The 72,089-nt window shown below is 42.6% G+C and overlaps 1 protein-coding gene and 1 non-coding gene across 2 annotated transcripts; one reads left to right on the top strand and one right to left on the bottom strand.

The window, feature by feature from the left end:
• Positions 1-22,346: 22,346 nt before the first annotated feature.
• LOC123413165 (ABC transporter G family member 48-like) lies at positions 22,347-31,009 on the top strand. The gene is made up of 19 exons (XM_045106114.1): positions 22,347-22,601; positions 22,841-22,923; positions 23,288-23,372; positions 23,470-23,760; positions 23,843-23,933; positions 24,041-24,941; positions 25,041-25,201; positions 25,325-25,428; positions 25,566-25,731; positions 25,825-25,938; positions 26,068-26,183; positions 26,318-26,650; positions 26,764-27,054; positions 28,781-28,864; positions 29,091-29,224; positions 29,385-29,612; positions 29,716-29,887; positions 30,217-30,471; positions 30,576-31,009. The coding sequence occupies exons 3-19, from the start codon at positions 23,289-23,291 to the stop codon at positions 30,843-30,845; spliced, it is 3,795 nt and encodes a 1,264-aa protein (XP_044962049.1). The 5' UTR covers positions 22,347-22,601; positions 22,841-22,923; position 23,288; the 3' UTR covers positions 30,846-31,009.
• A 4,157-nt stretch (positions 31,010-35,166) lies between these two features.
• On the bottom strand, positions 35,167-35,327 carry LOC123414306. The gene has a single exon (XR_006614306.1). It is a non-coding gene; the product is annotated as a U1 spliceosomal RNA (small nuclear RNA).
• Positions 35,328-72,089: the final 36,762 nt, after the last annotated feature.

Raw genomic sequence — 72,089 nt, 5'->3', positions numbered from 1 at the left:
TTCTATCTTTAGCTCCTCATTGGGTTCAACACTCTTACTTATCGAAAAAGGCTATAAACAATCACGTATACTTGTGAGTTATCAGGAAGGAGCATCCCACAACAGCGACACTTTCAAGAACCATGATGGGGATGCCTTGTCAGATCCGAAGGGGCCAGAGATAGGATTTCTTCCGGAGATGCTCAACCATCATTCGCCCGTACCTGCACAGCCAAACAATCACCATCCTTCCTCCCGAGGCCGACCCCGAACTAGCCATGGATCCCACCACCCACCACATTTAGACGCGTGCTACCCGCCCACCCCCCAGCCGAAGTCACTGCCACCAAATTAGGGGTCGCCGTCCCGACGCCCTCCACCATGATGCCAGCCACGCCAGGCTAACAAGCCGGCCAGATCTACAACACCAAGCCAGGAGGGGGGTGCCACCCCGCCCCATCCCGCGGTGCACAGCTGCCAGCCCGAAATCCATGCAACCCCAATAGGGCGCCACCGAACAAGCAGAAGCCGTCTGCCGCTACCCCATTTGTTGGATCCACGCGCCAGGAGCCACCAAATCGCGCCAACCATCGAATCTACGGTGCCAGGAGCCGCCGGAGCAACCATCGAGATATTGTCGGGCAAGCACCACCATCTCGCGCGGACACCGGCCATCGGCGCCGCGCCATAAACGCACCTGGACGTGCCCGCCCGCAGCTCCACGACGCCAAGGAAAACGGCCACCACAAGTGCACAGTCCCACCGTCATCGGCACCGCATGGGCTTTGCCTGGCGACACACGCCAGTGGCGGTGGGGGAGGAGGAAGGCGGTGCCCGCTAGTTAGGGTTGGCGCGTCCCAGTACCGCTCGGGAGCGACACGGGAGCAAGGGAACTTTATCTTAATAACCAGTCAAGACACATTTTATATTTCGAAAAGGAAGGGGGTCACATTTATACCTTTGTTCAACTTCCTAGTTTCTCAATATCTCTCTGAAACTCGTTTGTTCATTACAATTTTGAAAACATTTAAACTTGTGTTTTGGTATCTGATGCTAATAATGGGAACTAAATTTTATTTTGTTTGACCTGAAAAGGTAGATTTGTTTTATAAAAAAATTAAATTTTATTTTTGAATATTTTTTATTTGTTTTTATGTTTTATCCAATTTTCAAATCTTTGAATTATTTGACAATTTAATCTCTAATCATCTAATCACCCATCCTCACTCAGGATTTATTCTAAATCGTCTAACTTCTCGACCGGTTACCCATTCTCTCACTGCTTCAGCCCGAGCACGCTTAACTTTCTGGTTCTATTGCCCCTAGTTGTCAAGTTTGTACTTGTTGTTTTTCTCACAATACTAAGCTATCAATCCTAAACAATCTGGGGTCTTTATGTCATGTCACATGATTTTTTTAATTCAAATAATTATTAGAATAAATAAAATAAGTAATAATAATAGTGAATTTAAATAAAAACAACCTAATATTTTTTAATAAAATTATTTTTTCTTATTTTTCTAGAAAAAACTCCTTTTTGACATAGCTTTTTTTACATTTGGAATTTTGAGCATGTGAGAAAACTTCACCGGGCAAACCCCGGTGGACCCTAACCCCAATTTTTCTCCATTTTTTTATATTAAACTTTTTTTACGTCGTATGTAAAAATTATGGCCGTTTTACATTTATTTTTCTTTTTTGTAAAAATGGTCAAAATTCATATCTCAAAAATTTTATACCAACTAGACACTAAAATCTAACTACATCTTAAAGGAATTTATTTTTTGAAGATTTTATCATTTTTTTTAATTTCTGCAAAACTAAAAAAGACGGTCCACAAGGGGGGTAGAGTTTGAAAATTTTAGAATCCCCCTTTAGCCAAGAGTCCAATCATACCCGTCGACTACATCTGCTAGCACCGTCCTCGCCAAAGTCGCAATAAGGTTAACCAAGCCAGAGTTAACACTTTCTAACTTTATTTGCTATTTTTCATGCATTTAATGATTTTTTAAGCTAAATGGCCCTGAAATTGAAAAGCACTATAATGAACTCTCAAAATGTTGAAACTTGACATGGTATCATCATTTCACCCACATGACTCGTGCTAAAAAGTTGAGAGGGTTGTGGGAGAAACTGGATGCACTTCGTGTACAAACTGGACCATCTCTACGAAGTATCAAGGTTTCACACGAAAATCCATCTCCTACAAAGGCATTTTATTTTTTTTACTTATTTCAATTCCAGATTTTTTATGCATTTTGTGCATTCAATATGCACCATTCAAAACCACAACCTAAAATTTCAATCCTTTATAACTTCATTTGCTATTTTTCATGCATTTTATGATTTTTTGACCTAAATGACCCTGAAATTGAAAAGTTCGACAAATTAACTCTGAAAAGGTTGAAACTTGGCATGGTATCATCATTTCACCCACATACCATGTGCTAAAAAGTTGAGAGGGTTATGATAAAAACTGGATACACTTCGTGTACAAAACGGACAATCTCTTTCGAAGTATTAGGATTTCGAACAAAACTCATCTCTTGCAAAGGGATTTCATTTTTTGAACTTATTTGAACTCCATACTTTTTTGTGTTAAAAATGCACCATTCAAAGGTATATCATAATTTTCAACATTTCTGACTTCATTTGGTATTTTTCATGCATTTACTTTTTTTTTTGAGCTAATTGACCCTGAAATTGAAAAGCACTACAAATGAACTCTGAAAAGGTTCAAAGTTGGCATGGTATCATCATTTCACCCATATGGCATGTGCTAAAAAGTTGAGAGAGTTACAACAAAAACTGGATGTACTTCGTGTACAAAACGGACAATCTCTTTAGAAGTATGAGGGTTTCGAACAAGAACTCGTCTCTTACAAAGGGATTTCATTTTTGTGAACTTATTTGAACTCCATACTCTTTCTGTGTTCAATATACATCATTCAAAGTCACCTCATAAATTTTCAACCCTTTCTCACCTCATTTTCTATTTTCCATGCATTTAATGATTTTTTTAGCTAAATGCCCCTAAAAATGAAAAGCGCTACAAATGAACTCTGAAAAGGCTGAAACTTGTCATGGTATCATCATTTCACCCACATGGCACGTGCTACAAAGTTGAAAGGGTTACGGCAAAAATTGAATGAGCTTCATGTACAAACTGGATCATCTCCTTCGAAGTATCAAGGTTTCACACGAAAACTCATCTGCTACAAAGGCATTTTTTAAAAATTATTTCAACTCCAGACTCTTTGTGCATTCAATATGCACCATACTACAACATGTTAAAATCTACAGAAAGAACTAACTAAAAATAATAATAAAAACAACAATTAAATGACTAAAACAGCTATATAAGCAAAACAGTATTGTTTTAATTAAAATCCTAATTTAAATTATTCTAAAAATAACCAAATAAATCTTACTGTGACAACAGTCTAACACATGACTAGGAGCAAAAAGAATTAAATTAAAAACTATTTGTAAACTTAAGTTATTCACAATTTTGGTTTGAAGCAAATTTGAAAAAATTCAAATTTCAACCATTCAAATTTAAAAACTAATGGCACAAACAGAAACTAGACAAAATTTTGAATATAATGCAAAAATAATCACTCAAAAATATCAAATATCCTAAAAGATATAAGCAATTTGAAACAGAAAGTACAAACAGAAAACAAATTTAAAAACAGGAAAAAAAATCAAAACCCCTTTAGTCCCGGTTCGAGATACAAGTCTACCCTTTAGTCCCGGTTCAAGACACGAACCGGGACTAAAGCCTCCAAACCTTTTAGTCCCGGTTCGACACACAAACCGAAACTAAAGGTCCCATTTGAACCGGGGCTAATGCCCGACCGGCACCCTTGCTGCTCGAACCGGGACTAATGCTAACATTAGTCCCGGTTCATAATGGAACCGGAACTAATGTCTAAATCGAGTTGGGACGAAAGCCCTTTTTTCAACTAGTGATAGTAGCACATAATGGAACAAATTGATTAATTTGTCTCTTCATTTAATTAATTTATATGGTGGACGAATGGCGGTAAAATCTCCACACTCATAATTTTAATTGGGTGTTTACTAATATAAAATCCTTATCAATTTGTTGGACTAATCAATATCTTACCTACCTAGCTAATTAATACTCTAGCTAAGACCACTTCCAATGCACCTACTCGCGGTCCTAGCCCACTGGGCCAGGGTGGATCAGCAGCGCTATTATACACATATATTTATTATTATTATTATTTTAGCTTTTCTCCTATGTGGTATAAAATCTATTTTCAAAACTCAGGGTGGGCCCCTAGCCACCCTTTGCCTCTGCCATTGAATGCACCGCCTCTTAACATTATCTCTTAGTGTGTATGTTAGATGTTTATATACAACTAACCCGATGCATTGTATCTTTTATTTTTAGATTAAGTATTTATAATAGTAGACTCGATGTCTATTAAGATTATCATAGTCTAATTGGATGATGAGTGCGAGGTTTAGTGATCTATGTACTGATGTGTGTAGGGACGGTATCCTGTATCCATGAGTACTGGATAAGAGACAACTTCATCCTATCCTTTTCATTAGTTATGTGTCACATAGACAAAAAAATCTGGTGTAATAAAAGACTACATGAGACATCAGAAAGTGAAGCAGTGGAAAAGAGACCTAAATACTCCTGCTCCACTAGGCGGCTGCCCTGGCCGTAGCCGCCGCATGTAAAATAAGCACCCTTTCAATTTCAATTGAATGTTACTGTAGTTATGTAAAATGAGGTGAACTTTCATGTAAGTAGCTCCGAGGACACAGTATATGGACAGGACCAGATAGGCAGCTACTTCCTCCGTTCCTAAATACTAAGTCTTTTTTAAAGATTTCATCGGGGACTACATACGAAACATAATAAATAAATTTATACTTTAAAATATGTCTATATACATATGTGCGTAGTTCACTAGTGAAACGTTTAAAAAGACTTATATTTAAAAACGGGGGAAGTACTAGACATCATATGACACACATGCATACAGCTGCTAACTAACACTAACAATGCATTAGGTCCATGTATCAGTTGCATGCCTCCACGCCTACGGACATACAAACAGAGAGCAGGTGAATCTTGCTGTGGTCACCATCAATTAGTTAATGATCACCCTGACATAGTACGAAACAAAGAAAATCACAGGTGACTAAAATAAACAACGCGCTGTCGGTATAAAAAAAAATACAACCCCGGACCCATATGTTGACATCCACAGTTTAATTTGTCCGTGTGCATATTTTATTCTTCTAAGAATTTCCTTCAGTTTGGTATTTTTTATTGTTATTAAATTATTTTTGTTTTGTATAAACAGTTCTCCATATTGCTAATGTTTCACTAAGGTTTTATTGAGGTTTTGATCAGTCTTCATAAAAATTAAGAGGTTTGACATAAACTTAAGTGGATCTTGAACTAATGTAGAATTATCTACATAATCTTTATGAAATAATGAAATCATACGCTATTCTGAAACCACTATATGAAATCCTCTGAAATACATACTAAAACTATATGGACCCATGAAACCAAAACGAGGGTCGCTAAAAGCCATATAAAATTAACAACTATAAAAAAAATGTTTTAGAAAGTTTCATCAGTGCTTTACTTCAGGTTTGAAAACATTTTTCTTAATATTGAAAATCCACTTAAATAAGTGCCATAACTATATGAAACAACAAGGGAAGTCGTTGTAAACCATATGAAACTTACATCGACAAAATAATGGTTTCAGAATGTTTGATCAATTCATTCCAGTTTTGAAACAAAAGAAATAATATTTCCAAAAATATATTCAGCATTGGTCTTTTTTTTAAGATCTAGTCAACATAAACATGATAGTGAAAATAGACCCCAAATTGGTCATTCGACTCAAAATTTATGGCCCTGCCTAAGTATGAACACAAAATGAAGTGTATGATTAATGGATAGGAGGGAGAGATGTTGATTGCGGGTTGATTTCTGCAAGTACATACAAAGTTCTAAATACAAATACTAGGATCCCACATATCTCGAAGTGCTCAGGACCTTTAGATTGTCATTGAACGTCCATATACAAAATCCGCATTGTGGTGGTATATCCTCTCTTTTTATAGGTTTTATCTTGTGTGCATCTAGTTAGTTAGGCACGTTGATATAATAGGACACTCGACCAAACTATTGGTTGTTGGTTGAAAGTGCATTGAAGTGTGTGTCCTCTTGAGCTATTTATAAATTAGTTACTTAGCAAATGGTAAGCTACAAAGTTGTGGGAATCGAGATTCTGAATCGGAGCTTCGTTGGTAGGATCGTGAATCGTAAAATCATAACTATTAGGATCGTAGAAACTTAGATTTTATGAGCAAAATCATAGAATTGAAGGAGCTAGTTTGGATCGTAAGGACGTAAGGTTCTAAGACTTGAATCGCGATTCTAACAACTTTGATAAGCTATCTAGCATCGACGACCAACGAGATGTTTCAAAAATTAAATAAATAGGACAAATATAGATATCAGAGCGTGCATGTAGGTAGCCGCCGGTAAGGTAAACAAATTAATTATAAAATCGGTAAAATTCACTCACCATTCATGCAGATCAAAGATCAATCTCAGCTACTACTACACTAGCTAAATGGAACAAGAGTATATTGTTGAGGAAATAACTAACTTAACCTAAAATTCCACCTGGTTATATATGGAATTCATGTGACAAATTTGAAAAGATTATCCAAACCAAAAAGTCCAAAAAAATATAAAAAGAAGAGGGACAATAAAACACAAATTCAACATGGAAGGCCCAATACAAAGTAGCGAATGTAGTCCAGCGTGAAACATGCATCGACCCCTCCTCTCTAGTCAACCACCGACGACTAGTGCATGGATCCTACATACCACCACAATGGTACCTGGTCATTTGTCAAGAACTTTTAACCTATGTGACTCTATATAGATATGTACTCCAATTCCATGTCACTTAGAATATAACTTAAAGGGAGAGATACTCCTAAAACCCTGCACGGTTTGGAGTTTCGGGTCGGCAAGGGACCTCGTAAGACTTAGTGCATGTATCTCAATTATGCAGATAACATGGGTCTTAAGCAAAGAAATAGTCTCGAGACCCGTCCCAAGCATTGCAAGAAGGGTTCTTAGCATGAAATTCTTAAAGACCGAGTAATAGCGCTAGGACCAAGCTATGCATAAAATCCAATTAATCCCTTCGCTCACATGAAAATATTGAGTGGTTGAGTAGTTGAGGGATTAGGGCTAGAAGAGAAAAAAAATGGTATGTTGGGGTCCAGCTTAAGATGTATATACATGGAGATATTATCAATATGTCAACTCATTGTCAAGAAAGAAAAAATCAAGGTGCGAACTTTATTTCATGGTTACCCCTACACACACCCAATTAATATTACGTTGCAATCTGATATTGAGGAACAACAATTGTGATGTTATTTCTGCTCCATGCCAATTGTTATTCTATTGCAACAATGCTCTTCAAGCCGAGACTCAAGGAATAATGGTAGGAATGTCACTAGCCCTTCAATGGCTACCCTTCATGTTGTGGTATAGTCGGACTCGATGGGAGCTCTCACTTCTGTGTCAGATGCTTCCCTCGTCAAATCGTCATTTGGTAATCTGGTTAAGGCTGGCCATAGTGGGGAGTATCATATAATAGTATCATGCATATGATACTATTGTATGATACTACCTTCATAGTGCATAGTATCATAAAGTAGTATCATAGATGACCTTATTTATTGACATGGCTGACACATACTAACATAGAATTTAACATGTTACGGTATCTACCTATGTTACTCTAACCCTCTCTTTCTTTTTTAATTGTCTGTCACATCAGCATGTTTGCTAGTTTCAAGTATATGATACTACCTTAGTTACTTCCACTATGACCAGCCTAAGGAAATCAAGAATCACATGGTAGAACGGGATTTAAACCAATTAATATAGCTAGATTCCAAATTAGGGTTTCATATTGTCTCACTAATTATGCTTGTATGGCTTGTAGCCAATTGGTCGCAGTGAGGCTCCATTTAATTCATGGTCGCGAGGAGAGGGTGGCATTTGCAGACGATTTTGATGGCATTTTTAGTTTACGTGGTTGCCAGTTTGAAGTAATTAACATAGCAGTTTGTCAGAGAAGACAAATTTCGTTTCTAAATTGATCGTTTGATTTCGTCTCAGAACTAAAATTGTCATAAAAAAAGGCGTTTGTCACCCTTCTCCCAGCGACTGGTTGCCAGTTAACTTTACCCCCCCCCCCCCCCCCCCCCCCAAAAAAAATTCCCTGATTACCCAGGAAAAAATATATACGTTGCAATCGCTAACGGGCTCCCTGTGTACCCTACGTACATACACTTTCAGCTATATATACGATCCAGCGGCCGGCGAGCAAGCCTGCCCTATCAATATATCAGCAGGGCAGTCGTGACTCGTGAAACCATAGGTAGGCTATGGAGCCGACGATGGCAGCAGCATCATCAGGGACGTCGTCCTTGTCAGGTAACCGGCGGAGCATGAGCTGGGGATCCTCCATCTCCCACTCGTTCCGGCAGCCGGACACGGACGACCCGTTCAGGCGGGCGCAGTCGCGCAGCGACAACGACGAGGAGAACCTCCGGTGGGCGGCGCTCGAGAAGCTGCCCACCTACGACCGCATGCGGCACGCCGTCGTCCTCAATCAAGACGGCGCAGGACTGGTGCACATCGAGGAGCTTGCCCGCGGCGAGGCCGGCCGCGCGCTCCTGGAGCGCGTCTTCCAGGACGGCAGCGAGCGCTTCCTCCGGCGCCTCAGGGACCGCGCCGACAGGGTGGGCATCGACCTCCCGGCCATCGAGGTGCGCTACCAGGACCTCTCCGTCGAGGTCGACGCCTTCATCGGCAGCCGGGCGCTCCCCACGCTCTGGAACGCAACCACTAACTTCCTACAGGTAGGTACCTTACATTCCCATACACGGCTACACCTACACCTATACGAATGTACCCTACGTACACTTGCATGCGTGGCTTGCTTGTTTCATGGCCTGCGTCATCGTTTTTAATTCCGTGTGTCTCGTTTCAACACAAGACTCGCCATTTTTCGTCTGATCCATCCAATCCAAGTGATAGGATGCACTAATGGTCTCTTGATCTAGCTCTGTAAAGCAGTAGCTTAGTACAAGAATTGCACGAATCAGGAATTGTTCTTGCGATACAAGAAAGAAAGGGAAAAGAGTGGTAGTCGCCGCCGAAGCCTTGATCCTCTGGATGCCTCCTGCCTTGCGCTTGGTGGTAGAAGTAGTTGCGATAGGGTTTCGGTTGGTGGGCTTCAGCTGACCCGGAGTTGGGCTTCCTCTGGCATGGCTGTCATGGGGTTTGGGGGAGTAACTCATGGGGTTTGGGGGAGTAACTAGTTAACGAGCGCTCCCTCAAAATCCTCTCAGTGATAGCTCCCGCGCGCCGTCATTTGTCGCGTTTTCAGCCGCCGACACGTGTCGCGTTCTGAGTGTTTTCTTTGTTTTTTTTTCGCATGTATTTTCGTCTTTTTGAGTGGTTTTTTCCGAATTTTTTTGCTGTTACGGTTTTTCACAGGTCTTGCGTAACTTTTGGACGGAAAAAATAAAAAAAAGGGGAAAAACGCGTTTTTTTGTTTTCTACGCGGAAAAACACGTTTTCTGTTGTTTTTTTTGCGAGAGACACACTTTTGCTTTCGTGAGAGGCACAGTTTTGCTTTCGTGAGAGACACGCCCGTGCCTTTCGGAAAGTAAAAAAACACGTTTCTGCTACTTTTTGTGAGAGACACGGTTTTGCTTCCGCAAAAGCACGGTTTTGACTTTGCGAGAGCCACGCTCGTACCTCTCCCGAAAGGAAAAAAACGTATTTTCTGTTTTTTTATGCGAGAGGCACACTTTTATTTCCATGAGAGACATGGTTTTGCCTTCACGAGAGACATGGTTTTGCCTTCACGAGAGACACGCCCGTGCCTTTCGGAAAGTAAAAAAACACGTTTTCTGCTATTTTTTGCGAGAGGCACGGTTTTGCTTCCGCGAAAGGCACGGTTTTGACTTCGCGAGAAACACGCTTGTGCCTCTCCCGAAAGGGGGAAAACACATTTTCTGTTTTTTATGCGAGAGGCATGGTTTTGCTTACGTGAAAGGCACGGTTTTGCCTTCGCGAGAGGCATGCCCGTGCCTCTCCCGAAAAGGGGGAAAACGTGTTTTCTGCTCTCTTTTTTTTCATGAGAAGCACGGTTTTGCTTCCGTGAGAGGCACGTTTTGCCTTCACGAGAGACATGACCCGTGCCTCTCAGAAAGGGAAAAACGTGTTTTCTGTTTGTTTTTTCCATCGCGTGAGGCAGGGTTTTTCGTACCCTTTTTTTCTTCCAGTTTTTTGTGAAAAAAAAGTTCGTCAAAACCTATCAACGTGGGATCTAGTTTTGAAGATCTCGACCCGAGAAAGCCAACGGTGAAAACGGTTCAAGATTTGGACGCATGGTTTAGGAGATAAAACGTTTTGAAAATACGGATCTACGAAAAAAAGAAAAACTCCTATGTTACGACAAGTGGCACGCATGCAGTACGCCACTTGTCACAACCTGTGAAGGTTAGAGTAACCGTTGGAAGGTGTATTCGCTAACTAGTGATTTCACGGCATGGGAGCCGGTGGAACCACTGCCACTGGGTTGGGAACTCCTATATGCAGCTCTATGCGGCGAATAGATGGGAAATCGCACAGGGGGAGTCTACTTGGACCGGCCCATTGTGGTGTGCAACGGAGCGAGGGTAAAAATCGTAAAAATGGATTACGTTACATGGAGTTGAACTAACGATGAGGTGCTGACGTGCGATCGAGGAAAGCCAATATAACTGCAGATGTGCATCGCTAAACTAAAAGAACTACCAAATTATGAAACTTAAATCTCCTTGATAAAATCACGAATAAATTTTGAAATTTTATGAAAACATGAACTCGTCTTGAAATTCCTGCACCTTTTCCAGAAACGTGAACATTTCTAAAAAATTTAACAAAATCTGAAAAAGGGAACAATTTGACAGAAACAAGTTTTGAAAGCACGAACACTTTTATAATCTTAAGAACAAATTTCGAAATCTAGAATAATTTTGAAATTCCTGAGTAAATTTAGAATTGTGACATTCTTTTAATACATGAACAAACTTTTGAAAACCGGACATTTTTTGAAAACTCTGCACATTTTTGACTAAACATGAACATTTTTTAAACTTCAAACAATTTACTAAAAATACGAATTTCTTTTGTGCACGCAAACAAATTCTGAAAGATTTTTAACATTCTTTGAATTTGTAAACCAAATCCAAGAACTAGAACAAAATTTTGGAAGCACGACTTTTTTTGAAATTTAAGAACAATTTCTGAAATGGAGAACACTTTCGCAAATATCGACCAACTTTGGAAACATGAACGATTTTTGAATATATCGACAACTTTCTGAGAACCATAACGTTTTTTGAAACTATGAACATTTTTGCCAAAATGCAAACATTTTTATATAATACCAAACATTTTTTTAAATGCTAAAATTTTATGAAATGTTTTTAACATTCTTTGAATTTGTTAACTAAATCTGAGAACTAGAACAAATATTTAGAAGAATGAACAAATTTCAAATTTAAGAACAGCTTTTGAAACGGAGAACAATTTTGCAAATATCGACCAACTTTGGAAACGTGAACAAATTTTGAATACATCAACAACTTTTCTGAAAACTGTAAAAAAAATTGAAACTTTCAAATATTTTGTCAAAATGTGAACTTTTTTTAAAATACCACAAAAATTAAATGCAAGCAAATTATGAAATATTTTCAACATTCTTCGAATTTGTTAACCAAATCTGAGAACTAGAACAAATTTTTGGAAGGACGGATATTTTTTAAATTTAAGAATAGCTTTTGAAACGGAGGACAATTTTGCAAATATGAACCAAATTTGGAAACGTGAACAAATTTTTAATACATTAACAACTTTTCTGAAAACTATAAAAAAATTGAAACTTTGAAATATTTTTTCAAAATGCGAACATTTTATTAAAATACCAAACTTTTTTCAAATGCAAACTTATTATGAAATATTTTTAACATTCTTTGAATTTTTTAACAAAATCTGATAACTAGAACAAATTTTTGGAAGTGCGGACTTTTTTTAAATTTAAGAACAATTTTTGAAACATAGAACAAGTTTGCAAATCTCGACCAACTTTAGAAACGTAAACATTTTTTCAATACATCAACAATTTTCCTGAAAACCGTAACCTTTTTTTAAACTAAATATACCGAACATTTTTTTAGATGCAAACAAATTTGGAATATTTTGAAAAAATTTAAACATTTATAAAATCCTGAAATGAACAAAAGAAGAAAAGGACAAATTAAAAATAAACATAAAAAACAAAAAATGACTAAAATAGAACTAGAAAGACTAGAAAAGAGAGGAGAATATAAATATTTAAAAAGAAAAGAAAAAACGAAAAAGAAATAGAAAAACAAAGCTTCTGAAACCTCCTAGACGGTCCCCAAAACCGGAATCCTCAAAACCTTTCATGGGTCGGCCCTTGCCCGAACACTCGTCGATTGCCCTGTGCGACGCCCCGACTATTTGCAGCAACGAGCGGCAATTAGGGTTTCTCCCCTGGGTCCTCCTCGTCAAGGGCACTAACATCCCCTCCTCCTTGAGACGAGGCTTGTCCCCAAACCTCAGCATGCGGGAAGCACACGACGAGACTAGCCTTGTCTTTCCATGTCAGTGCCCATTGTAGGAGAGTTGAATCAGCGGACCTTGGTCTATTCGTAGACACCCCCATTCCTTTTGCGCCAGTGAATTTGGAGGATTGCCACTAGAACTACTAAATTGTCAGCATAGTGTGGGAGGAGGGGTTCACCCAATGTACCCGGGGTTAGTGTGCGCCGGAGTAGCAAGACGCGAAACACTGGATGAACTGTTTCTTATGGTGGCAGCTAGAGCTTATAAGCGACGCCATTGATCTTGTCAATGATAGGAAAAGGCCCACAGAACTTGTACACCATCTTGTGGCTGGCTCGTGGCGCAATCGAGGACTGGTCGTAGGGTTGTAGTTGGACGAAGACGTGCTCGCCCACATCGAACGATCTGAATGATCGCTTCTTGTCCATTTGCACTTTCATCAGCTATCATTCACATGCTGCTGGAGGAGTTCTTGGACTATGTCACGCTATTCGAACCAGGACTATAGAGTGGGGACAAAGCAAGAGTTGTGTGTGGTGATCCATGAGTGCCTGGGCTCAACATGGCCTTAAAGGGAGTCATGTCAATCGCCGAGTGGTGAGCATTGTTGTACCAAAACTGAGCCAAAGGGATCCAGAAGCTCCAGTGTCGCGGACATGCCTGAGTGAAATAGCGAAGAAAGCTTCCACACACTGGTTTACCCGTTCGGTTTGCCCATCCATTTGCGGATGGTTGGATGTACTGAGGCGTAGTTGCGTCCATGCGACCGAAACAACTCTTGCTAGAAATGACTTGTGAAGACCCGGTCCCTATCAGACACAATGGAGCTCGGCAGCCCGTCGATCTTCCAAATTTGTTGCATGTATATCTGAGCAATTTTGAAAAAATTTAAACATTTATCCTAGCATGGATCTCCGTCCGTTGCTTGGAGATGGACTCGCGTAGGTGGAGGTCGTCGTTTGGCGTCATGATGGCGTCGATGGCGGAGGCACCTGTCAAGGTGGTACTTCAATCTGATCTGAAGATGGACCAGTGGAAGATGGTGACGACGACACATGTGAGTGCGTCGGATCGGTTTGTGCCCCGGACCCGGTATGTGGCTCGGTCAGGGTCTCCGGCTTTAGATGTTAGGCTTAGGTGAGAGGTCTGGGTATTTGGTCCAGCTTACACCCCTTCATCATATGAATAGTAGTAGCGACAGATGTTGTCAAGATAGCGGATTCAGACATATTGTTGTACTGCTTTGTAAGGTCCTCGAGAATAATCAATAAAATGGCCGCATGCATCTCCCAGATGCAGAGGCCGGGGGTCATCCTCATTTTCTAAAAAAAAATTATCTAAGCAATTTTTGTTGTTGTGTAAGGATGAGCCAGAGGTAGAAAGTAGTTGCATTCGGTACGTTTTTCGAGGATCACGAGCAAATCATTGAACTTGGTGGACTGTGGTAGGCCATCAACTAAATCCATGGAAGTCATCTCCCAAGGATGGGTTGGTGCTGGCAGGGGAAGAAGCAAACCTGGAGAGGCTGCCCGGTCCAGCTTGGCTTTTTTGCAGATTTGACAGCAACTAACATAGTGTTGAATGTGTGTTTTCATCTTTGGCCAAGCGAACAGGCGCTTGATGCGCCGGTAGGTGACTAGGAAACCTGAATGTCCTCCTAATGGGTTGTCTTGGAAGGCTTGGATGATTCTTTGTTGAATTTGTAAGCCCCCACCTAACGATATTCTGCCTCTGAAGTGAAGGATGCCATGTTGGAGCTGGAATCGTCCTTTGGGATTGCCACGCATGGCCAGTTGCTCCACAAGGCACTGCACATGCGGGTTGTTGTTATAGCTGCTCACAATATCTCGACGGCTGAGAGAGTTTCTATGGGCAGGGCTCGTGACAAAGCATGTGCGCCACTGTTCTCAACCCCCTTCTTGTATCAGATACGGTAGCGCATGCCGAGCAGTTTTGTATAGGCCTTTTCTCGTAAGATTGCGCTTTACTCATGAAGGAAATGGGATGGCCTTTCTACTGTAAGATTGCGCTAATGCCTCGGTCGCTCGCGTCCATCTCGATTGTAAAGGGTTGTCCAAAGTCCGGTAGGGCCAGCACCGGTGCAGTGGTGAGCTGCTATTTCAGAACTTGGAAAGCAATCTCAATGGTATGTGTCCATAAAAGTGGTACGCCTTTCTTGAGGAGGTTGAAAAGTAGTCGAGCAATCACACCAAAGTTACAAACGAAACGGCAATAGTAGCCAGCGAGCCCGAGAAAGCTGCACACACCTTTGATGTCACTAGGAGTGGAACAGTTGGCGACTGCTGTGATCTTGGCTAGATCAGTGACAACGCCCTTAGAGCATCTCCACCAGCCGCGTGTTTGCCGCGCGCGCTTCGGCTCGTTTAGCGCGGCCGCCAGGGCCGGCTCCAACAACCGCGTTAAAATGCAGCGCGCGTGCGCCGTTCCAGCAGCAGCGCGCGCGACTCGTCGGACATTTCACATATATGGCATTTTGGACACAAAATGAGTTTGAAACATTCATCAAAATGCAATGAACATGTGAAATTTGACACAAACAAGTTGATGAATAAAAGTTCATGCCTGGCGAGGCCGATGCTCGGCAGAGCTCCGGCGGTGGCAAGGCCACCGCTCCCCGCGCTAGGGTTTCCGACGGCGGCGGCGGGGGGGAGGGGTCGCGGCTGTACAGTGGGGTGAGCGGGGTGCCGGCGCGTGCGTCCATGTGTGCAGTTCGCCGGCGCCGGCGCGCGCGGGGCGTAGGAGGCGGAGAGGAGAGAGTGTGGCGCGAGCGCTCGAGTGTGGCGCGCGCGAAAGCGGGCGCCCCAAATACACCGCGCGAGATAGCGAATCCGACCGCGCGCCCAACTCCTTATAGCGCGCGCGGTTATTGCGCGCCCACTAGAGCCACCCGCCAGGTTGCGCGCGCGCTAAAATGGCCTAATTTTTGGCGCGGCGCTTGTTTAACGCGGCTGTTGGAGATGCTCTTAGCGGCGATGACATGGCCCAAGTAAGACACTTGTTGCTGAGCGAAAGAACGTTTACTAGATTTGATTTTCCAACTATCTGCGTGGAGCAGCTGCAAGACTGGTGGATGTGGTCTTCCAATGTGGCATTGAAAACCAATATGTCGTCGAAGAAAACAAGTACACATACTCGCATGAGGGGTTTGAGTGTCATGTTCATTGCTCCAAAGAACGTGGGGGGAGCTCCGGCCAGACCTAAGGAAACAACCTTGAACTCAAAGTGACCTTGATGTGTTTGAAACGATGTTTTGTGCTCCTCGCGAGGTGCCAGCCGAATCTAATGGTAGCTGGCATGAAGGTCAAGCTTGGAGAACCAAAGCATGAAGGTCAAGCTTGGAGAACCAGTCGCGATTGTGGCCTTGTATCCAGGCTCAGAGTTGGAAAGCCTTGGAAGAAACGCCCTCGATCATGACCGAGAGGGAGATGGCCATGATGGAATTGGGGGGGGGGGCATTGTAACATCCCGGGCACACCCGTCGGTGGTCGTTACTCCTGGCGGGATCTAGACTGGCCCCACATATCAATACTAGTCTTTTCTGCGCACTTTGTCCTCCCTCATGCGCATCCGGCACTTTGTCCTCACTCATGCGCATCCGGGATGAACTTCCTGGTCGGTCACCCATCCTAGAACTACTCCAAGCCGAGCACGCTTAACCTGAGAGTTCTGTTTGAATGGGCTCCCGGAAAAGAAGGAATTCCTAACCTCAGAGTTATGTTTGAATGGGCTCCCGGAAAAGAAAGAATTCCTTATTGATATGAGTAGTCTATCATCCCTAATAAGCCAGGTTATCACATACACCACCACTCAGAGGAACCGACGTCCTCGTCGGGCCATAGGAGCGTTCCCTCTTGGCACAAGCGTCTGTGCATCCAGTCCAGTACATGTACCATGTCGTGTGCCACGACGGATCACAAACGTCATGAACAACATGACCGCACACCTGTCCGCAAACATGTGTGTAACCGCGAGGGTCGGCTCTGATACCAAACTTGTAACACCCTGGACACACCCGTCGGTGGTCGTTACTCCTGACGGGATCTAGATTGGCCCCACATATCAATACGTCGTGTGCCACGACGGGTCACAAACGTCATGAACAACATGACCGCACACCTGTCCGCAAACATGTGTGTAACCACGAGGGTCGGCTCTGATACCAAACTTGTAACACCCTGGACACACCCGTCGGTGGTCGTTACTCCTGACGGGATCTAGACTGGCCCCACATATCAATACTAGTCTTTTCTGCGCACTTTGTGCTCACTCATGCGCACCCGGGATGAACTTCCCGGTCGGTCACCCATCCTAGAACTAGTCCAAGCCGAGCACGCTTAACCTGAGAGTTCTGTTTGAATGGGCTTCCGAAAAAGAAGGAATTCCTTATTGATATGAGTAGTCTATCATCCCTAATAAGCCAGGCTATCACAACCGTCGTCGATGGGAAATTGAGTGTCGATGACGTTGTCGATGTCGAACAAGTCAAGCAGCTCCTCGACAACGTGAAGCTGCACCGACGTGGGGCACACATAATCGTGTCCCCATCGTTCACCACATTTGAAACAGAGGTTGCGGGCTCGACGGTTTTCCCACAACGTCTTCATTTTGGCAGAGTCCGTGCAGGACGCCTCCATGCCTCGGTGATCGATAGCTGATGCCGATGGTGGGAGGCGCATGGCCGGTGGCGAAGGCAGAGGTAGGGGCATTGCCGGTCACGTCCCAATCTTTGATAGCCGAGGAAGGGTAGCCGCCGCTGAAGCCTTGACCCTCTAGATGCCTCCTGCCTTGCGCTTGGTGGTAGAAGTAGCTGCGGTAGGGTTCCGGTTAGTGGGCTTCAATTGGCCCAGCCTGGCCCATCGACTTGTGGGCTAGGCTTCCTCTGGCGTGGTTGTCGTGGGGCAGCATGGGAGCTGGTGGACCCGCTGGCCCCTGGATCCTCCTCGTCAGGGGCGCTAACACCAAGGGTTGTTTATTCGGGTTTTAACCTACTGCAAGGCTAATTTATTTGTAGCAAACCATGCAGACTTCAACTAAGTAAGGGTAACGTGGATGCGTCGTTATTCACTTGTGGGATTAACTTTCTTTTTCCTCTCGTAGGTTTTTGAGATCGATCGTTTTATTTTATTTTATCTACGATGTCTTGGGTTTTAATTATGTTTGTGATATAATCTTTTACTCGTATAACATGTTTTCTCTTGTTGGAGACGATATTTGTTATGAGAGAAGAGTTGAGTTGTAAGTTGTGTGATTGTGGAGTCCTTATATGTTTGTGCCTCATTGTCAACTTTATTCTACGATTGAAACCATAAATTATTGTTATAAACGCTCACATAGACTGACCCATGAAGCTCTTGCTTGCTCAGCATGGCTCCCTGCCCAGCTTGCTCCACTGCTGGCTCGAAAAAAATGGCTATTGTACTTTTCATTTGAAGAAGTTCAATGTATTTTTTGAAAATGTTGAACTTTTAAGATGTTGGGCATTAAAAATTTGAGAATTTTAAAAATATTCATGCATCAAACAATGTTTGTGAATTTGAAAAGGGTTCAAAAAATTAAAATCTTCACCAAATTTAAATATTCATGAATTTGAAAAAAGTTTATGAATTCTAAATATATATGTAGTCTTTTTTAATGTTTGTGACTTTGATAAATATTCATAAATTAGCATGTGTAAAAATAAATAAAATAGGAAAACCCAAAATGGAAAAAAAGATAGGAAATAAAAATTAAAAAATAAAGAAAGAAAACTTTTTAAAACCGGTGAAAACACGAAAAAGAAAAAAAACTAAACAACCCCTTCTCATATTGGAAAAATCGGTCAGCCTAGTGTCACATACCCTTAAAGATGGGTCCATATATAGCGTACCCCACAACCCTTGATGCATCAGGAGGCTTGAGTTGGACGTGTTTCGCTACGCCGTTGCTGTTGTTGGGATTCATAACGACAAAAAATGGTTTGACACATGGAGAAGATGATGAAGTGTGTTTTCTTTTGTCATGTAGTGTTCTAGTGACTTTTTTGGCGTTGTGATTTTGTATTATCTGTTAATCAACTAATGCTTATGTAGAAAGTTTTTTGCCTTGGTGGCCACAAGCTGCCATTATATTGGTGCTAAAGTGGCATAAGCTTGCGTTTCTTTTTAAATGATGAGAGGGGTGCACACAACTGATGTGTTTCTACATTGCTGTTACTGTAGATTTATTTGATAAATTATTGACCGAGTTAAAACCATGAATCAAATTCAAAATTAAATATCTCAACCAAATGAAAGAGCTTGTTAAGAAATAATTGGCCTTGTCAAAATGGTGAACCAAATTCAAAATTAAACACCTCAAGTAAATGAAAGACCTTCAAAATTAGGAAGTACAATGAATTAGATAACTATTAATATATAGATAGATGTCTTCAATCCCATAAACTAACTATACACTCGTTTTGTTTTGCAGTGGGACTACCTATATACTTCATCCTTTGAAAATATTATCGGTAGAAACGAAGTTAGCAAAAAGAAACTCAACAGAAACCGTGTCTAAAAGCTCTACACAACATATCTTTTGAAGTGGGCATCTATCATTCATTAGTAAGTCTAAGATAGAACACAATACACATGGGAGAAAGGGAAGGCCCTAGAAAACATAAGACCCCGACAAAAATAAAATTACAAAGAAGCCCTTGGGGGTTCCTACACACAACACCGTCCTTGATCATTCATGTATGTCGTAGTCGTTGAAGCACCATAAAAAGAAGAAGAGTGGGCCCATTACCGTCTAACATGTCGAAGCACCAGAACATATAACAAGTTATGTTGTGAGCTGAATACAAGCGATATCTTGTGGTGTGTTAGCCAAGACCTTGACGATGCTAGTCCAAACATTGATCCATCAAATTAAGGTTGGAGGAGACGAGCACATTATCATGCCTTCATTCATCAGTGGTGCAGCAAAGCACATGTCCTTCTAAGAATGCCCCCCAGTGTCTCCCTTGGAGGAGTCTACAACTCTTGAAAAAACAACCATAACTTCAACTGCCGCTAGAGGAGGGGACGTAGAGATGCACATGAAGCCAAATGAACAAAAATACCAATGAAGGCATTGTTGTCGCCACCACTCTAGAAACCCTAAGGATCCTAAAACCACCACCCCGAAGGATCAGCGAAGAAACACCCTATATCCGATTAACCCTATCTCCGATCGTCTTGGGAAACAAGAGGCCTCTAGCCGGTGAGATTGCCTTATGTGACTCATTTTGCAGGCTAGGAGGTGATCCGTGGTGCAAGAGCTTGAGTGAAATTTGGGAGCCGTTCCAAATTACAGGTTTTTTGTCTTGCTTTCTTTGATAAACCGGTGTTGGGCCTGTGATTGTGTGGCATGTTGTGGATTACCACACCATGCGACATGGTTGTTATGCGACTAATACATGAGATAATTGATCATCTCCTGGTGGGTTGTGTCCTCGTGCCTTCAACGTGGCTTGGGGTAGGTACCCTTTGCTTGTGGTAGAGCTGAGCGAGTGCCTCAAGCCATTGACACGCTCGTCGACTAGGATTCCATGTGTTCTGAGATTGCCTGGAAGAACTTTCGAACGATCCTCACTCTCACGCTCTTTGTTAGGAAGCATAGGAATGCTATGATTTTTTTATTAGATAGTACCGGCCGCGGATGTGGTCCTCTCCATCACCGATTGGGAAGGGATGTGGATTGCGGCTAGGCTTTTGTGGTCACAGAGTGAAGCCTTTTGCTCGACATTAGCTAGGCCGAGATATTCTAGTTAGCGTCATTTGGTGTTTTAGGTGGATGGATGATGTGCTCCGTGCATCTTCCCAGGATGTACGGACATGTTATGATAGTTGTGCAATTGTGCTTCTTATTTTTCTAATATATGATACATATACCCGTACGTATTTAAAAAAAATAAGCTGCCAATGATGACATTTTGGTAGGGTATTGTTAGAATTGGAGAAACAGTGATTGATGTTTCTTGGCACTCAGGAAATATAATACACATGTCAGTCGTTTCCGTCCCTGAAAATGACGCTGTCATAACATTTCACCGAGTGTGATTGCTAAATTCTCGGGAAACATCTCGCATGTGACAACTTTCATTGCACCTGTTACGCCCTTCTTTTCAATGAGTGTTGACAACGAAAACACATGGGAAAAGAAGGAAAATAAAATTGAAATCATAAATGGCAGCTAATTGAAATGTGAACAAAATTCAAAATTGACTACCTCAATCAAATGGGAGAGCTCCAAAATTAGGAAGCATAATGAATTAAAAGAATAATATGAGAGAGCTCCTTAAAAAAATTGTTGAACCGGTAAAAATCGACTAACCCTATTTTAGATTGGAGACTTCAATTCATTGAGACGTCTGTAAAATTAGGAAGTATAGTATTTCTCACAGATATATACTAGAAGGGCAATGCGCCTTTGCCGTGCCGCTTATGTTTTTAGGGTTGTACGTGTTCTATTTTTACGCGTTGTGGGGGATACAATGGAGTGTTTTTTTTATCGTATTTGCTACTTTTACAGATAGACTTTAAAGAATCATGGGTACAAATGGATGTATTAATTTATGGTCAAAGATTAAGGAAAAAGTGGATCAACGGTGAAAATCAGAAAAGTGATTGTGGGAGAATGTTTGGTACGACCAATCCGTAGCGAATCGCTCTTGAGTGTACCATTTTTCTTATTTTTATTGTGGTGTTTGGGTAGATCTTTTTGACCGTGTGATTGAAGGACCTTTTTTAATTAATGTAAATACATGAGAAAGTTACTTACGTTGTTGGACACGTGTATTATGCTGAGGGAGAATATCTGATGCTACCGGTAGCATCTAACATGAGATGCTCCAGTGCAACCTCGACCGTTGAATTGTGATCCAACGACCAGCATTGCGGGAATGCAAGTTTTGCACACCCCCCCCCCTCCCCCCAAAAAAAGCATTTTTAAAATGACGATTGGATCCACATTCTTACTATGCTACCCGTTGAATCATCATGTTAGGTGCTACCATAGCATCAGATATTCCTCCGTTATGCTGATGGTAAACGTGTCATGGACGACACTTTGATTTTGTCAACCAAGGTCGCATCATCTAGGTACTTACAACATCTCTAGCAGATACCGTAAAAATGTTGAATCTGTAAAAATTTCGACGGGTTTACTGGTTTGGATCAATTTTGTGTCCAGAACAGACTCTGTAAAAGTTCGTGAAAATTATTGGTTTTTCACTATAAAGAGGTTTCACTAATGCTCTTTGTGAAATTATTGGTTCAATCAAAACTGCATGATCCAATTGAAAATTGAAGACCTTAATTGATTGCTAGGTTCTGAAAACTAAAGAGCTTAGTGTTATACTCCCTCAGTTCTTAAATACAAGTCTTTTAAGAGATTTCATCAAGGTCTAGATACGGAGCAAAATGAATGAATCTACACTTTAAAGTATGTCTATATACATCCGTATGTAGTCCATTAGTGAAACCTCTGGAAAGACTTATATTTAGGAACGGAGGGAGTAATAAGGATATATAATGTGCTGCAGAGCTGCAATTGAGAGAGAGAAAAAAAATCACACAAGGGACGGAGAGATAGAGCCACAGCTGAAGTAATTCAGATGAGCATACCGGAGCCTGTGCTCCACACCCGCCGCTGCTCCTTCTACACCCGTACAACCACGCGCAGCTGCTACTCGGTCGTCGGAGTAGGGACACGCGCGCTGGCGCGCTTGAAAGCAGATAGTCACTCGAATCAGCCAATCAGGGGTGAGGGCAGGTCTAGAGCGCAGATCGGCCGACCCCAAAGGCGAGTGTCATGGAGGTGCTCGACGAAATGCCTTTAAGAGGCCAAGGTGTGTGCTAGGTCGTGGCTATGTGATCCGGGAGGTGGTGAGGTCACTCTTACCACTGGAAGGAAACATAGGCCAATTAGGCGCTTCTTCCCTATCATGAGCTAACTCCTTGCTTGTTTCTGACATTGCTGATCATTCACATTTTGTATGATCTGCCCATAAATTATCCATTACTTTTGTATATGCATCGTCATGGGTGAATTGGATTTGATGGTTTGTTTACACGATGACGACAACAGGGTCTCATTGGACGGTTTGGCTCCTCAAACAAGAGGACCACTACCGTACTCAAACACGGATATGGCATCCTCAAACCATCCAGGTAACAAGCAAACCATCACATTCTTCTTCCTGCAACTGTTTCCTTTGTTATCTCTCTCACATGTCTGTCATGCACGTCCTTATCAACTTATTACGTTACATCTTGTTTGGTGTTTCTAGGGGGCAGGTAGTCCCCAAAAATTGGTTTTTCAGTATGTAGCAATCAGCCTTCCTGCAAGAAAAGTAGCTCGTTCATTTTGGTGCTTTCCACTAAATGTAACCTGAAAAGAAAAAGAAAAAGAAAAATACACGGTGGCTTTCGCCTAAATATAAACTCGAAAAGAAAATGAAAAATGCACAGTCGCAGACTGATCAACTGTACCTTTTGAAGCAAAGTAAGTATTTGACATGCTTGTTGTTTTCAGGATGACTCTTCTTCTTGGACCTCCTTCTTCAGGAAAGAGCACACTTATGCGAGCCCTTACAGGGAAGCTTGACAAAAGCCTCAAGGTTTTAACTCATCTTGTTACTTTTTTTTCTTATGCATTGTGATCACGTCCCTAAGATAAAAATAATCACCATCCTGTGGATACTGCAACACACCCAGTTATCTGGCAGCATCACATACTGTGGTCATACTTTTTCCGAGTTCTACCCTCAGAGGACCAGTGCGTATGTCAGTCAGTATGATCTCCACAATGCAGAGATGACTGTAAGAGAGACACTAGATTTCTCGAGGCGGTGCTTAGGTATCGGTGCCAGATATGATATGCTTGCGGAGCTCACTGCAAGAGAGCGTGATGCAGGCATAAATCCAGATCCTGAGATCGACGCTTACATGAAAGCGACTGCAGTACAAGGACATGGGAGTAATATTATAACCGATCTCACTCTCAAGGTGAGCTTTGACTATTCTATTAACTACATGGAGGTCTCTAACAAAATTTTGCACACCGAGTCTAAGAGAACTCTTCCATTAGGTGCTTGGGCTTGACATTTGCGCTGATAACATCGTCGGTGATGAGATGACCAGAGGAATTTCTGGAGGGCAAAAGAAGCGTGTCACAACTGGTATGCACGCACACCTACATAGAATAAGCTTCACTGCTCAACTCATTGTGGAAAGGAATTTCTCACTCAATTAATGTTATGCTAATATTCAATTCTGTTGATGGCAGGGGAGATGTTAACAGGACCTGCAAGGGCTCTGTTCATGGATGAAATTTCCACTGGTTTGGATAGCTCTAGCACATTTCAGATTGTAAAATATGTAAGGCAATTGGTCCATGTGATGAATGACACTGTGATGATCTCCCTCCTACAACCACCGCCAGAGACCTACAACTTGTTTGATGACATAATTCTGCTATCAGAAGGACACATAGTGTACCATGGGCCACGAGAGAGCATCTTGGAATTTTTTGAATCCACTGGTTTCCGGTGCCCGGAGAGGAAAGGAGTTGCTGACTTCCTTCAAGAGGTCACTTCCAAGAAAGACCAACAACAATACTGGTATCTTGACCAGGAGCAGTATCGTTACGTGCCAGTCCTAGAGTTTGCTGAACATTTCAAGTCATTCCATGTAGGCCAGCAGATGCTGGAGGAGCTGCAGATTCCTTTTGAAAAATCCAAAACCCATCCTGCCGCGTTGACCACGTCAAAATATGGCCAATCCAGCTGGGAGTCATTCAAGGCAGTGATGTCAAGAGAACAGCTATTGATGAAGCGCAACTCCTTCATCTACATCTTCAAGGTCAGCCAGTTGATCATCCTTGGGCTCATGGCCATGACTGTATTCCTCAGAACAGAGATGCCCCATGGACAGATTTCCGACGGTGCTAAATTCTTTGGAGCTCTGACTTTCAGTTTAATCACCATTTTGTTTAATGGGTTTGCCGAGCTACAACTAACCATTAAAATACTTCCTACGTTTTACAAACAAAGGGATTTCTTGTTCTTCCCCCCATGGACCTTTGGACTGGCAAACATCATCTTAAAAGTTCCTGTTTCATTTGTGGAGGCTGGAGTATGGGTTGTCCTTACATACTATGTGATGGGCTTTGCACCTTCTGCAGGAAGGTATACATCCATATATAAATAATACTTGCGCTCATTCTATTTTCTGCATTTAAATTTTTGAATTGGTAACTCCATTATTCATCTATCTACTCAATATAGGTTCTTTCGCCAGCTTTTAGCTTTCTTCGCTACTCACCAAATGGCAATGGCTTTGTTCCGATTTCTTGGTGCTGTTTTGAAATCAATGGTTGTTGCCAACACTTTTGGGATGTTTGTTCAACTTATTATTTTCATATTTGGAGGATTTATCATCCCTAGAGGTAAGCATACCGTCATGATAAAACCATTCATGTTTCGCTATCTAGGCACGATAAATCAGCTATCTACGTCTCATTTGCATAAATCAAAGTAACCTTCTCTGTCCCTAATTTTGATGTGGACAGGTGACATCAGACCATGGTGGATCTGGGCTTACTGGGCATCTCCTATGATGTATAGTCAGAATGCAATATCGGTCAATGAATTCCTTGCCAGTAGGTGGGCCACCGTAAGTTCTTCTCAGAACACTGTATTGTTTTTTCTTTGATTTCTTCAAACTCGGATAATGAGGAGATCATTATATCGTAGTGTAATGTAAAGGTGGTAACATCTCAACTAATGTAAGGCCTTTCATTTTTACTACAGCCAAACAATGATCCTATGATTGATGCACCAACGGTAGGAAAGGCTATTCTTAAATCCAGAGACTTGTTTACTGGAGACTGGGGCTTTTGGCTTTCCATAGGAGCCGTTATAGGATTCACTATTTTGTTCAACATCTTATACCTTCTTGCCCTAACATACTTGAGCCGTGAGTATCATTATTTTTTGTTGGCTGAGATTATTGTTTGATGCCTTAGTGAGCAAAGTACTTACACACCGCATATGCTCTGTTTTCTTCCAGCTAGCAGTAGATCAAACACACTAGTTTCAGATGAGGAGAATGAGAATGGCACAAACAAAGAGCAAATGCCAGAAGCCACCGTGTCACCTACTATGCCATCTTCAGTACCTATGGGTGAGGTCTTCTTTAAATATCATCTTATACTATTGCAGCCCTCTACAATAGTCCCAAGTTTATGAAATATTTATCAAGTCAATTGACGCCTTAATAACAATACTAATTAGTCACTATCTACACTTGCAGTTTCTACAGGTGCTAAGGAAGCCACAAATAGGCCAGCTCAGTCACGAACTACCTTGCCTTTCCAGCCTCTTTCACTTTCCTTCAACCATATAAACTATTGGGTGGACATGCCTGCAGTAAGCCTACCTATCGTCCTCCTCACACATATCTTATTAGGACATAAGTTTGTTACTTGTATGGTAAACTTATCTGTTGGTATGGACAAAAAAAAGTTAGTTCTAACATTAAAATGGGTCATCTTGTGTTTCAGGAAATGAAGGAACAAGGATTCACAGAAAGTCGTCTCCAGTTGCTCTCTGATATCAGTGGTGCATTTAGGCCAGGAGTTCTGACTGCATTAGTTGGTGTGAGTGGAGCTGGGAAGACCACTCTAATGGATGTCCTGGCAGGAAGGAAAACCAGTGGAGCCATTGAAGGAAGTATCACCCTCTCTGGTTACCCTAAAAAACAAGAAACTTTTGCCCGCATCAGTGGCTATTGTGAACAGATTGATATCCATTCACCAAATGTTACAGTATATGAATCCATTCTGTACTCTGCCTGGCTGCGTCTTTCCTCAGATGTTGATGATGCTACGAGAAAGGTACATATTTCAAGCCACTTTTCATGCTCAAGTAAACATGTGATGTTCTATATATTTGAAACTTCAAATTATATACTTTCTTTGACTAAAGAAATTAATCTTCGCTCATATAGATGTTTGTAGAGGAAGTCATGACACTTGTAGAACTTGATGTGCTGCGTAATGCTATGGTTGGTCTCCCTGGAGTTGACGGGTTATCGACTGAACAAAGAAAGAGACTGACAATTGCTGTGGAGCTGGTAGCAAATCCTTCAATTATATTTATGGATGAGCCAACTTCTGGTCTTGATGCTAGAGCCGCAGCAATTGTCATGCGGACAGTGAGAAATACAGTCAACACCGGGCGTACCGTGGTTTGCACGATCCATCAACCAAGCATCGATATATTTGAGTCTTTTGATGAGGTTCGTTCGTTCCCCCCCCCCCCCCCCCCCCCTCCCTCTCATGTAGTATGGGGCTGTTTGGTTGCCTGTGTAGCACTTGGCTGGCATTTATCATGCAAATTTCAAGATGTTTGGTGGACTGCATGCCTAACTGGACCTGGCCCGACTCATGCAAAATAGCGCTTCCAGCCAGGCTGAGCGGAAACGCAGGAATCGAACGTTTCCGCGAGCCAGCCTCGTGCCTGCACCCGCGTTCACATTTAAAACGAAGCGATACATGTGATTGCCCCGAATGTGTGTTGAAATTACTTTAAAACTGCCACCACCCGCATCACTCTTCCCTCTTTCTCTCTCCCAAGTCCCAACTCAACCAGTTCACATCGAGCATACTGATGCGCCGCCGCCCCCCCCCCCCCCCTCCTCTCATGTAGTATATGTGTGTGGGGGCGCGTGCACGCATATATATATATATATATGGAAAACCATTAGAGCAAGTACAATAAGGTACAGTCAGCAGGCTGTAAGGATTAAAATACTATATTTTTGCTGAGTCGGATGAGAGAGAAGAGGAGAGAGAAGTGAAGCGGGCTCTTATGAAGAGCCAGCTCTAGCACGTGCTCCTAGGTGTTTTGTGAGAATGAAATGTGGGTCATATATGATAAAAGTAGTACTCTTTCATAGCTAACTATTGTACAAGTTAGCTATAAGATGGGCTATAAGACTGCTTATAGCCAGCAGTTGGCTATACTATTAACCATGCTCTTATACTCATGGGAGTATGTACTCTGGTACTTCCTCCCCCCATACACCATATAGATGAATCGGTCATACCTCTTTATCACATTTAATATAGTTCATTAATAATTAATCGATACCCTAAAGTGAGTTCTACTAAAATTCTCATGTGAGTTCATATACTTTGTATTATCTGCACGGATTTTATTATACTTAGGTAAAAATGGTATATCGTAAAAACTAAGGTCTCTGATGATTTATGTTTTCAATAGGTTGTATTGAGGCATATTAGAAAGTTATCATAGAAAAGTTAATGAGGTATATTAAGAAGTATAATAGATAAGTATAAGAGGTGTATTAAATATGAAAGTGTATACCCCCAGGGGTACAGAAAATGAGTCATGTATAGGAAAATGATAAGAGTACAGAATAAGCTATTCTACAACGGCGTCCTCTAAAAGGGCACACCCATTGCAAAATGTCCTCTGCCTTCCCCCGCAAACCCAACGCTTTTCTGCTTCAGTGAGCGGTATACCTCCATCTCTGGGCACCTTGCCTCGTCAGACCCCCCCCCCCCCCCCCAATCATCGTTGTCGCCGCTCACTTCTCGTCAATGCATCTTGCTGCCTCCCACCATCTTCTGTTTGCCACCTCCTTCGCCATCTCACTTTCCTACTGCTAATTAACTCGCCACTCCTCTAAAATAGTAGCTCCCTTTCCACCATCACAGGCTACACAACTCCCCTCAGCCATCATGTGCCGCCATTGAGACACCCTGGTTTCTCCTCCAGCACGACTCTGTGGTCCTACCCACGCTCGCAACCTTCCTTGCCGATGCCGGCCGTCAAGAGGCTGCCACCCGTGTTCCCCCTTCCTCCCTCTTCTTGGAATTTGCAAAGATTAGAGGCACACTGCTAGAGTGTCCACACTTACTATATATGAAAATTAGGTGCACCATTAAACTATGTTAGTTCTTAAAATGCAAATAACTCACAGCCGGTTTCTTTGCTAGCTTCTGCTTTTGAAAAGAGGAGGGCGGGTCATTTACGCTGGTGAACTTGGTTGTCACTGTGATAAACTAGTTGAATATTTCGAGGTGAGTTTCCTTTGCTTACATGTTTTAGTTCATGGTAGCCAAGATTTCACTGATTCAATCAAGTTTGGAGGTAGCCAGGATTTTACTAGTTTTCAGTTGGACAGATAGCCAACTTACAAATATGATCAATTGGCTTAGAAAAGTCATTAAAGATCAAACATATCCTGAACTCTTTGAAGATGTGGAAAAATTAAGACTAGCCCATGAGGCTGTCATTGCATTGCAGGAAATTCCAGGTGTGGCTAAGATCACAAAAGAATATAATCCTGCAACATGGATGCTGGAAGTTAGCTCCACTTTAGCTGAGGCTCACTTGAATATTAATTTTGCGGAAATTTATGCTAACTCCGCTCTTCATAGGTAAGTAGCCCCAATCATTGAACATAAAATTTCACCATTATTAGCTAGTTGCTATCGTTTCCACTGAAACAAATACATATGCTCTTGAAATGAAGCGCCAAAAAGGCAGTTGTTTTCATTATACTATTCACACGAGCTCACATTTGTTAAATATGTCCAGGAAAAACCAAGACCTTATTATGGAATTGAGCGTTCCCCCTCCAGGCTATCAGGATCTCTCATTTCCTGCAAAGTATTCTCAAAATTTCTACAACCAATGTGTTGCAAACTTCTGGAAGCAATACAAATCTTATTGGAAGAATCCACCCTACAATGCCATGCGCTATCTTATGACGTTGCTTGATGGTCTTGTATTTGGCACTGTGTTTTGGCAAAAAGGAACAAAAATGTATGATCCTATTTTCTTGCTATAGTCGAGGCTTGAGAAGATGATACATTTATTTATCCCTATGGGGGCACTAATATTTCTCGTTTGCTTAATTTGTTGTTAGAGAATCGCAACAAGACTTGTACAATCTACTTGGGGCCACTTATGCTGCTGTCTTCTTCCTTGGTGCTACCAATTGCTTCACCGTTCAGCCTGTTGTGTCAATTGAGAGAACAGTTTTCTACCGTGAAAAGGCGGCAGGAATGTACTCTCCATTATCCTATGCATTAGCTCAGGTAATTTCTTGATCAATTTGATACTCATTTTGATTGAAATTTGATAGTTTGGATGCACTAGTTTAGAAACCCCAAATCAGGGAGGGTGAAAAACTAGCTTTTTTTTTAAGAATTAACAACGGCCTACTTATAACATTAATAAATTGCATGATTTTATAAGAAAGTAAAGGCGATGGAGGGTTTGATTTTGTTTGTGAACCATTTTGCCCTTATATAGCTCCTCTTTGAAGTGGTCCGGGCTCCTCTTTGAAGTGGTCCACTGAACATTGGAGATTTGAACTAGTTTTAAATCCATCCATTCTCAAAATGTGCAATTTTTATTTGTGCAGGCATGCATGGAGGTCATCTACAACATCCTCCAAGGGATGTTATACACAATCCTCATCTATGTGATGATTGGATATGACTGGAAAGTTGACAAGTTCTTCTATTTCATGTTCTTCATTATTGCAAGCTTCAACTACTTCACATTGTTCGGCATGATGTTGGTGTCATTGACTCCGTCTGCGATGCTTGCAAGCATACTCGTATCCTTTGTGCTCCCTCTCTGGAACCTGTTTGCCGGGTTCCTCGTTGTCAGAACGGTAAGCAAGCTAAGATTAACCGTGCTATGTATCAATTAATCAAATTCGTTTATTAAGGATTGTTGTGAGGGATGTATGCATGGTTATTGTTTCTGTTGTTGCAGGCGATACCGATTTGGTGGAGGTGGTACTACTGGGCCAACCCAGTATCTTGGACCATCTATGGTGTTGTTGCATCGCAGTTTGGTGACCATGGTGGTTCTCTTCTAGTACCCGGTGGGAACCCTGTAGTGGTGAAGCAATTTTTGGAGGATAATTTGGGTGTGCGGCATGATTTCCTTGGCTACGTTGTCCTAGCTCACTTTGCCTACATCATTGTCATCTTCTTCGTCTTTGGCTATTCCATCAAGTTCTTAAACTTCCAAAAACGTTAGGCAATGTGTGCCGCAATGAAGTGATGTGTATATATGTAGTACAAACAGTAGGATCCAAAGACACTACATAAGCTTTGTTGTTATATAACTGAAAGTTGGTAGTGATATACCTGCTTCTATTATTAATATTAAATAAATATAGAAAAGCTATTTTGGGTCCCTCATCGTTGACAAAGTCTATGTCTGGCCATCAACTCTATATTAGTTATTCCTGACCCTCAAGTCTCAAAACCGTGAAATGTTGTTATTTTCTCACTAAAAGTTGATTTATCTTCGGTCTTCTTCGTAATTATAGCATGGGATTAGGATCATGCCCATGTGTATATGCCTGGCATTCGTTAGCATGTGCATGAACCTTGTAATGGTTAGAACATTAGTGTGGGTGAAACCGTATCAGTAAAAAAATTGAGGAATCATCGAAGAGGGGTGGTCCTCCGCCTGAATATATTGCTCAAAAGGGGTAGTCGGAACAATTACCCAAGCTCATGAGAATTACATAGAAATGCGCAAGCGTGAGGACAGGAATATGCCGACACAAGGAAGTGGACTCCTTGTGAGAGTCTTTTCTAACTTCTAAGTCTATTTGTTCAGAGGTCTAGATCACCAGTTATAAAATCGTATGGAGGTGACCGGATGAATGTATTCCCCAGGGAAAACTTTGATGTTTCTTGCCTCCCATATCTTTCATAGGATTAGCATGACAATGAGGATCCATATGTCATGATTGGAGTCTAGCGGTGTAGTCCAGTCCCAAAGATAATTGATTGATGTTGGAGTAGAGAAGCCCGGCCTTTGCCATGCAACATGATCTCAAGAAACAAGTAACCACATATTGTTTAATGAATGTGCGACCTCCGGGTGACACATGTCGGTATCAATGAGGAGTGAAGACAATATGAAGATAATGGGAATCCACGATGCTTAAAGTGTTGGTCCGGTCTAGTGAACTGAACTACCGGATTGACCATTACAAATGATAACGTAAGGCATGATAATAGAGTCCAACAATCCCGATAAGAGGAGTTTGGCTATTCCAGGGTTACTCGCCAATCAAACATAGAATTTGAGAGGTAGGATCACATGAAGAAGTAAGTACACATTATCGTTGCACTGAAACATTCTATACTCAGTAGGACCTAAAATTTTCCGCACCTAACTTCTCTATTGCAGGAGAAAACACAATCTATTTTTAGTTATTTACTTTTATGTTCTTGCAGACTTAGTTTTAGCCTATTTATTTTACACTTCAACCACCTGTCTTCATTCATCATCGTAATCCTTGTAGAAACAAAAATAGTCAATTCACACAAGACTTGTGACAGCTCGCTTGTAAAGGTAAGCGTTGAGTGTTAGTTTATTAACTAATTTTTCCATCATGTGAATATGGATAGAATAAAATGTGCTAATTTCCACTCATGTATCTCTCCCTAATAATAAAGCAAATAGGGTTTCTGGTCGTCTGTCGTGGCGTTTTTGTAAAAAAAAGAACCTCCGTTTTTGAGGAATCAACCCGCAGTCCTTTCTTTAGTGAGGAAAACGTTTCACTTTTATGATTAAGACCCTGTATGTTTTCTGAGGCGAGGAGCCAGATCCAATCGGCGGCTGCGTGGTAAACTTAGGCTAGGCGGCTCGGCTTGTCGGCGCAGAAGGTGCCCGCCTCATTAGCCGGCGGCCATCTCGAAATCCCCCCGCCTCCGTCCCTCCCGGCCTCTCCAGGACGGCGTCAACGCGAGCGAACACATCTCCTCCGCCTTGCTCGCAGCGGCCGTCAGCGCCGACGACCAGGAATGGGGAATGGCCCAAGGTGTCGTGGCGGAGGCGTCGTGGCGGAGGCTGATAAGGCGGCCGGCGTGCTCGCTTGGGGCCCCCGTACGAAGCACGGCAGCACCGGCGGGGCCGTCGTGGGGGCTGGTGCTGATGCCCACCAAGTCACCACCAGCACCGGCTGGAAGATGGCCGTGCTGCTCGGGCGCCACAGCGGCAGCAGGGTCCTCCACCGTCTGCAAGATGACCGTGCTGCTCGGGCGGAACAATGGAAGTAGGGCCCGGGCGCCACCGGCGCTCCTCATCGTACTGCCCCGTGTTGGCGGCTGCGCTGCACACGGAGGTGGCCGCGTGAAGACTGAAGATGCCCGTCATGTTTCGTGTATCCTGCCACTCCAATGGTGTGAAGTTAGCTGTTGTGATTGTTTGGGTGGTGCACAATAAGTGATTGTTGGAATACATATGGACAACGGGTAAGTGATTGAGTTTGCAGCAGTAATTAGGAATGAAAAGGAAAAAATCCTAATGAAGATTGCGAGCATGTTTTTTGCATTTGCACCTCATGCACCAGGATTATAATTTCTGCAGTTCTGGTCAAGCCAAGCAATCTTTAGCAAGAACTGCATCCACTCATCTGGTCTAACTTCCACCAATGAAATTCTGCATCCACATCTTTCTCTCTGTCCGAGAAAGCCCTTGCTGAATTTGTATGACAAGAGTGCTACCTCATGTTACATACATTCCATTGGGTACCAAATAAATTGTTTTCTAGCTAATTGCAGTAGAATTTAATTAGGAGGGCAAGTAATTATGGGTGATAACTACTTACTTTATTTTTGTACTCTTAGAGTCCCGTAGGATTTTGTAATTGGGCTGAGATTTGTTGTGTGAATCTGATTTTTACTCTTAAGAATCTTTGTCCATGAACACCACTGTTGTTCGCCCATGCTCCACACTTTGCCGGAAAACATGAGGTATGTACGAAGCTAACCTGGAATTTCCTGATGGTCGTCTACATGTCCATGTTTCATACTTCTTTAGTATAAGTGTTTATTACATTTTTGCTGGGAGGATTGACGATGTAATCTTGGAGATGCTCCTCCCTTCACTTACTTGCCCCAAATCTCTTCTGAGCTATCTTTGGCTATGGATACAAAAAATAATAGCAAGGCTCATTGCAGGAAGATGTCGAAAAAAAGTGCAACAACTCCTGAGCTAATCCTTCAAATGGAGTAACCCCAGGATAAGCCTGTCAAATGAGAAAGATGGAGAACTTTGTAATCTTCTTTCAACCAGAGGGTTGTGGTCGTGAGAAGGTGCTAGATGTCAACTTTAGTTTCAGAAATGTCTGCAACTCCGAGCATATTGTGCGCATGGTCCATCACCGGGTTTGGTAGTTGTTGATTTTCCAAGTATGCATTACTTATCTATGGTATCTATGGTATGAAAGAACAACCCAATCACTAGGACTTTAGTTTATTTTATTTTTCTTCTTACTTGGTGAACATGCGTTTGTAGGCTCAGTCTATATGTAATAACTACATTCCATTTGATTCTGATCGTGCAGCTCTACAGCAATGGATCAAATTGGTTGGTGAAATTAAACTTCACTATTTTCAGTATGCATTAGTGTTTAGTCTACATCAAGGTTTGAAAACATTGGTTCAGTTAACGATGGTACTATGTTGGCCATCACTTTTTCCAGACTGATATGTAGCTTATGCAATAAGTATACAAATAAAAAATTACAGCAAAATAGTTTTTAAATAGGCACACGGATGGACCACTGAGTTGAAATAGAGGATGTAGATATACGACGGGTCGTGAGCCATGTTTATTAGGTTGTACATACTTTTTTTGGCCCGTTGCTCTTAATTCAAAGTTAGGAAGATTGTCCTAGATACGGTAGCTGAAGTTGTCAACAAGTGGAAAACTGATGATATCAAAGGCCTCCTTGATCACATCTATATAGCCTAATTCCTAATTCGTAGCCCTTAAACATTACAGTATGTTTTAAGTCGGAGAATGCGGAGATGTTTTTTCTCCCGTTGCAACGCATGGGCATGTGTGCTAGTATACGTTTCAGCATCCTTGGTGTGTTGTATACGTTTATTTTTCTGAGACGTTGTATACGTGCGAGCCCTAGGAGGACATGGCTTCTTCTTTTGACAGTCCAAGGAGCATTTTTTCAGGGAAAGCCTATGTGTATTATCATGTATCCGTCCTGTATGCGCCATAAAACTGCTGCATTATGCTGTACTCACTTTGTTTGAGAGAGTACTTCTTTGATCCAGCAATTCACTACTGTAGGTACTATATATAGACATACTTTAAAATGTAGATCATTCATTATTTCACTAGAGAACTACATAATAGACATACTTTAGAAATGTAGATCATTCATTTTGCTCTAAAATCGCTTAAAAGACTTATATTTAGGAACAGAGGGAATAGTTAACTGAACTAAAAAGGACAAGGATTTGATTCTAGATAGACAGGCAGAGGCAACAGTGGAGCACAACCATACCGAGGGCAAAGTTAAAATTTTGAAAGTTTGGCAGGGGCCGCGCGAACGCGTACCCCCTCTAGCACAAATTATGACGTCCACTCTCCCCGTAGGGAGATGGTAGGCCAACGCACTCAACAAGGTGCAATGTGAGCCATTGATCTAGGCCACAGCTCTTCTTGATCAGCTGTCGACCCCGTCCAGGTAAGTGCTTTCCAACGCTGGCCAAGGCGCCCATTATATAGATGGCTCTCCCGCTACATCCTCCTCCCGTCGGCGAGGTGGTACTAAACCTGAGACGCCCCTGCGCTGCAGCGGTGGTTCAGATCGTGGGCCTATTTCTGGGGGTTCGTCTGGTGAGGATTGGGCTCAAAATCGCAAAGCCCGGTAGCTCCTTCCTTCCCTTTTTTTTTACTGCTGGTAGCTCCTTTCTCCCAGAAATACTTTTTTTTTTCAGGAATCTACTGTAGGGGTTTTGCCTAACTAAAGTATACTGCTATGCCTTAAAAAAATATACTACTAGAAGAGTTCAATTAAACGTTGAACAAATATTTTAATCCATATTTTTGTGATACAAGAATATTACAGTGTTGTGTTATATATAAAAAATATTTTTATTAGAAAAAATATTGAAACAAGACAAAAGATTTGTCATTTCTAATTAATAGAGGTTTGTAACAAGAGTCTTGCCTAGATCAATTTTGGTCCATGTATTTTTTCATGAGAATCATCGAAGGCGCCGAAGACCGTAACACCCTAACGTTCCCCTCCTTTCAAAGTAAGCATATGGAGGGACGTTTGACGAGCGCGCAAGCGCAATCTCGATCCACTCATATCTGGTACTTTGTATAGCCGTCCTCGCTCAGCTCGATATTCGTCTTTATCGCATTTCAAACCGTAATCAGATACCGACAATAGAATAGTATGTGTGTCGTTGTCTCGTGATCTTGGGTACAAAATGGACACAAACCTCAATTTGGCCACCACTTCGATGTAGCCTATCCATCATCCAAACTCTCTTGTGAAAGTCGACCAAAGAATTTGCATTTTGGTGTAGCAAAAACCTTCCATGCAGTCTTTATAAGTGGCGTGGAGGTTTTCCTCTAGAACTGTAGTGAATAGGCCGAGGATGTGGAATAAGTACCGCTCTCCGTAAGCTTCCAAGTGATCGTATCTTGCATGATCTAGTGTTATCCCATCCGAACTATCTCAAAGGGTGAAAAACTCATTTATATGCCCAACGATAATGCCATTAAGGACAGTAAAACCGAACCTAAAGCGAGCAATCTCACGCGTCCATTGATTTCGGTCATTGGATCATGCATCTCGGTCGTTCGTGGCCGTTTGATGCATCGTTTCCGTCAGTGTGGGTTGTTCCTGGGCCGGCTGTCCTTGGGCTTGCGATTCCAGAGGCAAAATCGAATGCTTCTCGTTCAATGTTCAAGTCTATCGTCGGATCTAAAATGAGCGGTGGTGATTCTATTCCCTGCCCACCTCCTACCACCACCCCCCTCCGCAGCTCCACTACCGCTGAATCCTACCGATCTCGCCCTAGGTCAGAGAAAGAGAGAGAGAGAGAGATTCTCCTCTCGCAACCTATGTGCGGCGCCACCATACCTCATCTCTAGAGGGTAAAGGGAGGAGCACGTGAAGAACTGGAGTAGAAGTGGGGCATCCCTCGCGATGAGCAACGGCGCCCGAGACGACATGTCCGCTCGCCCGGCATTGGGCCAGTTCGCAGGCGAAATTATTGTCAAAGATGGCCGTCAAGGCGTCACCCCTTCCACCCTAGAACCACGCCGGTACGCCACCATGCCTTTCCCTGCACCTGTGAGGAGGAACTATTGCAGGAACAGAAGGAGGAGCACTCATCTATATCGCTGTAGGTCCCCATATTTGTTTCAGCCTTCATCTTGTGCTGATCTATCCATGACGTAGGCATCTTTTTGCCATTCCTGATTGCCTATAACTTTTGCAGTTCTATAATAGATGGAACTTGGGACGACAAGCTGATCAATTGCTGCATATCGTTCAGATTCTAGAGGAAACACAAGGTAAAAGATCAGCATGGTTTGAATCATTATAATTTTCTCTCTCTCGCCCTCTCTTCTAGTTATCTATCCAAAGAGTATTATTCCTCAGTGAATGCGAAATGTTTGATACCTGTTCTCTGGTTGTTTCAGACCCCCTGTGGGATTTACATTAGGCACAGGGCATTGTTTCACATCTAAAAGTTCTTGTCCTAACTTCCAGGTTTCACCTTCCCCTCTGCCACTTTCAATTTAGCTCTTCAGCTTAATACAAGTTGGGGTTATTTATATGCGGGTAAGGAAACACTGAACTAGAAGGAATAAAACAACAGCTGAGCATACAGTGCAAGGTCAGCAACGAAAATAAAAGCAGGTGCAGAGAAGAGTGCGATTGAGTCGAGCAAGAAGAGCAACAAGTCCCCAACCATGAACCATCGTTTCTACTTTGTGGTGTTGCCACGCATACTATGCAAAGATGGGGCGCCTAAATCCTAGGACCCTTGCAAGTCACAGGATGCAAGTTACTGCGTATCTGAATTCTGTTTTCGTTGCTGAACTTTATGCGACTGGGCTATCCAAATTTTGTTGAATGCCGTTTACAACTTCGATTATTTTTTTCCACTACAGTTTTTGTTTGTACCTTTAGTATTTTACTACTTGTTCATTGTTTCCGGTTAATGAGTGCATGCTTATGCACATGGTTATTCCTTGTTGGTCAATGGAGGACGCATGACAACAGATGTGTGGAAATCAGCTGCCATCTATAGAGGGTTGCACACAATCAACAATTATGCTACACATTGGGGATTTTGCAAAGCTAATAGGACAGCAAAGAAATGACTTGATTACTCAGCAGTATGGTCGTTGTGCTTTGGTAAGATTCGTGGGCATAGGCTCAAATCATTGTAGCATGAATTGATTTTAAGTTTGAGGATCAACTCATTCAGATGTACAACTTTTAGATGTAACTCGAGCACATTTTTGGATGAAATTTATACATTATGATGTAGTTTACTATCTCACTTGGATGTAACTTGACTACACGTATAGATGTTGTTACTGTTCACTTTGATTTAGATAAACAATATTTTATGTGTGTTATTTAATGTATGTAATTGTTGTCAAGTTATAGTTTAATGTTCACCTAAATGTAGCTTAAATGCTTAACCACATTTTTGGTGTAATTGTACGTTAAGATAAAGTTTTCTGTTAATTTATATATGTAGCTTAACCACAATTTTCGATTAAACCTTGCGGCAAGTCATGGCGAAGCCTAATAATAGTAAAAAGATGGTTCAATGAGGAAGGATAATGCCATGGTCTGAAAGTACAACTAAAATACGTTACAATTAAAGAAGATGACCATAGAGAGTAAATGAGGAAAACCATGAAGGCAAGAAAACCAGGAAGTTAGTGATATATGGCAAACTACCAAAGTACCAATAACTAAATTCCGTGTAGTCAGTTTTCTGTAGTTGAACCATCGCCTTCTTTTTTCATGTATGTGTTTTCTGAATGTTGGCGCCACTCTATTGTGTGTGTTCATTGTAAAAAACTAAACCAGGAAACATAGAGTTGCATGAGCAAGTATAACTCAAATAAAGATGAGGTTGTAAGTTCTATACACCACAAACCTACTGCAAAACATGACCTACAATTTCTGGTGTTAAAAAATAAGTCATCTATCAAAATTTACACTTCAAACAAGTTTTAGACCCTGTTTGGAAGCATGGTATTGGAGGAAATACTGGTGGAAATTTGTAATAAAATACAAGAAAATAAACTTGGCTAAGCTACGCAAAATAGAGGTGGAGTATCACTGAATTTATAGGTTGAGCAAAGTCATACACTCGAGAAAGATAAAAGCCTAGGTTTATTCATGGTTTATTCATCGTGCATGATAGTAGTTTGTACTTCAGTACGATAGTAGTACCTTTGCATATGTTCTATCTTTAGCCCGATTGGTCAATATGTATTCTAACTACTCCGTCTTAGATTTGTGTATTTTCTTAAATAATGTATCTTCTAATATTTCCTTTTTTATATGCAGACATGCTAAGTTATTGACCAGATATGTTGAATTTCACTCTTTGTAGGCATATATATGTCAATGTGAGGTTTAGTTTGGCAAACTAAACTTCATATTTGTATCTTTTATTTGCAGTGCATTGTAACAATATGAACACGATGTTGAATGCACATTCTTTGCTCTCTCATTGCGGTCAACCGAGAGTGTGGCTTCTTGGGGTGGGGGACGATGGTAGTCTTTTGTTCCCCTTCTCTCGAGTCTTTTTTCTCCATGAACCGTCAATACGAGCAACCTGCCATTGATCGGTGGTGGATTCCAGGTTAGCTTGTTTGTAACCATCTGCAATGCTCTATTTTGTTCGACCAATTCCTTCTCTTATTTTCCTTTATTAGTTATCGTGGATTTTGATATGGATTATGGATACGTGTGGGTTGTGGAATTGTTCCCATTGGTTTGGATGAATAAGCTTGATTGTGATTAATCATTTTCCCAAATGCTAATTCATAATTTTTATGTGGTTTTTGCAAATGGTTCACACGTTGATGTGTTTTTTAAGACACTCAATACCGATTATTCTGTTTTCTAAGACAGCCATGATGTCGATTATTGGTTTATTCGATTACTGTCCAACATATATGTATTAATGTATGAAAATCTGACATTTCTCATGAGTCCATGATTTACGGATATTCTTATTATTCTATTGAAAAAATAGACGGGCGCAACAACGTGCGCCATCATTGATCTAGTTTATCATGTCAACTTGTGAAATTCGATGATCATCGTTGAGGGCCTTCCTCACATAGCAAGCTTTCTTTTCTAAGATCTCAAAGATTCTAGGGCCGATGTCCATTGGTCGTAGGCCGTCAAGCCAAGGAGACGTCGAGAAGCAAGCCTTGGCCCCATTTCCAACTATGACATTTGTTCCTCTATGAAAAGGTCCCTATCAGCCTTGTTGCAAGGAATGATCGCCCCAACCACGGCTTTGTAGGCTCCACCCACTCATTCCAAAGCCACCTCAAACATACGGTTGTGGCAAACTTGCCCAGATTTAGGGCGCTCACGCCACTTATAGCTTTAGTATGGTAAACCCATTCCCAAATGATCTTACACTTTCAACCAATAACTTTGTCACAACCCGCATAAAGGAATGCACGTCACAAGGCATCAGTACACTTCATCACCTCAGCCGACATGATTACCGAAGTAATATTGTCGATGGCTATGGCGGTGAGCACCGTTTTCACCACAACAGTCCTTCCAGGGGCGATCATGAGTCACACAATCCAAGGAGCGAGTCTGCACGTAGTTTTGTCCTTCAGAGGCATTAAATGAACAACCTTGAGTCTCTTCACCGAAAGTGGCAGCCCCAAGTACGTCATGTGTAAGTTTGTGAGCATGGTTGGGAAATGATGCACGATGTTAGGAAGATCAAGGCCAACACAACGAATTGGTGCCACCAGACTTTTGATGTAACTGGTGACCAGACTCGTGACCTCTCCAAATGCATCAAGGATGGAGGAAAAATAGAATACGTCCTCCTTGATGGGCTACACAAAAATAGCGGCATCAACAATGTATAGGGAGGCACAGAGTGTTGTGGTATTTCTCTTGATCGGATGGAGCTTCGACATTTAGTTTAACGAGACCTTTGATTAGCTTTGTCCATCCATCATGCTTAATATTTCCTTTGGGGGAGATTGCAATAGAGAAATTTGAGGCTAGAGACCTCACAACCAAACACATATGATCAAGTGAAGAAATTTGTTCGCCATGAACGAGCTTTCTTCTTTCCCACAAAAGAATCCAAGTTGTTGTAGCCAAACTTCTTTGATTCTGGATTGACCTAGGGCAGCGGTTTCATGGTCAGGTAAATTCATGAGGTGCTCCAAAATAGTCTCACATTCACGGTCCACCTCACAAGCACTCTTGATGACATCTTCAACTCCGAGTTTGCGCGATATTTCATTTGCCTTTGAGCATTCAAACAAAAAGGTGTATAATTGTTTTTGCACCCATATTACAAGTGGAGCATTGTGACTGAATCTTAAGGCGTATGTTTGCCAATATAGATCTGCATGGCAATGCTGTATGCATGGTCCTCCGAAGATAGATCCCGACTTTGTGTGGGAAAGGGAATTGCCATAACTAGATAATATCCCGCACATTGCTGCGGAATATTAGCATGCCAAACTCTAAAGATTCATGAGGTGTCTTATCACAGCACAATTAAGAGTGAAGAAGGTAATGAGTTCTACCATGGAAGTAGGATGTTTGTGATCTTATGCAAGCCACAATTGCACTTCTATATCGTTTCAACCTTGCAAATAATTTACTTCGGGAACCATAACTGCTTGGCCATGCAAGCACACTTGCAACTTTACATGCCGACAATTTGGCTAATTTGAAATATGCATATATAAACAATGAAATAAGATATACTAAACTGTTGGGGAACGTCGCATGGGAAACAAAAAAAAATCCTACGCACACGAAGACCTATCATGGTGATGTCCATCTACGAGAGGGGATTTCCGATCTACATACCCTTGTAGATCGCACAGCAGGAAGCGTTAAGAAACGCGGTTGATGTAGTGGAACGTCTTCACGTCCCTCGATCCACCCCGTGAACCGTCCCACGAACCGTCTCGCGATCCGTCGCACGAACCGTCCCGCGATCCGTCCCATGAACCGTCCCGCGATCCGTCCCATGAACTGTCTCGTGATCCGTTGCACGAACCGTCTTGCGATCCGTCTCACGATCCGTTCCGATCTAGTGCCGAACAGACGGCACCTCCGCGTTCAGCACATGTACAACGCGACGATGATCTCGGCCTTCTTGATCCAGCAAGAGAGACAGAGAGGTAGATGAGTTCTCCGGCAGCGTGACGGTGCTCCGGAGGTTGGTGGTGATATATCCCAGCAGGGCTCCGCCCGAGCTCCGCAGAAATACGATCTAGAGGAAAAACCGTGGAGGTATGTGGTCGGGCTGCCGTGGCAAAGTTGTCTCAAGTCAGCCCTAATACCTTAGTATATATAGGAGGGAGGGGAGGGACCTTGCCTTGAGGCTCAAGAGAGCCCCAAGGGGTCGGCCGAAGCAAGGGGGAAGTCCTCCCCTTCCAATCCTAGTCCAACTAGGATTGGAAGGTGGAGTCCTTCTCCACTTTCCCACTTCCCTTTTTTTTCTCTTTGGTTTTTCCTTGTCTCCTGTGCAAGGGCCCTCTTGGGCTTGCCCACCAGCCCACTAAGGGGTGGTGTGCCCCCATAAAGCCTTTGGGCTTCTTCCCGGGTGGGCTGGCCCCTCCCGGTAGAACTCCGGAACCCATTTGCCATTCCCGGTACATTCCCGGTAATGCCCGAAAACCTTCCGGTAACCAAATGAGACAAAACTATATATCAATCTTCGTCTATGGACCATTCCGAAAACCCTCGTGGCGTCCGTGATCTCATCCAGGACTCCAAACAACATTCGGTAACCAACCATATAACTCAAATACGCATAAAACATCGCCGAACCTTAAGTGTGCAGACCCTACGGGTTCGAGAACTATGTAAACATGACCCGAGGGCCTCCTCGGTCAATATCCAATAGCGGGACCTGGATGCCTATATTGGATCTTACATATTCTCTGAAGATCTTATCGGTTGAACCTCAGTGTCAAGGATTCATATAATCCCGTATGTCATTCCCTTTGTCCTTCGGTATGTTACTTGCCCGAGATTCGATCGTCGGTATCCGCATACCTATTTCAATCTCATTTACCGGCAAGTCTCTTTACTCGTTCCGTAATACAAGATCCCGTGACATACACTAAGTCACATTGCTTGCAAGGCTTGTGTGTGATGTTGTTTTACCGAGTGGGCCCCGAGATACCTCTCCGTCACACGGAGTGACAAATCCCAGTCTTGATCCATACTAACTCAACAGACACCTTCGGAGATACCTGTAGAGCATCTTTATAGTCACCCAGTTACGTTGTGACGTTTGATACACACAAGGTATTCCTTCGGTGCCAGTGAGTTATATGATCTCATGGTCATAGGAATAAATACTTGACACGTAGAAAAACAGTAGCAACAAAATGACACGATCAACATGCTACGTTCATTAGTTTGGGTGTAGTCCATCACATGATTCTCCTAATAATGTGATCCCATTATCAAGTGACAACACTTGCCTATGGTCAGGAAACCTTGACCATCTTTGATCAACGAGCTAGTCAACTAGAGTCTTACTAGGGACAGTGTTTTGTCTATGTATCCACACATGTATTGTGTTTCCAATCAATACAGTTATAGCATGGATAATAAACGATTATCATGAACAAAGAAATGTAATAATAACTAATTTATTATTGCCTCTAGGGCATATTTCCAACACTCTCCCACTTGCACTAGAGTCAATGATCTTAGTTCACATCACCATGTGATTTCAACGAATCCAACACCCATATAGTTCTGGGGTCTGATCACGTCTTGCTCGTGAGAGAGGTTTTAGTCAACGGTTCTGAAACTTACAGATCTGTGTGTTCTTTACAAATCTTTATGTCATCTTATAGATGCTGCTACTATGTGCTATTCGGAAATACTCCAAATATCTACTCTACTATACGAATCCGTTTCACTACTCATAGTTATTCGGATTAGTGTCAAAGCTTGCATCGACGTAACCCTTTACGGCAAACTCTTGAACCACCTCCATAATCGAGAAAAATTCCTTAGTCCATTTAGTTACTAAGGATAACTTTGACCACTGATCAGTGATTCAATCCTGGATCACTCTCTGTACCTCTTAACAGACTTGCTGCAAGGCACACATTAGGTGCGGTACTCAGCATGGCATACTTTAGAGTCCACGGCTAAGGCATAGAAGACGACCTTCGTCTATTCTCTTTATTCTGCCTTGGTCTGGTTTTGAGTCTTTACTCAAATTTACACCTTACAACACAGTTAAGAACTCCTTCTTTGCTGATCTATTTTGAACTCCTTCAAAAACTTGTCAAGGCATGCATCTTGTTGAAACTTCTATTAAGCGTTTCGATCTATCTCCATAGATCTTGATGCTCAACGTTCAAGTAGCTCAATCCAGGTATTCCTTTGAAAAACTCCTTCCAAACAACCTTTTATGCTTCGCAGAAATTCTACATTACTTCCGATCAACAATATGTCAACCACATATACTTATCAGAAATTCTATAGTGCTCCCACTCACTTCTTTGGAAATACAAGTTTCTCATAAACCTTGTATAAACCCAAAAGCTTGGATCAACTCATAAAAGCATATATTCCAACTCCGAGATGCTTGCACCAGTCCATAGAAGGATCGCTGGAGCTTGCATACTTGTTAGCGTCCTTAGGATCGACAAAACTTTCTGGTTGTATCACATACAACCTTTCCGTCGAGGAAAACAATGTTTTGACATCCTATGTGCAATATTTCATAAATAATGCAACAACTACTAACATAATTCCAACAGACTTTTAACATCGCTATGAGTGAGAAAGTCTCATCATACTCAACTCTTTGAACTTGTCGGAAAACATCCTTGCGACAAGTCGAGCTTTTCTTAATGGTGACGATTCACCATCATCATCTGTCTTCCTTATAAAGATCCATCTTTACTTAATAGTCCTACGACCATCAAGTAGTTCTTCCAAAGTCTATACTTTGTTCTCACACATGGATTCTCTCTCGGATTTCATGGCTTCCAGCCATTTGTCGGAATCCGGGCCCACCATTGCTTCTCCATAACTCGTAGGTTCATTGTCGTTCAACAACATGACCTCCAAGACAGGGTTACCGTACCACTCTGTAGTAGTATGCGACCTTGTCGACCTACGAGGTTTGTAGTAACTTGATCCAATGCTTAGTGATCACCATCATCAGCTTCCACTTCAATTGGTGTAGGCGCCACAGGAACAACTTCCTGCGCCCTGCTACACACTGGTTGAAGTGATGGTTCAGTAACCTCATCAAGTTCTACCACCCTCCCACTCAATTCTTTCGAGAGAAACCTTTCCTCGAGAAAGGACCCGTTTTCTAGAAACAAACACTTTGCTTCCAGATCTGAGATAGGAGATGCTTCCAACTGTTTTGGATATCCTATGAAGATGCATTCATCCGCTTTGGGTTCGAGCTTATCGGACTGAAACTTTTTCACGTAAGCGTCGCAGCCCCAAACTTTCAAGAAATGACAGCTTAGATTTCTCTAAACCTCAGTCTATACTGTGTCATCTCAACGGAATTATGCGGTGCCCTATTTAAAGTGAATGTTGTTGTCTCTAATGCATAACCCATAAATGATGGTGGTAACTCCATAAGAGACATCATAGTATGCACCATATCAAATAGGTCGCGGCTATGACGTTCGGACACACCATCACACTATGGTGTTCCTGGTGGGATGAATTGTGAAACAACTTCGACATTGTCTTAACTGTGTACCAAAACTCGCAACTCAGATATTCATCTCTACGATCATATCATAGACAGTTTATCCTCCTGTTATGACGAACTTCACTCTGAAACAGAATTGAACTTTTTCAACATTTCAGACTTGTGATTCATTAAGTAAATACTCATGTATCTACTCAAATCGTCATTGAAGTAGGAACATAATGATATCCACTGCGTGCCTCAGCACCCATTGGACTGCATACATCAAAATGTATTACTTCCAACAAGTTACTATCTTGTTTCATCTAAATGAAAACAAGGCCTTGCTAATGTAGTATGATTTGCATGTCACAAGTGATTCAAAAATCAAGTGAGTATAAAGATCCATCAGCATGGAGCCTCTTCATGCAATTTATACCAACATGACTCAAGCGGCAGTGCCACAAGTAAGTGGTACTATCATCATTACCTTGCATCTTTTGGCACCAATATCATGAACATGTGTAACACTATGATTGAAATTCAATAAACCATTGAAGGTGATTATTCAAGCAAATAGAGTAACCATTATTCTCTTTAAATGAATAATCGTATTGCAATAAACACGATCCAATGATGTTCATGCTTAACGCAAGCACCAAATAACAATTATTTAGGTTTAACCCCAATCCCGATGGTAGAGGGAGCGTGCGGCGTTTGATCATATCAACCTTGGAAACACTTCCAACACGTATCGTTACCTCGCCTTTAGCTAGTCTCCGTTTATTCCGTAGCTTTCATTTCGTGTTACTAATCTCTTAGCAACCGAACCGGTATCCAATACCCTCGCGCTACTAGGAGTACAAGTAAAGTACACATCAACATCATGTATATCAAATATACTTCTTTCGACTTTGCCAACCTTCTTATCTACCAAACATCTAGGGTAGCTCCGCCTCAGTGACTGTTCCCCTCATAACAGAAGCACTTAGTCTCGGGTTTGGGTTTAATCTTGTGTCTCTTCATTAGTGCAGCAACTGTTTTGCCGTTTCACGAAGTATCCCTTCTAGCCCTTGCCTTACTTGAAACTTAGTGGTTTTACTAACCATCAACTATTGATGCCCCTTCTTGATTTCTACTTTCGTAGTGTCAAACATCGTGAATCGCTCAAGGATCATTTTATCTATCCTTGATATGTTATAGTTCATCACGAAGCTCTCATAGCTTGGTGGCAGTGGCTTTGGAGAACCATCACTATCTTATCTGGAAGATTAACTCCCACTTGATTCAAGCGATTGTTGTACTTAGACAATCTGAGAACATGCTCAATGATTTGAGCTTTTCTCCTTTACTTTGTAGGCAAAGAATCTTGCCGTAGGTCTTATACCTCTCAACAAGGGCATGAGCATGAAATCTCAATTTCATATCTTTGAACATCTCTTATGTTCTGCGACATTTTCAAAACGTCTTTGGCGCCTTGCTTCTGAGCCATTAAGTATTGCGCACTGAACTATCATGTAGTAATCAAAGACGTGTATGTCAGATGTTCGCAACATCCAGAGACGACGCCCGAGGTGCAGCACACCGAGTGGTGCATTAAGGACATAAGCCTTCTACGCAGCAATGAGGACAATCCTCAGTTTTTACGAACTAAGTCCGCAAAGTTGCTACTATCAACTTTCAACTAAATTTTTTCTAGGACATAAAAAACAATAGAGCTATAGCGCAAGCTACATCATAATTCGCAAAGACCATTAGACTATGTTCATGATAATTAGTTCAATTAATCATATTACTTAAGAACTCCCACTCAAAAAGTACATCTCTCTAGTCATTTGAGTGGTACAGGATCCAGATCCACTATCTCAAGTCCGATCATCACGTGAGTCGAGAATAGTTTCAGTGGTAAGCATCTCTATGCTAATCATATCAAGTATATGATTCATGCTCGACCTTTCGGTCTCATGTGTTCCGAGGCCATGTCTGTACATGCTAGGCTCGTCAAGTTTAACCCGAGTGTTCCGCGCGTGCAACTGTTTTGCACCCGTTGTATGTGAACGTTGAGTCTATCACACCCGATCATCATGTGGTGTCTCGAAACGACGAACTATCGCAATGGTGCACAGTCGGGGAGAACACAATTTCATCTTGAAATTTTAGTGAGAGATCACCTCATAATGCTACCGTCGTTCTAAGCAAGATAAGGTGCATAAAGGATTAACATCACATGCAATTCATAAGTGACATGATATGGCCATCATCAAGTGCTCCTTGATCTCCATCATCAAAGCACCAGTATGATCTTCTTGTCACCGGCGCCACACCATGATCCCCATCATCATGATCTCTATCATCGTGTCGCCATCGAGGTTGTCGTGTATGCTATGCTATTACTACTAAAGCTACGTCCTAGCAATATAGTAAATGCATCTGCAAACACAAATGTTAGTTTAAAGACAACCCTATGGCTCCTGCCGGTTGCCGTAGCATCGACGTGCAAGTCGATATTAACTATTACAACATGATCATCCCATACATCCTATAATCACATCATGTCGTTGGCCATATCACATCACAAGCATACCCTGCAAAAACAAGTTAGACGTCCTCTAATTGTTGTTGCATGTTTTACGTGGTTGCCATGGGTATCTAGTAGGATCGCATCTTACTTACGCAAACACCACAACGAGATGTATGAATTGCTATTTAACCTCTCTCCAAGGACCTCCTCGGTCAAATCCGATTCAACTAAAGTTGGAGAAACCGACACTCGCCAGTCATCTTTGAGCAACGGGGTTGCTCGTAGCGATGAAACCAGTCTCTCGTAAGCGTACGAGTAATGTCGGTCCGAGCCGCTTCGATCCAACAATACCGCGGAATCAAGAAAAGACTAAGGAGGGCAGCAAATTCCACATCACCGCCCACAAAAACTTTTGTGTTCTACTCGAGATGACATCTACGCATGAACCTAGCTCTGATACCACTGTTGGGGAATGTCGCATGGGAAACAAAAAGTTTCCTACGCGCATGAAGACCTATCATGGTGATGTCCATCTACGAGAGGGGATTTCTGATCTACGTACCCTTGTAGATCGCACAGCAGGAAGCGTTAAGAAACGCGGTTGATGTAGTGGAACGTCTTCACGTCCCTCGATCTGCCCCGTGAACCGTCCCACAAACTGTCCCGCAATCCGTCCCATGAACCGTCTCGCGATCCGTTGCACGAACCGTCTTGCGATCCGTCTCACGATCCGTTCCGATCTAGTGCCGAACGGACGGCACCTCCTCGTTCAGCAGACGTACAGCGCGACGATGATCTCGGCCTTCTTGATCCAACAAGAGAGACGGAGTGGTAGATGAGTTCTCCGGCAGCATGACGGCGCTCCGGAGGTTGGTGGTGATCTATCCCAGCAGGGCTCCGCCCGAGCTCCGCAGAAATACGATCTAGAGGAAAAACCGTGGAGGTATGTGGTCGGGCTGCCGTGGCAAAGTTGTCTCAAATCAGCCCTAATACCTCAGTATATATAGGAGGGAGGGGAGGGACCTTGCCTTGAGGCTCAAGAGAGCCCCAAGGGGTCGGTTGAAGCAAGGGGGGAAGTCCTCCCCTTCCAATCCTAGTCCAACCAGGATTGGAAGGTGGAGTCCTTCTCCACTTTCCCACTTCTTTTTTTTCTTTTCTCTTTGGTTTTTCCTTGACTCCTGCGCAAGGGCCCTCTTGGGCTTGCCCACCAGCCCACTGAGGGTTGGTGTGCCCCCACAAAGCCTTTGGGCTTCTTCCCGGGTGGGCTGGCCCCTCCCGGTAGAACTCCGGAACCCATTCGTCATTCCCGGTAATGCCCGAAAACCTTCCGGTAACCAAATGAGACAAACCTATATATCAATCTTCGTCTCCGGACCATTCCGGAAACCCTCGCGGCGTCCGTGATCTCATCTGGGACTCCGAACAAAATTTGGTGACCAACCATATAACTCAAATACGCATAAAACATCGCCGAACCTTAAGTGTGCAGACCCTGCGGGTTCGAGAACTATGTATACATGACCCGAGGGACTCCTCGGTCAATATCCAATATCGGGACCTGGATGCCTGTATTGGATCCTACATATTCTCTGAGGATCTTATCGGTTGAACCTCAGTGTCAAGGATTCATATAATCCCGTATGTCATTCCCTTTGTCCTTCGGTATGTTACTTGCCCGAGATTCGATCGTCGGTATCCGCATACCTATTTCAATCTCGTTTACCGGCAAGTCTCTTTACTCGTTCCGTAATACAAGATCCCGTGACATACACTAAGTCACATTGCTTGCAAGGCTTGTGTGTGATGTTGTATTACCGAGTGGGCCCCGAGATACCTCTTCGTCACACGGAGTGACAAATCCTAGTCTTGATCCATACTAACTCAACGGACACCTTCGGAGATACCTGTAGAGCATCTTTATAGTCACCAGTTACGTTGTGACGTTTGATACACACAAGGTATTCCTCCGGTGCCAGTGAGTTATATGATCTCATGGTCATAGGAATAAATACTTGACACGTAGAAAAACAGTAGCAACAAAATGACACGATCAACATGCTACGTTCATTAGTTTGGGTCTAGTCCATCACATGATTATCCTAATGATGTGATCCCGTTATCAAGTGACAACACTTGCCTATGGTCAGGAAACCTTGACCATCTTTGATCAACGAGCTAGTCAACTAGAGGCTTACTAGGGACAGTGTTTTGTCTATGTATCCACACTTGTATTGTGTTTCCAATCAATACAGTTATATCATGGATAATAAACGATTATCATGAATAAAGAAATATAATAATAACTAATTTATTATTGCCTCTAGGGCATATTTCCAACATAAACTTGATATATTGTAGATAAATGGTTAAATAATCAAAAGGAAGTAATGTACTTCTCATGCAATGATCTCAAGTTGATTCTACTACCAACACATATACAACAAAACTTTTGTCACCAGCGTGGTGTTCTCCATATGCCTCGGAATGACACTTCCGTAGGATCTGTACCTATTCATGCTCACGCATACAACGTCTAATAACACCATCTACTACTTACTTATAAAGATGTGGGTCATCCCAAAAGTAATGTCTTAAATCATAGAAGAACCTTTTCTTTTGTTGGTAGGCTAAACTAGGTGGCATATATTTAGCAACAATGTAATTAGCATAATCTGCATACCAAGGAGTTCTACAAGAAGCATTTATAACACCTAATTGCTCATCGGGGAAATTATCATCAATAGGTAGTGGGTCATCAAGAACATTTTCCATTCTAGAAAAATTATCTGCCACGAGCTTTTCATCTCCCTTTCTATCAACAATATGCAAATAAAATCTTGAACTAAAAGCATCCATCTAATCAATCTAGGTTTAGCATCTTTATTTTTTATACGGTATTTAATAGCAACATGATCAGTGTGAATAGTGATACGTCTTCAACGTATCTTTTCCAAACACTTTTGCTCTAGTTTTGACCTCTAATTTGCATGATTTGAATGAAACTAACCGGGACTTGTGTTGTTTTTAGCAGAACTAACTTGTTGTTATTTTTTTGCAAAAATAAAAGTTCTCGGAATCAGACGAAACTTTTTGTGAATTATTTTGGGCATTTATAAAGAATAATGGAGCAAAGACGTGCCAGAGGAGGTGTGCAAGGGGGCACAAGCCACCATGGTGCAACCCCCAGGACGCGTCGTGATGGCTTGTGGGGCCCACGTGGCTCCTCCGACCCTCATTCTAGTCCTATAAGATCACACGTTAGGAGAAAAATAGAGAGAAGTTTTCATCACGTTTCACGAGACGGAGCAGCCGCCACCTCATCTTCTTCCTTTGGAGGGCTGATCTAGAGTCTACTTGGGGATCCGGAGAGGGGGATTCATCATCGTCGTCATCACCAACCCTTCTCCATCAACACCGCCATGATTCTCACCACTTGGAGTGAGTAATTCCTTCGTAGGCTTGCTGGACGGTGGTGGGATTGGAGGAGATAGATCATGTAATCGAGTTAAGTTTGATAGGGCTTGATCCCTAGTATCCACCATGTTCTGAGATTGGTGTTACTATGACTTTGCTATGCTTTATGCTTGTCACTAGGGCCTGATACGTCTCCGTCGTATCTACTTTTCCAAACTCTTTTGCCCTTGTTTTGGACTTCAATTTGCATGATTTGAATGGAACTAACCTGGACTGACGCTGTTTTCAACAGAATTGCCATGGTGTTGTTTTTGTGGAGAAATGAAAGTTCTCGGAACGTCCTGAAAATTTACGGAGATTTCTTCTGGAAAATATGAAAAATACCTGCACAAAGATCCACCGGAGGGATGGGCCAGTGGGCCACAAGCCCTGTTGCCGCGGCCACCCCCTAACCGCGGCAACCAAGCTTGTGGGGCCCACGTGGCTCTGCCGCCCCAAACTCAGCTCTATAAATTCACTTTCGCCCAGAAAAAAATCAGAAGAGAAGATTTCGTCGCGTTTGCGATACGGAGGCGCCGCCACATCCTGTTCTTCATCTAGAGGACAGATCTGGAGTCCGTTTTGGGCTCCGGAGAGGGGAAATCGTCGCCATCGTCATCAACAACCTTCTTCCCTCTCCAATTCCATGAAGCTCTTCATCGTTCGTGAGTAATCTATTCGTAGGCTCGCTGGGCGGTGATGAGTAGGATGAGATCTATCATGTAATCGAGTTAGTTTTGACGGGGATTGATCCCTAGTATCCACTATGTTCTGAGATTGATGTTGCTACTACTTTGCCATGCTTAATGCTTGTCACTAGGGCCCGAGTGCCATGATTTCAGATCTAAAATTATTATGTTGTCACCAATATATGTGTGTTTTAGATCCGATCTTGCAAGTTGTAGTTACCTACTATGTGTTATGACCCGGCAACCCTGGAGTGACAATAACCGGAACCACTCCCGGTGATGACCATAGTTTGAGGAGTTCATGTGTTCACCAAGTGCTAATGCGTTGTTCCCGTTCTTTATTAAAAGGAGAACCTTAATATCCTGTAGTATCCTTTTGGACCCCGCTGCCATGGGAGGGATGGACAATAGATGTCATGCAAGTTATTTTCCCTCAGCATGTATGACTACACACGGAATGCATGCCTACATCACATTGACGAACGGGAGCTAGCCACATATCTCTCCGTGTTATAACTGTTGCATGATGAATATCATCCAAACGAATCACCGACCCATTGCCTACGAGTTTGCCCTACTGCTGCTGTTACTTGCTCTGCACTGCTGCTATTAGTTGTTTTGCTCTGCTGCTGTTACTGCTGTTACTTGCTCTGCACTGCTGCTGTTACTACCGTTGCTACTTGCTACTGTTGCTACTTGCTACCACTGTCACTACTGTTGTTCCTTTCTACTGCTGTTACTCGTTACACTGCTGCTACCTACTACAATTCTGGTTCGCTCGGTGTTGACGGGAAAAGACAATTTCCGTCAACGGGCAACTTCTCGCGCCATTGATATGACCGTTAGAAATAGTCTGCCATGTCAACACATCATTTCTGACACCGTTGTTATCATACTACTTTGCTGCTCATACTTTGCTTGCAGATACTAATCTTTCAGGTGTGGTTGAATCTGACATATTCAGCTGCTAATAGTCGAGAGTATTCTCTCACCTCGTGACTGGCGTACCAACAAATTTGGGTCGAATACTCTACCCTCGAAAACTGCCGTGAACCCACGCGTTGGTGGGCTATTGCAAGACAATTGCTAATTATTGAGCAACTGGGAGCAGTTCTGGCTCTGTTGTCGCGAAGGCATCAAGTCAGGGACTCGTCAACAACATTCTTCTAGTGTAGTTGCGTGGGACTGCTAAGCAGCATTTTTCTGACGCCGTTGCCGGGGACTGCTAAGCAGCATTTTTCTGGCGCCGTTGCCGGGGAGGTATTGCTATATTCTCTGAGTCACTTGGGATTTATATCTGCTGATCACTATGAAGAATCTGAAGGATCCAAAAACCAAAGTCTTGCCCTCAACTACGAGGGGAGGTAAGGAACTGCCATCTAGCTCTGCACTTGATTCACCTTCAGTTATGAGTAAGTTTGCGACATCAGCTTCTGCTAGAAATCTTGATATGTCGCCTGTGCTTGATGATGCTTATGATGCTACTATGCCTGATACTGCCAGAGATGCTATGCCTGATACTGCTAGAGATGCTATGCTTGATACTGCTAGAGATGCTATGCCTGATACTGCTATCCATGATGCTATGCTTGATACTGCTTTGCCTGATGATGCTAGAGATGCTATTTTGCCTGATGATGCTATGCTTGATGATGCTAGAGATGCTACTTTGCCTGATGTGCCACTAGGGGTATTCCTTGATGCTCATATTGCTAGAGTTACTGCCAATGCTCGTGATGCTTCTGAAACTGCCGATACTATTGAGATAGAACCTGCTTTTGCTCCTGCTAGATCTAGCTCTCCTAGATATGAATTGCCTGATATACCTGAGGGTTACGTTATGGAGGGAGAGATAGCTGAGGTTTTTCTTGCGTGTAAGGATGCCTATGACGCTGAGAAATTACTTCTCAAGTGGAAGGAAAAATCTCTGAAAGCTAGGATGAAATACGACCCGAAGTTTAGCACTTCACCTATCTTTATCACTGATAAGGATTATGAATTCTCTGTCGATCCTGAGATAATCTCTCTAGTCGAATCTGATCCTTTCCACGGTTATGAGTCTGAGACGGTCGTAGCCCATCTTACCAAACTACACGATATAGCCACCCTTTTCACGAGGAGAAGATCCGCCACTACTATATCCTTAAGTTGTTTCCTTTCTCTCTAAAGGATGACGCTAAAGCCTGGTTCACTTCTCTTGCTCCTGGATGTGTGAGTAGTCCCCAGGATATGGTCTATTACTTCTGTGAGAAATATTTCCCCGCCCATAAGAAGCACGTTGCCTTGCAGGAAATATACAACTTTGCTCAACTCAAAGAAGAGAGTCTCCCACAAGCTTGGGGGAGGCTCGTCCAGCTACAGAATGCTTTGCCTGATCACCCTCTTAAGAAGAACGAGATACTTGATATCTTCTATAACAGACTTACCGATGCCCCTAGAGACCACCTAGATAGTTGTGTCGGTTGTGTTTTTAGGGAACAAACTGTAGAACAAGCTGAGACTCTACTGAGTAACATCTTGATCAACGATAATGCTTGGACTATTCCCGAACCACCTCCTAAGACAACTCCTAAGAAAAGAGGTATTCTGTTCCTCAGTCCCGAAGATATGCAAGAAGCCAAGAAATCTATGCAAGAGAAAGGAATTAGATCTAAAGATGTCAAAAATCTACCACCTATCGAAGAGATCCATGGTCTCGATAACCCGATACAGGTAGTAGAAGTAAATTCTCTGTGTAGGTTTGATGAGAGTGATATTCCTTTTGATAGACCTGCTAGCCTATGCTTTGATGAATTTGAAAACTTTGTTGCCAAACAACAGAGTTTCAATTATTATGTTAGCAAACATTTGGAACAAAGTACTCGTATGCTTAGTCATTTAAGTGCTTGTGTAGACAGAAATGTCAATGATCTGAAGCTTCTGAGTAAACATGCCTCTATGATTACTACTCAGGTAGAACAAGTACTTAAAGCTCAGAATGACTTGCTCAGTGAACTAAATGACAACTTTGTCAGAGTCATTACTAGAGGAGGCAAAATGACTCAGGAATCTTTGTATCCTGAGGGTCATCCTAAGAGAATTGATCAAGAATCTCAAGGAATTAATGCATATGCACCCAGTCATCCTAAGGAGAAGAAGAAGGATGATATAAACCTGCATGTTAGTTCACCAAATACTGTCACACCTGAAGAACCAAATGATATTTCCGCGTCTGATGCAGAAACACAATCTGGTGACGAACATGAACCTGGTGACAATGTGGACAGCGATGTTCATAATGATGCTCAACCTGGCAATGATAAGGATGTGGAGATTGAACCTACGGTTAATCCTGATAACCCACAACCTAAGAGATACGATAAGAATGACTTCACTGCTAGGAAGCACGGTAAAGAAAGGGAGCCATGGGTTCAGAGACCTATGCCCTTTCCTCCTAAGCCATCCAAGAAAAAGGATGATGAGGATTTTGAGCGCTTTATTGAAATGATAAGACCCGTCTTTCTGCAGATGCGGTTAGTTGATATGCTCAAAATGTCTCCGTATGCCAAGTACATGAAAGATATCGTGACCAATAAACGGAAGATACCAGATGTTGAGATCTCCACCGTGCTTGCCAATTACACTTTCAAAGGTGGAACTCCTAAGAAACTTGGTGATCCCGGAGTTCCCACTATACCTTGCTCCATCAAAGGAAACACCGTAAGAACTGCCTTATGTGACCTTGGAACCGGAGTTAGTGTTATGCCTCTCTCTCTTTATCGTAGACTTGAACTGGATAAGTTGACACCCACTGAAATCTCTCTGCAAATGGCCAACAAATCAACTGCTTTCCCTGTCGGCATTTGCGAGGATGTGCGTGTTGTGGTTGCTAACACCACTGTCTTAACAGACTTTGTTATCTTGGATACTCTCGAGGACGATGCCATGGCTGTCATCCTCGGAAGACCCTTTTTAAACACTGCAAGGGCTGTTATAGATTGCAACAAAGGCAATGTCACTTTCCATGTCAACGGTAATGAGCATACAGTGCACTTTCCGAAGAAACGATATCAAGTACATTGCATCAATGCTATCAAAAAAACTTCATCGATTCTTATTGGGAGCTTTGAATGCCCTATTCCTCGTGTCAAGATGAAGTATGATTTGCTTGTTGGGGAGATACACATCCCCATTGAGGTAACTTAGTGGCTATTCGAAAATTCTCCGTTCTCTCTTGCGATTCGAATTTTTTTTGTCATAAGGATTTGATCAACCCCATTGACGGACTTCTTTCGATGACCATGAAATGGATGAACCAAAGAGTCACATACCTGTGTTTTAAGCTTTCACTTTCTGTTGCTTAGAAGAAAAATGATAGGTTTAGTTTAGTTTTTCCTGTTTTCTGTTTTAGCGTCCCGGAGAAAAATACCCCGAAAATAAAAGTTCTCCGATGGTCTTGGAAATCTAGTATGACTTTTCTGGAATATTTGAAAAATACTGGGAGAGAGAGCTGGCCTGGGGGCCACCCCAGTGGGCCACAAGCCCTGTCACCACGGGCTACCCCCCCGGCCGCGGGGAGCAAGCTTGTGGGGCCCACAGGCCCCCCTCCACTCATTCCAGCTCCCATCCTCTTCTTCTTCCTCAGGAAAAAAATGTTTCGCAGCTCAAACCCGTGTTCTTGCTCACTTGGCTGTGATTTTCGATCTCCTTGCTCAAAGCATCATTCTCCGAACCGTTTTGGGGAAATTACTCCTTGGTAAGTGACTCCTCCATTGGTCCAATTAGTTTTTGCTCTAGTGCTTTATCCTTCGCGTATTCTTGCTACCTTAGTGACCCTGTTCTTTAGCTTGAAATGTTGATTTTAGCTGGTCCCAAGTAGTTTTAGCACGTAATACGGTCTCTAGGCACTAGTTGGAGTAGTTTCTACAAGGTGTGGTTGGTCTTTATTCACTTTTCTCTTGAATTTCAAAATTTCAGCAAAGAGAAATTATGTTCAGGAGGAAGTTTCACGGTGGTTCCTCAAGTAAGAAGGGTCTCCGTCTTTCTATTCGGGAGCCCGATCCTTATCAACTAAGGGACGCACCAGTACAACCATGTGAATGGCCTTCCGATGAGTTCATGATCGAAGCAGGCTTCAAGGATGAGTTTGATACACTTGTCCGCAATGCCAGGTTAGAAGAATTCCTCTCAGATAAATGTGAACAGTATGCTATGCTCACTGCCTCTTTCGTGCGTAGATTTAAATTTTCAGTTGGCCGTGACTCATCCATACTGTTTGATCTGTATGATAAATCCTATGCCATGGATTTGGAGGATTTCCATAGGATTTGCAAAATACCCGATGGGGGAAATCTTAAAGATCCTGTTAAATCTTCGGTTAGAGATTTTTTCTCTAGTATATCTGTTGGAGAAACTAGAGACATCACGCAAGCTACCATAGGAAGCATTCATTTCCCTGCTTTGCACTACTTTGCCCTCTTCATAGGTAGATGCATTAATGGTAAGGTTGAACATTGTCACCTATGCGCATCCGACCTTAGTATCCTTAAGAGCGCAGTTACGAGTGACAAAAGCTTCAACATGGGAGCTATTATAGCAAGGAGGCTGAATAAGAACGCTATTGAGGGAGATTTCTTTGGCGGCATCTATGCCACTCGCAGAGCAAATTTTCTTGGAGTACCCATCCACGCAGGAGATCCCCCGCTCCATACAACTTTCCTTGACCGCGTCGCTTTGACACGCTACCAGTTTCTTGAGAGAGATGATGAATCCCTCCTATACCGATTGATATTTAACCGACAGCGTATCTTCCGTATTACCGTTCCTGCTCCTGCATTCTTTGACTTTCAGGTAAAAAGGAGATACTACATAACCATAGGAGAGGTAGAGGAGTATGAGAGGGAGGCGACGGCTGCTCGTCTTCGTGAGGCAGCTATTCAAGCAGTGGCTGCAGCGCTCCCGTATAACCTCGATTATGATTTTGGATTTCGCGAGGACCGTCCTTGGGAGTAGACCAAGCTAGGCCAAAAGCCTAAGCTTGGGGGAGTACGTGTTCTCACCGACCTTACATTCATGCTTATGCTTTCACTTTGTTCGTCGGTGTTTACACTTTGCCACTGTATTATCCATGCTAGTTTATTTTCGTTTTCTTGTTTTCTTGTTTTGTGTCCTTTTGAGAAAACCCAAAAAGATTATCCTTTCTTCTTTTGCTTGTTGGGAGCTTTCCCGTGTAAATAGTTTTCTTTTTCTTTGGGTTAAGGTAGAAGATATTGGTTACAATGTTTAGTGGCTCTTGCATGCATACCTGTTTACTTTCAAAGAGCCATATTACTTTGTTTTCTCCTTTGTGTTTGCCTGCAGATTCAGCTTAGTCCATTGCGCGAGCACGCTTATTATTGTTCACATCATTCGATCGTGCAAGTGAAAGGCAATAATGATGATATATGATGAAGTGACTGAGACTGAAAAAGCTGGTATGAACTCTATCTATTTTGTTTTTATAAATATGACTAGCTTGTCGTTCCAGATTCAGCTTTGTTGTGAGAGAACCATGTTTGCAATGACAACTTAGAGATCATAGTTTCTGATGCCATGCTTATTTAGCTAGGAGCTTATAATGGTTTGTCTTGAATGCCAACATAGATTTTGAGATGACTATGATGTAGTATGATAGGTGGTATTCTCCTTTGAATGATTCGAGTGGCCTGACTTGGCGCATGTTCATGCATGTAGTTGAAACAAATCAACATAGCGTTTATGATGTTCGTGTTCATGGTGATTTATATCCTGTTCATGCTTGCACTCCATGTTAGTCAAACTCATTGCATCTTGATGACTGTTGTCGCTCTCTAGTTGGTCGCTTACCAGTCTTTTGCTAGCCTTCACTTGTACTAAGCGGAATACTGCTTGTGCATCCACTTCCATAAACCCAAAAGTTTTTCCATGAGAGTCCACCATACCTACCTATGTGCGGTATTTACCTGCCGTTCCAAGTAAATTTGCATGTGCCATTCTCTAAACCTTCAAGAAATAATCTGTTTTGCATGCCCGAACCGCTCATGTGGTGACAGGGGGCTATTGGTATCTTCCATGTTAGGCGTGTTATCCTCGACATGTGTTTATTCACTGTCATTCACGAGAAAGGGGCCGGTAATTGGAATGCCCAGTTCCATGCTTAAATCGAAAACATAACTGTAAAACAAGACTCCCCCTGGATTGATGTTAGTATGGACGGTACCCGAGGATTCAGCTAGCCGTGGAGTGTGATTGATTGGTGGTGGGGGAGTTAAAACTTTACTTTTCTGTTTGGGAACTGCCTATAGCATGAGTAGCGTGGAAGATATTGAGAACTCTTGGTCATTGCGTTGACAATGAAAGCATGCCACCCAAAATTATTATCTCTGTTTTCAAAGCTTGAGCTCTGGCACCTCTGCAAATCAATGCTTCCCTCAGCGAAGGGCCTGTCTATTTATTTTCCTGTTGAGTCATCCTCTTCTTATAAGCACCAATTAGAGAGCACCTTTATCATTTTTATGCTTTGCTTTCGATTGATATTGAGTATGACTATGACTGGATCTTTGTTGCTATGAATTACAATGTTTAGCCAGCCCTTGATCTTTGAAAGTGCTCTGCATTTATGTTTTGCGGTCTCAGAAAGAGCTAGCGAGATACCACCTATTCATATTGCTTCATGCTTGTTTTGATTGAATTGTTGGTATCTGAAACTCATTATTATTTGCTCGCTAGCTGATTAAGCCATTGATATTAGTTCACCGTGAGACCTTTGTGTCACTTGCTTATGTGGTTAACTTGTGATCTTGCTGAAATTCTGGTTATGAGTTAGACATAGTTGCAACAACAAGATCAAACAGAGTTTGTCAAAGTTTTGTTTCTTTCTCTCTCAGTTTGTCAACTGAGTTGCTTGAGGACAAGCAAGGTTTTAAGCTTGGGGGAGTTGATACGTCTACGTCGTATCTACTTTTCCAAACTCTTTTGCCCTTGTTTTGGACTCAAATTTGCATGATTTGAATGGAACTAACCTGGACTGACGCTGTTTTCAGCAGAATTGCCATGGTGTTGTTTTTGTGCAGAAATTGAAGTTCTCGGAACGTCCTGAAAATTTACGGAGAATTTTTCTGGAAAATATGAAAAATACCTGCGCAAAGATCCACCGGAGGGGATGGGCCAGTGGGCCACAAGCCCTATTGCCGCGGCCACCCCCTGGCTGCGGCAACCAAGCTTGTGGGGCCCGCGTGGCTCTGCCGCCCCCAACCTCAGCTCTATAAATTCACTTTCGCACAGAAAAAAAATCAGAAGAGAAGATTTCATCGCGTTTGTGATACGGAGGCGCCGCCACATCCTGTTCTTCATGTGGAGGACAGATCTGGAGTCCGTTTTGGGCTTCGGAGAGGGGAAATCGTCGCCATCGTCATCAGCAACCTTCTTCCCTCTCCAATTCCATGAAGCTCTTCATCGTTCATGAGTAATCTATTCGTAGGCTCGCTGGGCGGTGATGAGTAGGATGAGATCTATCATGTAATCGAGTTAGTTTTGACGGGGATTGATCCCTAGTATCCACTCTGTTATGAGATTGATGTTGCTACTACTTTGCCATGCTTAATGCTTGTCACTAGGGCCCGAGTGCCATGATTTCAGATCTAAAATTATTATGTTGTCACCAATATATGTGTGTTTTAGATCCGATCTTGCAAGTTGTAGTTACCTACTATGTGTTATGACCCGGCAACCCCGGAGTGACAATAACTGGAACCACTCCCGGTGATGACCATAGTTTGAGGAGTTCATGTGTTCACCAAGTGCTAATGCGTTGTTTCGGTTCTTTATAAAAAGGAGAACCTCAATATCCCGTAGTATCCTTTTGGACCCCGCTGCCACGGGAGGGATGGACAATAGATGTCATGCAAGTTATTTTCCCTAAGCACGTATGACTACACACGGAATGCATGCCTACATCACATTGACGAACGGGAGCTAGCCACATATCTCTCCGTGTTATAACTGTTGCATGATGAATATCATCCAAACGAATCACCGACCCATTGCCTACGAGTTTGTCCCACTACTGCTATTACTTGCTCTGCACTGCTGCTGTTACTTGTTTTGCTCTGCTGCTGTTACTGTTGTTACTTGCTCTGCACTACTGCTGTTACTACTGTTGCTACTTGCTACTGTTGCTACTTGCTACCGCTGTCACTACTGCCGTTCCTTGCTACTGCTGTTACTCGTTACATTGCTGCTACCTGCTACAATTCTGGTTCGCTCGGCGTTGACGGGAAAAGACAATTTCCGTCAACGGGCAACTTCTGGCGCCATTGATACGACCGTTAGAAATAGTCTGCTGTGTCAACAGATCGTTTCTCACACCGTTGTTATCATACTACTTTGCTGCTGATACTTTGCTTGCAGATACTAATCTTTCAGGTGTGGTTGAATCTGACATATTCAGCTGCTAATACTCGAGAGTATTCTCTCACCTCCTTACTGGCGTACCAACAAATTTGGGTCGAATACTCTACCCTCGAAAACTGCCACGAACCCACGCGCTGGTGGGCCGTTGCAAGACAATTGCTAATTGTTGAGCAACTGGGAGCAGTTCTGGCTCTGTTGTCGCGAAGGCATCAAATCAGGGAGTCGTCAACAACATTCTTCTAGTGTAGTTGCCTGGGACTGCTAAGCAGCATTTTTCTGGCGCCGTTGCCGGGGACTGCTAAGCAGGGCTCGAGTGCCATGATTTCATATTTGAACCTATTATTTTTTTCATGAATATGAGAGTGATTTGGGTCCTACTTTGGAAGTTGTGGTTACCAATTATGTGTCTTGATCCGCATACCCGAAGGTGATAATAATTGGGGTTCTTTCCGGTGATTGTCGTAGTTTGAGGAGTTCATAGATTCACCGTGTGTTAATGCTTTGTTTTGGTTCTCTACTAAAAGGAGGCCTTGATATCCCTTAGTTTTCAATAGGGCCCCGTTGCCACGAGAGGGTAGGACAAAAGATGCCATGCAAGTTCTTATCACAAGCATGTATGACTATATACGGAATACACGCCTACATTATATTGATGAATTGGAGCTAGTTTTGTGTCACCCTAGTGTGCAACTGTTACATGATCAATGTCATCTAAATCGCATTCGGCCATGGAATCGATCACTTGATCGATCCGGGGCAGGGCGAAAGGGTCCTTGGGGCATGCCCTGTTCAGGCTGGTGTAGTTAAAACACATGCGCCAAGTTTTGTTCTTATTTAGCACGAGGCTGGGTTGGCCAGCCAATCCGGGTGGAAAATATCCATGATAAAGCCGGCTGCAAGCAGCCGGGCGATTTCTTCTCCTATAGTACGCTGCTTCTCCTCAAAGAAATGACACACCGGTTGTTTGTCCGGCTTCGCATTCGTCCGCACGTGAAGTTTGTGCTCGGCAGACTTCCTCGGAACACCCGACATGTCTTTAGGCGACCACGCAAAGATGTCCCGATTCTCATGGAGGAAGTCGACGAGCTCGCCTTCCTATTTTCTGTTGAGGTTGGCGCCAATGGTGACGCACTCCTTGGGGTTGGACGGGTCGAGAGGCACTTGCTTAGTGTATTTGGACGGCTGGAACGTCGCCTCGCTAGCTGACTGGGACGGGGGAGTCGGCATAGCCGACTGCTCGGTGGCCTGGGCCATTAGCTGGTCGAGCTGACATTTCTCCTCCGTGATCCCGAGCGCCTCGGCCAGCCGTCTATCGACGCTCGCGCACCCGGTCGACCTTTTGTAGTCATTGTTGATGGTGATGATGCCCTTGGGACCCGACATCTTCAACTAGAGATAGGCGTATTGTGGGATTGCCATGAACTTGGCGAGTGCCGGCCTGCCCGGCAGCGCATGGTAGGGGTTGTTGAGGTCCACCACCTCAAACCATATTGGCTCGCGGCGGAAGTGTCTCTTGTCGCCAAAGAGGACATCGAGCTGGATTTTGCCGATGAGGGAGCAGGACTGCCCCGACACGATGCCATGGAAGACCGTCCGGGTCGACTGCACGTCTTTCTCTTTGAGCCCCAGCTTGAGCAGTGTGTCTCGGTAGAGGATGTTGATGTTGCTGCCACCATCGATCAGCACCCGCGAGAACCGGCAAGTGAGCCTCTTGAAGGCAATGGTGGGGTCGAGAATGATGGAGTAGTTGCCGGGATTTGGCATCATGGCCGGGTGGTCCGACCGGCTCTAGGTGATCGGTTTCTTAGACCAGTGCATGTACTGGAGGACTGAGGGCCCTATGGCATTCACCTCGTGCCAGCGCTGACGTTGGTTGTGCTTGTCGTCGCCCTCACTTGTGAAAACAACATAGGCCCCGTCCTGCTTGGGGAACTGGTCGCGGAGGCGGCCGTCGTTGGGAGGATCCGGAGCCGGGGCCGGCGCGGGAGTCGGAACATGAGTTGCCAGAGGTGGGGGATTCGGAAGGCCCTCGCCCCAGGCCAGTCGCTGAGAGAAGTTGCACTATCAGAGTGTGTGGGTAGCCGGCTTCACCTCGGAGTGCATCTTGCAGGGCGTGTCGAGCATCTACTCGAAGGTGAGCTTGGGATGCTAGGCGGCCTTACCGGCCCACTGGCACTGGCTGGCGGCCTCGGCAGCTGACTGTTCGTTCTTAACGGCGGCGACCTGCTTGCTCCCGTACGCGGGATCCGGCTGGTCGGTCTTCCGCTTGTTGTTCTGCTGGCCCCGGTTGTCGGCACCTGGTCACGGGGTAGCGAGCGGAGGGACAGACTTATCGGTTGTGTTGACGTTTGCTACCTCTTGAGCTTGCGTTGGTTTTTCCCTTGAAGAGGAAAGGGTGATGTAGCACAGTAGCAGTAAGTATTTCCCTAAGTTTGAGAACCAAGGTATCAATCCAGTAGGAGTATCAAGGCAAGTCTCCAAAGTACCTGCGCAAAAACAAACAAACTTGCACCCAACGCTATAAAGGGGTTGTCAATCCCTTTCACGATTGATTGCAAGGTGAGATATGAAGGTGGAAAGTGCAACAAAGTAAAAGTGTAGAGCTGAAAATATGATGTGAAGTAGACCCGGGGGCCATAGTGTTCACTAGAGGCTTCTCTCATGATAGCAAGTATTACGGTGGGTGAACGAATTACTGTCCAGCAATTGATAGAACCGTGGAAAGTTATGATGATATATAAGGCAATGATCATACATATAGGCATCACGTCCGAGACAAGTAGACCGATACTGTCTGCATCTACTACTATTACTCCACACATCGACCGCTATCCAGCATGCATCTAGTGTATTAAGTTCATAACAAACGGAGTAACGCCTTAAGCAAGATGACATGATGTAGAGGGATAAATTCATGCAATAGATATAAACCCCATTTTTTTACCCTTGATGGCAACAACATGATGCGTGCCTCGCTACCCCTTCTGTCACTGGGTGAGGACACCGCACGGTATGAACCCAAAACCAAGCACTTCTCCCATTGCAAGAATTATAGATCAAGTTGGCCAAACGAAACCCACAACTCGAAGAGAATTACAAGGATACGAAATCATGCATATAAGAGATCAGAAGAAACTCAAATAACATTCATAGATGATCTGATCATAAATCCACAATTCATCGGATCTCGACAAACACACCGCAAAAGAAGATTACATCGGATAGATCTCCATGAAGATCATGGAGAACTTTGTATTGAAGATCCAAGAGAGAGAAGAAGCCATGTAGCTACTAGCTATGGACCCGAAGGTCTGTGGTGAACTACTCACGCATCATAGGAGAGGCAATGGTGTTGATGGAGAAGCCCTCCGTGTACGAATCCCCCCTCCGGCAGGGCACCAGAACCTGCCCCAGATGGGATCTTGCGGAGACAGAAGCTTGTGGCGGCGGAAAAGTATTTTCGTGGCTCTCTTCCGTGGTTTCAGATTTTTAGGGAATTTATAGGCGGAAGAAGTAGGGCAGGGGAGCCACAGGGGCCCACAAGCCTGCCAGGCCCGCCCCCCACTAGTCCGGGCCTGGGTGGCTTGTGACCTCCTCCGAGGTCCCCTGCCTTGGTTCTCAAGTTTCCTGCGTGTCTTCTGTTATGGAAAAAATCATTCCACATGTTTTATTCCGTTTGGACTCCATTTAATATTCTCCTATGAAAAAGGTCAAAAACACGGAAAAACAGGAACTGGCACTTGTCACTGAGTTGATAGGTTAGTCCCCAAAAAGATATAAAATAGCATATTCATGCATACAAAACATCCAAAGTTGACAAGATAATAGCATGGAACCATAAAAACATATAGATACGTTGGAGACGTATCAAGCATCCCCAAGCTTAACTCCTGCTCGTCCTCGAGTAGGGAAGTGATAAAGACTAAATTTTTGATGTGGAATGCTACCTAACATATTTGTCCTTTGTAACTTATTTCTAGTGGCATGAATGTTCACATCCGTAAGATTCAAAACAATAGTTTGCTATTGACATGAAAGCAATAATACTTCAAGCAAACTAGCAAAGTGATCATGAACTTTTGAGATAACAAGGCCAAAGAAAGTTATCCCTACAAAATCATATAGTCTCGCTATGATCCATCATCCCCACACAACGAATTTAAATCATGCACAACCCCGGTATTAGCCAAGTAATTGTTTTCGCACTCTTACTTTCTCAAACTTTTTCAACTCTCACGCAATACATGAGCGTGAGCCATGGATATAGCACTATAGTTGGAATAGAGTGTGGTGGAGGTTGTGAGGCAAAAAGGAGGAGATGGTCACATTGACTTGGCGTATTAATGAGCTATGGAGATGCCCATCAATAGATATCAATGTGAATGAGTAGGGATTACCATGCAATGGATGCACTTAGAGCTATAAGCGTGTGAAAGCTCAAAAGGAGAACTAGTGGGTGTGCACCCAACTTGCTTGCTCACGAAGACCTAGGGCAATTTTGAGGAAGCCCATCATTGGAATATACAAGCCAAGTTATATAATGAAGATTCCCACTAGTATAAGGAAGTGTCAAAACAAGAGACTCTCTATCATGAAGAACATGGTGCTATTTTGAAGCACAAGTGTGGAAAAAGATAGTAGCATTATCCCTTCTCTCTTTTTCTCTCTTTATCTTTTTTTCTCTTTTTTTTTGTTTGGGATCTTCGACCTCTTTTTTTTCATTTTTTTGGTGGGCAACTTTTGCCTTTTTTTATTTCCTCACATGGGACAATGCTCTAATAATGATGATCATCACACTTTTATTTACTCACAACTCAACATTCAGAGCAATGATGACTCTATAGGAAATGCGTCCGACAGTGTACCGGGATGTGCAACGATCTAGCTTAGCGTATGGCATTGAAACATCTCGCTAGCTATCTTACGATCATGCAATGGCAATATGAAAGTGACGGCACAAGTCATGAGACGGAACGGTGGGAGTTGCATGGCAATATATCTCGGAATGGCTATGAAAATGCCATAATAGGTAGGTATGGTGGTTGTTTTGAGGAAGGTAGATGGTGGGTCTGTACACCGGCAAAAGTTGTGCGGCACTAGAGAGGCTAGCAATGGTGGAAGGTGAAAGTGAATCTATACCATGGACTCACATTAGTCATGAAGAACTCATATACTTTTTGCGAAAGTTTTATTTGTAGTCGAAACAAAGAGCTAAACGCATACTCCTAGGGGAAGGGTTGGTAGGTGTTTAACCATTGCGCGATCCCGACCGCAACACAAAGGATGGCAATCAATAAATCAATTATGCTCCGACTTCCTAACATAGCGGTTCACCATACGTGCATGCTACGGGAATCACTAACTTCAACACAAGTATTTCTAGATTTACAACACCCTACTAACATAACTCTAATATTCCAAATCCATGTCTCAAAACTAATTGAGAGGAATCAAACTTATCTTTATAATCAATGCACATGAATATGGAAGTTTTTATTATATCCTCTTTGGATGCCTATCATCTTTAGGACTACTTTCATAGCACAAGCCAATTACCAAGTTGCTCAGAGAGAGCACTCTCAAAAAGATATAAGTGAAGATCGAGAGTTCTTATTTCTCCAAAATATGACACCGCCGTGCTCTACAAAGATTTAAGTGAAGCACTAGAGCAAAGTTATCTAGCTCAAAAAGATATAAGTGAAGCACATGCGAGCTAAATTGCCTAACTCAAAAGATATAAGCAAAGCTCAATGAGTGTTCTAGCAAAATCACGATGAGTGCATTTCTCTCTCTCAAGAAGGTGTGCATCAAGGATGATTGTGACACAACAAAAATAAAAGACTCCTATAATACACGATGCTCCAAGCAAAACACATATCATGTGGTGAATAAAAATATAGCTCCAAGTAACGTTACCGATGGATTGAAGACGAAAGAGGGGATGCCTTCCCGGGGCATCCCCAAGCTTAGGCTTTTTGGTGTCCTTGAATTTGGCTTGGGATGCCTTTGGCATCCCCAAGCTTGAGCTCTTTCCACTCTTTATCCCATTGTCCAAGAGAACATCACCCAAAACTTGAAAACTTCACAACACAAAACTTAAACATAAACTCGTGATATCATTAGCATAAGAAAACAAACTACCAACTCTTTAGGTACTGTAGTAAACTTGATTTCTATTTATATTAGTGTTAGATTACTGTATTCTCACTTTTCCATGGCTGGTACCCCCCGATACTATCCATAGTTTCATGAAAATAAGCAATCAACACAACAAAACACAGAATCTGTCAAAAACAGACCAGTCTGTAGCAATCTGTATACTTCGTATACTTCTGGTATCTCAAATTTTTTGAACAATTATGAAAATTAGGGAAATTGGCATATCAACCAGCAGAAAAAAGAATCAACTCAAAATCTCTTTCTGTATAGGAACTAAAAATAATTTCGTGAGCGCAAAGTTTCTGTCTTTTTCAGCAAGATCAAACAACCATCACCAAAACTGATCATAAAGGTTTTGCTTGGCACAAATACAAAAAGAAACACAAAGAACACAATAATAACAGAATTATGATGGTGTGGACACAACAAAACAGAAAGCAAAAAGCAAAGATAAATTCATTGGGTTGCCTCCCAACAAGCGCTATTGTTTAACGCCCTTAGCTAGGCATAAGGCGATAGAATCAAGTATCATCGTCTTTGGTGCTCAAACCATAAGTAGCCCTCATCATGGATTCATAAGGCAATCTTATTTTCTTTCTAGGAAATTTTTTCATGCCCTTATTTAATGGGAATTGAAATCTAATATTCCCTTCCTTCATATCTATGACAGCACCAATAGTCCTTAGGAAAGGTCTACCAAGAATGATAGGACATGTCGGATTGCAATCAATATCAAGCATAATGAAATCTACGGGTACATAGTTCCTATTTGCAATAATAAGAACATCATTGATCCTTCCCATAGGTTTCTTAACAGTAGAATCCGCAAGATGCAAATTAAGAGAGCACTCATCAATCTCATTGAAACCTAGAACATCACATAAAGACTTTGGAATAGCGGAAACACTAGCACCCAAATCACACAAAGCATTGCATTCATAGTTTTTAATCTTGATTTTGATAGTAGGTTCCCACTCGTCATGAAGTTTTCTAGGAATAGAAACTTCCAACTCAAGTTTCTCTTCAAGAGATTTCATCATAGCATTGACGGTATGATAAGTAAAGGCCTTGTTTTGGCTATAAGCGTGTGGAGAGTTTAGCATGGATTGCATAAAGGAAATACATTCAATCAAAGAGCAACTATCATAATTGAATTCCTTGAAATCCAAAGTAGTAATTTCACTACTACTCAAAGTTTTGATATCCTCTACTCCACTTTCAATGCTTTTAGCATCAAGATAGATAGACTCCGAATCATGGGGGTGTTTCTCAACCAAAGTGTATTCATATCCAGCCACATCATCATTAGGTTTGACATTAGAAAACAAGGATTCAATAGGAGTCACACCAAGCACTTTAAGATCTTCGTGATTCTTATCACGAGAAGACGCCTTTTTAAGCCATTCATGTCTAGCATGAATTTGGGCGGTTCTTTCTTTACTCTCATTCATGGAAACACGCATAGCTTTCAAAGTTTCATCCATATTAATCTTTGGAGGAGCACATCTCAATTTCAAAGCATCAACATCAAGAGGCATTCTATCAACGGTCCTAGCCAAGTCATCAATTTTGAGCAGTTTTTCTTCTATGGACGCATTGAAAATCTTTTGCGAGTTGATAAACTCCTTAATATTACTGTCAAGATCAGAGGGTAATTTATTTAATTTCCATGAACATTGTTGTAGGAATTGCCAAAGTTATTAGAGGGATTACTAGGAAAAGGCCTAAGAATAAAGTTTCCTCTATATGCATTGTTGTTGGCAAAATTATTCCTACCAACAAAATTAACATCCAAGCTCTCATTGCTACTCTCAATCAAGGAAGACAAGGGAATATAATTTGGATCTAAAGGAGCACCTTTACTAGCAAACAATTTCACATCTTAGCACTCAAAGAGTTAACTTATTCTATAGCATGCACTTTTTATTAGTAGGTGACCTTTCAGTGTGCCACTGAGAATAGTTTGTCATGATTTTGTCTAGGAGTTTTGTGGCTTCTCCTAGTGTGATTTCCATTAAAGTTACCCTGGAGGCGGAATCCAAGATATTTCTAGAAGCAAAATTCAAACCAACATAGAAAATTTGTATAATCATCCACAGACTCAAGCCATGAGCGGGACAATTTCTAATCATCAATTTAATTCTCTCCCAAGATTGTGCAACATGTTCATGATCTAGTTGCTTAAAATTCATGATATCATTACGGAGAGAGATAATCTTAGCCGGTGGAAAATACTTGGATATATAAGCATCTTTACACTTGTTCCAAGAATCAATGCTATTTTTGGGTAAAGATGAAAACCAAGTTTTTGCTCGATCTCGCAATGAGAACGGAAATAGCTTCAATTTAATCACATCATTATCCACATCTTTATTCTTTTGCATATCACATAACTCAGTGAAGGTATTAAAATGGGATGCAACATCTTCACTAGGAAGGCCGGAAAATTGCTCTTTCATAACAAGATTCAACAAAACAGCATTGATTTCATATGATTCCGCACTAGTGGCGGGAGCAATTGGAGTACTAATAAAATCATTATTATTAGTATTCGAGAAGTCACAAAGTTTGGTGTTTTCAGTCATGGTGACTTCAGCAAGCAGACAAGCACACAAGCAAACAAAAAGCAAGCGAAAGAAAAGGGCGAACGAAAAATGCAAATATTTTTGTAAATTTTTGTTTTTCAGAAGTGGGGGAGAGGAAAACAAGAGGCAAAAAAGTAAAAGCAAGAGATGAGTTTGCAATAGTTACTTGGATAAGCTTCACTTAGAATAGTCCTCGATGCCAGAAATTGACACGCTGGAGGAAGACTATTCTTGACTTGATACTCCCCGGCAACGGCGCCAGAAATTGGCACGTTGACGGAAGACTATTCTTGACTTGATCCTCCCCAGCAACGGCGCCAGAAATTCTTCTTGCTACCTCTTGAGCTTGCGTTGGTTTTTCCCTTGAAGAGGAAAGGGTGATGTAGCATAGTAGCAGTAAGTATTTCCCTAAGTTTGAGAACCAAGGTATCAATCCAGTAGGAGTATCAAGGCAAGTCTCCAAAGTACCTACGCAAAAACAAACAAACTTGCACCCAACGCTATAAAGGGGTTGTCAATCCCTTTCACGATTGATTGCAAGGTGAGATATGAAGGTGGAAAGTGCAACAAAGTAAAAGTGTAGAGCTGAAAATATGATGTGAAGTAGACCCGGGGGCCATAGTGTTCACTAGAGGCTTCTCTCATGATAGCAAGTATTACGGTGGGTGAACGAATTACTGTCCAACAATTGATAGAACCGTGGAAAGTTATGATGATATCTAAGGCAATGATCATACATATAGGCATCACGTCCGAGACAAGTAGACCGATACTGTCTGCATCTACTACTATTACTCCACACATCGACCGCTATCCAGCATGCATCTAGTGTATTAAGTTCATAACAAACGGAGTAACGCCTTAAGCAAGATGACATGATGTAGAGGGATAAATTCATGCAATAGATATAAACCCCATTTTTTTTACCCTTGATGGCAACAACATGATGCGTGCCTCGCTACCCCTTCTGTCACTGGGTGAGGACACCGCACGGTATGAACCCAAAACCAAGCACTTCTCCCATTGCAAGAATTATAGATCAAGTTGGCCAAACGAAACCCACAACTCGAAGAGAATTACAAGGATACGAAATCATGCATATAAGAGATCAGAAGAAACTCAAATAACATTCATAGATGATCTGATCATAAATCCACAATTCATCGGATCTCGACAAACACACAACAAAAGAAGATTACATCGATTAGAACTCCATGAAGATCATGGAGAATTTTGTATTGAAGATCCAAGAGAGAGAAGAAGCCATCTAGCTACTAGCTATCGACCCGAAGGTTTGTGGTGAACTAGTCACGCATCATCGGAGAGGCTATGGTGTTGATGGGGAAGGCCTCCGCGTCCGAATCCCCCCTCCGGCAGGGCACGAGAACGTGCCCCAGATGGGATCTTGCAGAGACAGAAGCTTGCGGCGGCGGAAAAGTATTTTCGTGGCTCTCTTCCGTGGTTTCAGATTTTTAGGGAATTTATAGGCGGAAGAAGTAGGGCAGGGGAGCCATAGGGGGTCCACAAGCATGCCAGGCCTGCCCCCCTAGGCTGGGCCTGGGTGGCTTTTAACCTCCTCCGAGGTCCCCTGCCTTGGTTCTCAAGTTTCGTGTGTGTCTTCTGTTATGGAAAAAATCATTCCGCGGGTTTTTTCCGTTTGGACTCCGTTTAACATTCTGCTCTGAAAAAGGTCAAAAACACGGAAAAAACAGGAACTGGCACTT

This window comes from Hordeum vulgare, chromosome 7H, assembly GCF_904849725.1.
Source record: "Hordeum vulgare subsp. vulgare chromosome 7H, MorexV3_pseudomolecules_assembly, whole genome shotgun sequence".
NCBI classification, from domain to species: Eukaryota; Viridiplantae; Streptophyta; class Magnoliopsida; order Poales; family Poaceae; genus Hordeum; species Hordeum vulgare.
This window is presented reverse-complemented; position numbering and strand designations above follow the sequence as displayed.

What these genes read in the sequence shown, in the direction of transcription:
- LOC123413165 (XM_045106114.1), top strand. Translation starts at nt 23,289, where the DNA reads ATGACTCTTCTTCTTGGACCTCCTTCTTCAGGAAAGAGCACACTTATG. An exon ending in AGCTTGACAAAAGCCTCAAG is followed by an intron (nt 23,373 to 23,469) that starts GTTTTAACTCAT and finishes CAACACACCCAG; the next exon opens with TTATCTGGCAGCATCACATA. An exon ending in TATTTGAGTCTTTTGATGAG is followed by an intron (nt 27,055 to 28,780) that starts GTTCGTTCGTTC and finishes TTTCTTTGCTAG; the next exon opens with CTTCTGCTTTTGAAAAGAGG.